Raw genomic sequence first — 72089 nt, 5'->3', positions numbered from 1 at the left:
GTTACCAGTGTGTGTGGGCAGGTGGGCAATATAGGGATGGGGGAGGGGAAGGTTCAAACTGTCAGGTGTAAAATGGGCTCAGAGATGTACACCACGGGGAATGGAGACAATATTTTTTTAATAACTAGGGACTTCCTGGTGGTCCAGTGGTTAAGAATCCGCCTTCCAATGCAGGGAACGTGGGTTCGATCCCTGGTCAGGGAACTAAGATGCCACATGCCGGGGGATAACTAAACTGGTGCATTGCAGCTGCTGAGCCTGAACACACTTTGGAGCCCAAGCTCAGCAACAAGAGAAGCCCCCAGCATGACACAGCTGGAGAAAGGCCAAGTGCCACACCAAAGACCCAGCACAGCCAAAATTAAAAAAAAAAAAATGCTACTATTAAAAAATAAACAGGGGCTTCCCTGGTGGCTCAGTGGTAAAGAGTCTGCCCATCAATGCAGGGTACACAGGTTCAATCCCTTATCCAGGAAGATGCCACAGGCTGCAGAGCAACTAAGCCCGTGCGCCTCAACTACTGAGCCTGCACTTTTGAGCTCTGGAGCCGCAAATGCTGAAGCCCTTGAGCTGCAGAGCCCTTGCTCCACAACAAGAGAAGCCACTGCAATGAGAAGCTTATATGCTGCAACTAGAGCGTGGTCCCTGCTTGCGGCAACTAGAGAAAGGCCTCGCACAGCAACGAAGACCCAGCACAGCCAAAAACAAATAAATCTTAAAAAACAAAAGACACACGTTAAGGGGCTTACTGGTGGTCCAGTGGTAACACTTGTCCTTACAATGCCAGAGACATAGGCTCAGTCCTGGTCTGGGAGGATCGCTCATGCTGAGGAGCAACTAAGCCTGTGCGCCCCAACTTCGGAGCCCACTGCTGCAAATACTGAAGCCCATGTGCCCAGAGTCTGTGCTACAGAATAAAAGAAGTCACCACCCTGAGCCCACGTATCTCAACTATAGAGTAACCCCACTCAGCTCAACTACAGAAAGCCATCACATAGAAACAAAGACTGACCATAGCCAGATAAATAAATAAATCTTAAAAAAAAAACACTTAAAAATATTTTGCAATTGCAAATATTGCAGTTGCCAATGGAAAGTAATCTTTAAAAATGTATGAAAATAAAAATTAAAAAAATAAAATAAAATGGGCTGTGATAACGTTTTAAAGAGAGATATATGCAAGGCCCTTAGCATGCTGTAAGCACCATGGGCTTACAGCAAAGGCTCAGTAAAGGCTAACTTTTAACTTTGCTATTTCCCCTCCAGGAAATGCTGATTAGAAAGGTAGCAAAAGGCCCCTAGCCAACAATTCACAAAGTTCAGGTGGCTGATCAACACAGAGAGACGAGGTCAGCTTCTCCTGGCAATAAAATGCACATCCTCTCTCTTTCACGGCCAAGGTGAAGATCACAGATTTAAGTGTTAAAAAAAAAAAAGAAAAAGCCGTGGGAGTGAAATGGAGCAGGGCACTATGGTCCTTCCACCCCACAATCTCTGCCCGCATTTGTAGAAAAACTTTAGCCAAAGAGTAAGTTTAACCAGACAAGTGAGAAAATGTAGAAACAAAGGAAAACAGTTCAACAAGACTAAATAATAATAGTTTAGTCATTAAGCATGGTGAAGGGCCTTTAGGTCCTCCTCGAGGGCTGTAGATAATAATCTGAACCATAAACTGTGAGCTGTCTTGTAGATATTGAAACTCCCACCAGGTGGAAGAATTTAAGTACATGATGAGCAGACTGGAGCCCTGACATAAGCTGCTACAATTCCAGGAACTGGTCTCAAGGAAATGGGAACAAACTAACTCTGGAACTGAAGATTAACTGTACTTAAAGCAATCAAGAAGATATTGGTCAAACCACCAATGACCAATTTCAAGATGACTATTGAAGCTGTTTCTGCAGGTAGCCCCCTCCATCCATGTATAAAAGCTCTTGCCCACTGATTTTGGCCAGGTTAGTAGGGTAGGGCGGAGAAGGCGATGGCACCCCACTCCAGTACTCTTGCCATGGATGGAGGAGCCTGGTGGGTTGCAGTCCATGGGGTCGATAGGAGTTGGACAAGACTGAGAGACTTCACTTTCACTTTTCACTTTCATGCATTGGAGAAGGAATTGGTAACCCACTCCACAGTTCTTGCCTGCAGAATCCCAGGGACGGGGAGCCTGGTGGGCTGCCGTCTATGGGGTCGCACAGAGTCGGATACAACTGAAGTGACTTGGCAGCAGCAGCAGCAGCAGCAGGGTAGCGGGGAGTTGGCTTTTGGACAGGAGTCCACCCTCTCCCCTGCCTCTCCCTGAACCATTGCCAGCATCCAAAATAAAGTAAACTTTTCTTTCCAACAAACTTGAATCTTTATTCGTTTTTGAGCTGCAAGTGGCTGGACCCCACTTTTATGAAAGTACTGAAACTATGATACATTCACAAAAATTCACCTGGGTGCAGTGAAGTCTATTAGAAAAAAATAAAACTAAGAAGATATAAGAGAGAAATGTTCTTAAGTTTCACATGTAAATTAATAATGCCTCCATTAAAAATACCTTTGAAGTTAAACACATACACATACGCAAACAGCAAGATAGAGAAATTAAAAATGGTTTGTAAGGCCAAAGGTAGACAAAACTGTTCTCCTTAAGATATAAATCACTTAGGACTTCCGTGGTGGCTCAGTGGTAAAGAATCCACCTGCCAATGCAGAAGACACGGCTTCCATCCCCAGGCCGGGAAGATCCCACATGCCTGGAAACAACTAAGCCCATGTGCCACAACTACTGAGCCAGTGCTCTAGAGCCCGTGAGCCGCAACTCCTGAAGCTGGCATGCCTAGAGCCAAGAGAAGCCACCGCAATGAGAAGCCCATGCAGTGTAAGGAAGAGTAGCCCTCATGCTACTCTTCCTTACAGAAGAGTACAGAAAAGCCAGCATGCATCAGCAAAAATCCAGAACAGCCAAAACACACAAAAAAGATATAAATCAGAAGTTAAGTCAGTAAGAAGTGATTAATACTTTCTAGAAAATGAAACGCCTATGAATAATCAGGTTATAAAAAGAAATACAATAGAACATGAAGCATGATACTCTCTCTGTTCCAAATAACTAAAAACTATAAGCACGTGGAATGGATCTTTTCTTTTGCACTGATCATAATTTGGTAAATGATCAGAACGTTTGGATGAATTTGAAGACTCATGGTGCTGCAAGCCTGTAGGTGAGGAGCATCTATAATGCATGCTGGGATTTGAAATGGATCCAGCCTTTCGAAAGGACAGGTTTTTGGCAAATCAGTCAAGATCCCAGAATGTACCTCCCCTGATATCCATCAGTTTCACTTCAAGGATTTCATTCTGTGAGCGCACTTGCACAGGTCGCAAACACAGATGTACACACATGAATTCAGTGTGGCAGATGTCATGGTAACAAAGTCCCTCCGTGCTCCCACCCCATCCGCCCCCCCAGGTTATCACAGAGCACTAGGTCAGCTCCCTGTGTCACACAGCGAATTCTCACTAATGACATATATCACATATGGTCATGTATATGTTTCCCTGCTACTCTCTCAATTTATCCCACCCTCTCCCTCCCCTACTGCGTCCAAAAGTCTGTTCTCTATGTCTGTGCCTCCACTGCTGCCTTGCAAATAGATTCATCAGTACCATCTTTCTTGGTTCAAGAGGAAGGGGACATCTGTATACCTATGGCTGCTTCATGTTGATGTGTGGCAGAGACTAACACAATATTGTAAAATAATTATCTTCCAATTAAAAAAAAAAAGCAACCCAAAGATTCATTCATTATCCGGCTCTTGTGCTGTGCTTAGTTGCTCAGTTGTGTCTGACTCTTTGTGACCCCATGGTCTGTAGCCTGTCAGGCTCCTTTGTCCATGGGGATTCTCCAGGCAAGAATACTGGAGTGGGTTGCCATGCTCTCCTCCAGGGGATTTTCCCGATCCAGGGATTGAATCCAGGTTTCCCGCATTGCAGGCAGATTCTTTACCATCTGAGCCACCAGGGAAGCCCGTCCAGGGCTTATTCCCATACTAAGAACTGGGCAGGTATGACCTTTTTATTTTAAATTTTTAAAAATTTATTTATTTTTATAAACTCAAAATGGATTAAAGATCTAAATGCAAGACCAAAAACTCTAAAATTCTTAGAAGAAAACATAGGCAGAACACTCTCTGACATAAATCACAGCAAGATCCTCAAAGGCCCACATCCCAGAGTAATGGAAATAAAAACAAAAATAAACAAATGGGACCTAATTAAACTTAAAAGCTTTTGCACAATGAAGGAAACTATAAGCAAGGTGAAAAGGCAGTCTTCAGAATGGGAGAAAATAATAGCAAACAAAAAAACTGACAAAGAATCTCCAAAATATACAAGCAGCTCAATACCAGAAAAACTAACAACCCAATCAAAAAGTGGACCAAAAAACTAAACAGACATTTCTCCAAAGAAGACATACAGATGGCTAATAGACACATGAAAAGATGCTCAGCATCACTCATTATTAGAGAAATACAAATCAAAACCACAATGAGATATCATCTCAAGCTGGTGAGAATGGCTGCCATGAAAAAGTCTCACGCTGGTAAGAACAGCTACTATGAAAAAGTCTTCAAATGATAAATGCTGGAGAGGGTATGGAGAAAAGGGAACCCTCCTACACTGTTGGTGGGAATACAAACTAGTACAGCCACCATGGAGAACAGTGTGGAGATTCCTTAAAAAACTGGAAATAGAATTGCACTTTGGGCACACACTGAGGAAACCAGAATTGAAAGAGACACATGGACCCCAATGTTCATTGCAGCACTGCTTATAATAGCTAGGACATGGAAGCAGTTTAGATGTCCGTTGGCAGACCAATGGATAAGGTAGCTGTTGTATATATATACAATGGAATATTACTCAGCTATAAAAAGACCACATTTGAGTCAGTTCTAATGAGGTGGATGAGACTGGAGCCTATTATACAGAGTGGAGTAAGTCAGAAAGAGAAATGCTAATACAGTGTATTAACACATATATATGGAATTTAGAAAGACAGTAACTATGACCCTATATGCAAGACAGCAAAAGAGACACAGATGTGAAGAACAGACTTTTGGACTATGTGGGAGAGGCAAGGGTGGGATGATATGAGAGAAAAGCACTGAAACATGTATATTGCCATATGTAAAATAGGTGACCAGTGCAAGTTTGATGCATGAAGCAGGGCACCCAAAGCGGTGCTCTGGGACAACCCCGAGGGATAGGGTGGGAAGGGAGGAGGGAGGGGGGCTCAGGATGGGGGGAAGTGCACGTGTACACGTGGCTGATTCATGCAGATGTATGGCAAAAACTACCACAATATTGTAAAGCTATCATCCTCCAATTACAATTTAAAGCATTAATTAAAAATTTATTTAATTTCAATTGGAGGATAATTACTTTACAATATTGTGTTGTTCTCTGCCATACATCAACATGAATCAGCCATAGGTATACATATGTCCCCTCCTTCTTGAACCTCCCTTCCACCTCCCACCGCATTCCACCCCTCTAGGTTGTCAACAGAGCATCAGATTTGAGCTCCATACATTCAGGTGTGACCTTTTGGAATTTTTACCCGAGCCCTGGGAATTGGATGATGCTGTGGAGAAGGCAATGGCACCCCACTCCAATACTCTTGCCTGGAAAATCCCATGGACGGAGGAGCCTGGTAGGCTGCAGTCCATGGGGTCTCGAAGAGTCGGACACGACTGAGTGACTTCACTTTCACTTTTCACTTTCATGCATTGGAGAAGGAAATGGCAACCCACCCCAGTGTTCTTGCCTGGAGAATCCCATGGACAGAGGAGCCTGGTGGGCTGCTGTCTATGGGGTCGCACAGAGTCGGACACGACTGAAGTGACTTAGCAGCAGCAGCAGCAACAGTGGTTCCCATTTCTCAGGGAAGCAGGTTCAGAGATGTATCAGCTTAATCCACATAACAAAGAGCTGAGGGTGTGTTGTGCCTGGGTTTTATTTGCACATTTACATCACTTGTCTGGGTTTTCCCACCACTCTGGATTACTGGCTGGGGCCCCTAAGGGGCTCCATCGATCGATTGCTCTCTGGACTATGAAATTCTGCTTGGGGTGGTTTGGGGGTGTTTGAGGAAGTATTGAAACCAGAGCTTCCTCCACCTGCAAGCTAGAAGAGGCTGCAGGGAGGGGATGTGATGGGCTCCCTTCCCCTTGCCAGCTAAATTTCCTCTTCCTCACGACTTTTGAGCAGCACAGTGCAGGGGAGGGAATTGAGGGGAGAGGCCCCAGGGGTGGGGCTGGGAATCTGGATGCAGGAAGTCAGCTCGCCCCTGGGAACCAAGCGCAGCTTGAAGGAGCCATCTCAGCGGTCCTGTTTGTCCAACTTTGTTGCCCCTCTGCTGTGAATGTCTCCAGGTTGCCCTAGGGCTATGCAGCTTGGTGCTGTCTTTGCCAGGGTCCTAAACAGTAAGGAGGGAGACCGAGGCCTCTCAGCTTACAGCTCCCCTTTAACTACATATCTTCTCACTTCTGAGATTTCACCTGGGAAACGGGACCTCAGGACCCCTCAATCTTAGCACCTGGTTCTCCCTGTCCACGTCTCCATCCTACGAACTGATCTCCAGTGGCCTCAGCCTATAGTGACTTGAAGCAGGATTTCAGTTCCTGGCCAGAGATAGACGTCAGGCTGGAGCAATGAGAGCGTTGACTCCTAACCCCCAGATTGCCAGGGACTAGTGGCCAGTGACAAGGCCCCAGCCAGTCAGCTGTATATTACCTCCTGGTAGTGCGAGTCACTCTTATGAAGCAGTTCTTCTGGGTTTCCTTTTTATAGGGCATGTCTTCCAAGTTTCCTTTGGCCAGCTTTTTTTTGGTGGGGAGGTGGGTTCTTAGTTCCCCAACCAGGGATTGAACCCATGTCCATGGTGGTGAAAACCTGTGTCTTAACCACTGGACCTCCAAGGAAGTCCCCGGCCAGTCATCTTGCTTTGCCTCTTCTGAGTCCATGTGTGTTTTATCTCAGGGTCATCTCCTGTGTGCGTGCATCTCTTCGGTTCAGTTCAATTCAGTTCATTTCAGTTGCTCAGTCGTGTCCGACTCTTTGCGACCCCATGAATCGCAGCACGCCAGGCCTCCCTGTCCATCACCAACTCCCAGAGTTCACCCAGACTCATGTCCATCGAGTCAGTGATGCCATCCCGCCATCCCATCCTCTGTCGTCCCCTTCTCCTCCTGCCCCCAATCCCTCCCAGCATCAGAGGCTTTTCCAATGAGTCAACTCTTCGCATGAGGTGGCCAAAGTACTGGAGTTTCAGCTTTTGCATCATTCCTTCCAAAGAAATCCCAGGGCTGATCTCCTTCAGAATGGACTGGTTGGATCTCCTTGCAGTCCAAGGGACTCTCAAGAGTCTTCTCCAATACCACAGTTCAAAAGCATCAATTCTTCAGCGCTCAGCCTTCTTCACAGTCCAATTCTCACATCCATACATGACCACAGGAAAAACCATAGCCTTGACTAGACGAACCTTTGTTGGCAAAGTAATGTCTCTGCTTTTGAATATGCTATCTAGGTTGATCATAACTTTCCTTCCAAGGAGTAAGCGTCTTTTAATTTCATGGCTGCAGTCACCATCTGCAGTGATTTTGGAGCCCAAAAAATAAAGTCTGACACTGTTTCCACTGTTTCCCCATCTATTTCCCATGAAGTGATGGGACCGGATGCCATGATCCTTGTTTTCTGAATGTTGAGCTTTAATCCAACTTTTTCACTCTCCTCTTTCAGTTTCATCAAGAGGCTTTTAGTTCCTCTTCACTTTCTGCCATAAGGGTGGTGTCATCTGCATATCTGAGGTTACTGATATTTCTCTTAGCCAAGATGAATTCCAGCAAAGAGGCCTATAGGTAGGCTGGTATCACTTACTATGAAGTGGTGCCCTCTCCCTTTGACCTTCAAAGAGACTTTCTGTCTCTTGTGTAGTTGGGAAGATCTTCTGGACTTTCAGAATGAGGAATATGTGGTCTTTTATCTCTTATCTAGGCAGAGCCCAAGCCTGTCTCTTGCTTCTGCTGTTAAGGAATTTCTGTCCACAGGGAACAAACTCCAGTTGCTCAAGCTGGGGCTCATCCATCTCCTGCCTCAAATTCCTCCCTGAAAGACATGAACCCACAAGAAATCATTTTCGGGAGGATGAAGGGCGAAGGTCTGTTTAAGATCCAAACCAGACCTGGCACTTTGGGGAGACTTGTAGCCAGGTAGCTAGTTGTCTAGTTTGGTCTAAGTGGGTTTTAGCTTTTGATGTGGTAGGAATACATACCTAACAGGAGTTATTGGTCACTATACAGTGTGTTTTCTCTTCTTATTAACATAAGATCTAAAGCAATTTCATTGTCTAACAATGTATTAGTTCTCTTGTAAGAGAAGACCTTTAAAAAGTAAGGTTGCAGTCACCCACTGCCAGAAGGCATTGTCTTGAGAGTGGTTGCTGGCATCTGACACACCTCAGAAAGCTTAAGTTCTTAGCAATACAAGGACTTGTCCGAAATCTCATCCACATTGTCACCTAGTTATTTCCTTGGATGTCTGAACCATAGCTACTCCATTTTGACTTTTTATTATAAATTTCTCCTTAATAGCCAAAGTAGATGTCATCGTTAATGATGTCAGTGTTTCTAATACAAAGTGGGCAAGGATGGGGTGGGAAGAATTGGGAGATTGCAATTAACACATATACGCTATAGATACTATGTATAAAATAGATAATTAGTGAGAACATACTGTATAACACAGAGAACTCTACTTAATGAGGTGTGGTGACATGAGTGGAAAGTGAAAGTCGCTCCGTCATGTCCGACTCTTGGCCACCCCAGGGACTACACGGAATTCCATTCCCCAGGGACTACATGGAAAATTCTATGGAATTTTCCAGGCCACAATACTGGAGTGGGTAGCATTTTCCTTCTCCAGGGGATCTTCCCAACCCAGGGATTGAACCCAGGTCTCCCACATTGCAGGCAGTTTCTTTACCAGCTGAGCCATGATGGTAAGATCTCCCAAAGGGAGGGTATACATGCATATGTATGGCTGATTCATTTTGCTGTACAGTAGAAACTAACACTGGAGAAGGCACTGGCACCCCACTCCAGTACTCTTGCCTGGAAAATCCCATGGGCAGAGGAGCCTGATAGGCTGCAGTCCATGGTGTCTCGAAGAGTCGGACACGACTGAGTGACTTCACTTTCACTTTTCACTTTCATGCATTGGAGAAGGAAATGGCAACCCACTCCAGTGTTCTTGCCTGGAGAATCCCAGGGACGGGGGAGCCTGGTGGGCTGCTGTCTATGGGGTCGCACAGAGTTGGACACGACTGAAGCGACTTAGCAGCAGCAGAAACTAACACAACATTGTAAAGCAATTATACTCCAATAAAAATTAATTTAAAAAATGATGCCAGTGTTTCTCTAGGTATTGAGAAGACATAAGAATTTGGGCTCATAAAATCTTCTCCTGAAGATATCTAACATCTGAAGGCCTGCTCTGCCAGTTTTTCCCAGACTGCAGAGTGCCTCATTCTTGATCTCCACCCTGAACTCCTTTCAGAGGGTGTTGAAGTTCAGCAGCTGCAGTGGCCACGATTTAATTTTTGTAGAGGTAGATGAAGACAGTAAGGGCCAGTTTCCAGACTGCAGGGTCCTTTCATGGTCATAAATTTGACCACAGTTTGGGGAGCATTTCCTGGTTATTTTTATTCATGGTGCTAGGAATTCTTATTCCCAGGTCGGGCAAAAATTTTGCTGATAGTCCACTTCATGTGCTATTACTGGACTTGACCTTATAAGTAGCAAAAAATTCTCTTGACCATCTGCCTTATTAGCCTCTTATGGTCCAGGAAAACATTTCCTCTTATTGCTTCTTCCCCTATAGAGAGTTACACTATTACTATCATTGATCTTACAAGGAACTGTATGTGATCATTTTTTCAGAGACTCAGTTTCACACTTGGTAATGCAAGAAACAATTCTGTAAAAATAAGCAAATTATAAATACCACAGCTAGTATTTGGAGAAGGCAATGGCACCCCACTCCAGTACTCTTGCCTGGAAAATCCCATGGATGGAGGAGCCTGGTAGGCTGCAGTCCATGGGGTCTCGAAGAGTCAGACACGACTGATCGACTTCACTTTCACTGTTCACTTTCATGCATTGGAGAAGGAAATGGCAACCCACTCCAGTGTTCTTGCCTGGAGAATCCCAGGGACCGGGGAGCCTGGTGGGCTGCCATCTATGGGGTTGCACAGAGTTGGACACGACTGAAGCGACTTAGCAGCAGCAGCCACAGCAGTATTAGTAAAGTCCTAAGTAAGAATTTAGTCAAGAACTTTCATTAGGTGCTGCCTAGTGAGATCATCTGACTTAGTCTATGCTATATTAATTCTCATCTTTTGGGGGAATTATGTACTGGTACGCTCCAGAAGGCACTCAGCCCAGTTTCCTAGTGTTACTATACTGATTATCCTTAGTATGATTTAATTTGAGGTTGGAATGAAAACTGATATTTTCCAGTCCTCTGGCCACAGTTGGATCATAGAAAAAGCAAGAGAATTCCAGAAAAACACTTACTTCTGCTTTATTGATTATGCCAAAGCCTTTGATTGCGTTCAGTTCAGTTCAGTCACTCAGTTGTGTCCAACTCTTCTCGACCCCATGGATCACAGCACCCCAGGCTCTCCTGTCCATCACTAACTCCCAGAGTCTACTCAAACTCATCTCCATGGAGTTGGTGATGCCATCCAACCATCTCATCCTCTGTCGTCCCCTTCTCCTCCTGCCTTCAATCTTTCCCAGCATCAGAGTCTTTTCAAATGAGTCAGCTCTTCGCATCAGGTGGCCAAAGTACTGGAGTTTCAGCTTCAACATCAGTCCTTCCAATGAACACTCAGGACTGATCTCCTTTAGGATGGACTGGTTGGATCTCCTTGCAGTCCAAGGGACTCTCAAGAGTCTTCTCCAAAATCACAGTTCAAAGGCATCAATTCTTTGGTGTTCAGCTTTCTTTATAGTCCAACTCTCACATCCATACATGACTACTGGAAAAACCATATCCTTGATGAGACAGACCTTTGTTGACAAAGTAATGTCTCTGCTTTTTAATATGCTATCTAGGTTGGTCATAATGTTCCTTCCAAGGAGTAAGCGTCTTTGTGTAGATCACAACAAACTTTGGAAAATTCTTCAAGAGATGGGAATACCAGACCACTCCAGCCTTCTCCTGACAAAACCTATATGCAGATCAAGAAGCAACAGTTGGAACCAAACATGGAACGACAGACTGGTTCCAAACTGGGGAAAGAGTACATCAAGGCTGTGTATTGTCACCTGCTTATTTAACTTATATACAGAGTACATCATGCAAAATGCTGGGCTGGATGAAGTGCAAGCTAGAATCAAAATTGCTGGGAGAAATATCAATAATCTCAGATATGCAGATGACAACACCCTTATGGCAGAAAGTGAAGAGGAACTAAAGAGCCTCTTGATGAAAGTGAAAGAGGAGAGTGAAAAAGCCGGCTTAAAACTCAACATTCAAAAAATGAAGATCATGGCATCTGGTCCCATCACTCCATGACAAATATATGGGGAAACAATGGAAACAGTGACAGACTTTATTTTCTGGGGCTCCAAAATCACTGTAGATGGTGACTGCTGCCATGAAATTAAAAGATGCTTGATCCTTGGAAGAAAAGCTAAGACCAACCCTAGACAGCATATTAAAAAGCAGAGACATTATTTTGCTGACAAAGGTCCATCTAGTCAAAGCTACGGTTTTTCCAGTAATCATGTATAGATGTGAGAGTTGGACTATAAAGAAAGCTGAGCACCGAAGAATTGATGCTTTTGAACTGTGGTGTTGTAGAAGACTCTTGAGAGTCCCTTGGACTGCAAGGAGACCCAACCAGTCATTCTTAAAAGAAATCAGTCCTGAATATTCACTGGAAGGACTGATGCTAAAACTCCAATACTTTAGCCACCTGATTCGAAGAACTAACTCATTTGAAAAGACTCTGATGCTGGGAAAGATTGAAGGCAGGAGCAGAAGGGGACAACAGAGGATGAGATGGTTGATGGCATCACTGACTCAATGGAGATGAGTTTGAGCAAGCTCTAGGAGTTGGTGCTGCAGTCCATGGGGTCGCAAAGAGTCGGACACTACTGAGCAACTGAACTAAACTGAACTGATGATTTAATTGCTCCCAGCTTAGAGGAGCCTGGTGTTGACTACATAAATATATTCCATAATTGTGGGAGATTTTATCCCCTGAGTGAAATTTTGCTTGTTGCTCTGACTGAGCTTGAGTTAATAGAGGAAAATCCATATTTACACCAGTAAATATGGATTGGAGCAGGGCTTATTAACTGGCCAGGTGAGGGGAATCCCACCTAGTAATATCAATAACGACCTGAACATTACTATAATTTTCTTTTAAATAAATTTTCTAAGGGCCAACCTATTAGAACCTTGGAGTAGAAAAATCCACCAAAGTAACCTAGAAGGACTAGATAAAAGTGATTGACCACAAACACAATAATTGGATTGATTTTTAAAACGAATGTAGGATGGTACCTGTGGATAGGAAAACATTTGATTCATAGGCAAAGGTCCAAGAAGCCAGAAAAACACCATAAATGATCACATAAGTCAGGTCCAGTATCTTGGTAAACTACCTACTTCTGATGTCTTTTTATCATCCTGGTGTGAGTGTAGTTTGTCCTCTGTTTGAATGTTGTTTTAAGGTGATTTTGAGGTTAGCAGACCTCTCTATAGGCCAGTCCGGTGCCGGGCCACTTTGTGAGTAGAAGTTAATCCAGGAGTCAGTTCCTTTCAGTTTTACTGTGCATGAGCTTGTTAAGAGTACCTAATAAGGATCCTTCTACCCAGGTTGGAGGTAGTTCTTTAAATTATGTCTTTTCCGATATATCAATAATCCCTGGCTGCAGTTTGTGGGGCATCTGATCTTCATCTAAAATTGATTACTGAGATAAGCTTCAGAAACAAACTTAGAGTGTCGTTTAATAATTCAATTAAACTTTACGTTAATATAACATTAACAGCAACGAACTATCCAGGAAGTGAGTCTTAGTAAATGCAGACCTATATTAGCAAAACTGGCATTTAATAGTCATTGAAACATTATCTTTTTCTCTCTAAAATTACCCTAATTTCTTTTTTTTTTTTAATTACCCTAATTTCTACCAAATATAGCCAAATGAAGACTAATTGATTTGCAAAATAAGTCTGGTCTCAATAAACTTGGCCTGATGATTTATATAACTATAACTGATCATATAGGCTTTCTTGCTTCACTGAAACTTTTATAAGGAGTCTCAATAAAAAATAAAGAAAGAAAGAAAAAGATCTCTCAGGGCTAGAAAAATCATGCCAAGGGCTTATTAGAGATTTTGTGTAATGGATGTAGACAATTCCTCCCTTTTCAAGGTCCAGGAAATACCCTGGGATTTCTGTACCTGTTTTTGCAGTAGCCTTCCTAATTTATCTGGCAAAGCTACTTGGAAAGGTAAGAGTTTTCAGTCTCTGGAGGGAGCAGATAGAAAAAATAAATGTTTCAGTTCTGCTTACACGGTTATAATTTACCAAATTACTGTAAGGCCTATGACTTTGGGGGGAAAGTTTTCTTGTAGTTGGAAAACACAGATTTAAACCAATTTTTCAATTTAAAAAAAGTTTTTTTGTTAACCAATTTTCTCCAGAGTCTAAAGAATACAGTGGCCATGCTGTCAAAAATCATCTTTGTTTTCCTGAGGTCATAGTTTCGTAGCTAAAATTTAGACCGGAGAGTGCCCAAATTGTCCCTGATAAGAGGGGCAGACTGGCTGATAAAATGTTATCCCAGCAGGGATTGTCCCTCTGGGGAGGTGGGGGTCTTAGTTTGATCAGAAGAATCCGAAGGAATAAGGGAACCTTCAAGAGAGGGAGCAGCTTGCCTATCTGCTAAGAGTTGGGAGGAATTAGAAGGGGATTGTTTAGAAGGTCAGGAGAGTTTTTCTAATTCCTCAGGCTTTTGAATATAGAAGAAAGCCTTAGGCATAAGGGGAGCCCAATCCATTTCCCCATCCTGTGGCAGTAAAGATCCACTTGTAAGAGATACATTTCAGACTGAAATAAAGGCCAGTCAGTGTTACAAAGAACTTCCAGATGTACAAGCTGGGTTTCAAAGAGGCAGAGGAACCAGAGATCAAATTGCCAACATTTGCTGGATCATGGAGGAAACATGAGAGTTCCAGAAAAGCATCTACTTCTGCTTTATTGACTACACTAAAGCCTTTGACTGTGTGGATCACAATAAACTATGGAAAATTCTTAAAGAGATAGGAATAACAGACCACCTTACCCGTCTTCTGAGAAACCTGTATGCAGATCAAGAAGCAGTAGTTAGAACCGGACATGGAACAATGGACTGGTTCAAAATTGGGAAAAGAGTAAGACAAGACTGTATATTGTCACCTTGCTTATTATATGCAGAGTACATCATGAGAAATGCCAGGCTGGATGAATCACAAGCTAGGATCAAGATTGCCAGGAGAAATATCAACAACCTCAGTTATGCAGATGATACCACTCCAATGGCAGACACCAAAGAGAATGAGCCTTTTGATGAAGGTGAAAGAGGAGAGTGAAAGAGCTGGCTTGAAATTCAACACTGAAAAAAACTAAGGTCATGGCATCTAGTCCTATCTCTTTGTGAGAAATAGAAGGGGAAAAAGTGAAAGCAGTGATAGATTTTCTTTTCTTGAGTTCCAAAATCACTGCAGATAGTGACTGAAGCCATAAAATTAAAAGATGTTTGCTCCTTGGAAGCAAAGCTATGAGAAACCTAGACAGAGTATTAAAAAGCAGAGACATCACTTTGCTGACAAAGATCCGTATAGTCAGAGCTATGGTCTTTCCAGTGGTCATGTATGGATGTGACAGTTGGTCCATAAAGAAGGCTGAGTGCCAAAGAATTGATGCTTTTGAATTGTGCTGGAGAAGACTCCTGAGAGTCCCTTGGACAGCAAGGAGATCAAACCAGGCATTCCTAAAGGAAATTAACCCTGAATATTCTTTGGAAGGGCTGTTACTGAAGCTGAAGCTCCAATCCTATGGCCACCTGATGTGAAGAGTCAACTCATCTGAAAAGACCCTGATGCTAGGAAAGATTGAAGGCAAAAGGAGAAGGGGACAACAGAGGATGAGATGGTTGGATAGCATCACTGACTTAATGGACATGAATCTGAGCAGACTCCGGGAGTCAGAGTAGCTTGGAGTGGTCCAGTCCATGGAGTTGCAGGGAGTTGGATATGACTTGGCAACTGAAGAAGAACAGTGTTACAGCAGGACCTAAGTTTTCCCCTTCTCCGTCCATCTGGCTTAACGGTGCTCCCAGAAATGAAGTCCAGCATCCCAGAAACATTCCTAGGAGGCACCTGAAGGAGACTCAGAGTATCCTCTGAATTTCCTTTGAATTCTGTGTCTGATGGTATTTTGAGCATCCTATACTCTCCCATTGATCCCTGATAGACTTCCCTGAAACTTTGCATGTGGAGGTGAGGGGGGTTAGTCCTCGATAGAGGATGTTTGTGTTGCCAGGGGTATTTTTTTTAATGTGGTCTTTTACTTATTCCTTTCTGTATTTGTAACTGCACAGGGTCTTCCTTGCTGTGCATGGGTTTTCTCTAGTTGCGGCGAGCGAGGGCTACTCTTTATTGTGGTTTGGGGTTTTCTTATTGCAGTGGCTTCTCTTATTTTAGAGCACAGGCTCTATACACATGGACTTCAGTCATTGTGGTTCCCAGATTCCAGAGCAGGGGCTCAAAAGCCATGGGGCATGGGCTTAGTTGCTTCCTGGCATGTGGGATTTTCTTGGGTCAGGGATTGAACCCATGTCCCCCACACTGGCAGGTGGATTCTTATGCACTGCACCACCAGGGAAGTTCACCAGAACTGTTCTTGAAGGGGAGCATCATGGTCTGCTTGAAACTGGCCAGCTCAGTAGGCTGTCCATTGCAGTGTATGGACTGCCAAGGTCTGGAGTAAAGGGGAACTCCTGGAGGAACTGGAGTTGGCCACAATGGAAAATGCCATATGGGGGTCAGGACCTGAAGGCTTGAGGAGTGGGGCTTGAAAAGAAAGTGAAGCAGAGAGCAAGAGAAAGAGGGCAAGAGTGAAGGCCAGAGGCCTCAAGCCAAAGCTGGGTGAAGTTTATGGTTCACTTAGAATCCCTGGGTTTTGGCACCAAATAAGATCTCATGGGGGCTTCCCTCGTGGCTCAGATGATAAAGAATCTGTCTGCAATGCAGGAGACCTGGATTTGATCCCTGGGTCGGGAAGATCCCCTGGAGAAGGAAAAGGCAATCCTATTCCAGTATTCTTGCCTAGAAAATCCCATGGACAGAGGAGCCTGGTGGGCTACAGCCCATGGGGCTGTAAAAGAGTCAGACACTACTGAGGAACTAAACACTTCACATCATCATCTCCAGGGCATTTGGCCTGCAGTGGCTTGAAGATGGATTTCAGTTCCAGGCCAGAGACTGAAGTCAGGCTGGGGCAGTGGGAGCACTGAATCCTAGCCACCAGCCCACCGGGGACCAGAGGCCGGTGACAAGGTCCTGGCCCGTCAGCTGTGCAGAAATGAATTTCCACATAGAGACAGAAAGTAGTGAAACAAGTAAGTGTTTATTAGGAGGAAAAAGGGTACACGTGCATAGACACAAGGGTGGGCTCAGAGAGAGAGTCACGCCCTCGCGCAGTTCAAGTCACTTTTTTGGGATATTTCTTCTGGGTTTCCATGGGCACTCTTTTTTGTTGCCTTTTTTTTTTTTTTTGTCCCCACTGCTTGGCTTGTGGTATCTTAGTTGTCTGACCAGGAATCGAACCTGGGCCCATAGCAGTGAAAACTCGTGTCTTAGCCACTGGACAGCCAGGGAAACTCTTGGCCGATCATCTTGCTTTGCCTGGTTCTGAGCCTGTGTTGGGTGTATCTCAGGTTCCTCCCGTGTGCATACGTGTCTCTTAGCTAAGATGGATTCTAGCAAAGAGGCCTATGGGAAGGTTGACATCACTTACAGTAAGGTGGCGCCCACTCTCTTTTGACCTCCAAGGAGCCTTTCTGCACATGTATAGTTGGGAAGATCTCCTCGACTTTGAGATTGAGGAATGTGTGGTCTTTTATCTCGTATCTGAGCAGGGCTCAGCTCCTCTCTTGCTCCCGCTGTTATGGAGTTTCTGTCTACAGGGGATGAACTCCAGCTGCTCAGTCCAGGGCCCATCTGCCTCCTGCTTCAGAACCACTAGGGAGAGTTGAGATTGTACAACCCAGAGTCCAAAAGCTCAGATTCTGGGACTTCCCTGGTGATCCAGGATTAACTTCCAATGTAGGGGTAGGAGTAGGGGTTCAATCCCCAGTCAGGGAACTAAGATCCCACACGCTGTCTGGTCAACCAGTTAAAGAAATAAATTTAAAAACTTTAGATTCTAAAGCCAGCCAGCCTCACAGAATGAAATCAATGAGGCAGGCACTCAGGGATAAAATTTAAGGGGATACAGTAAAGAATCTGCCTGCAATGCAGGAGACCAGGGTTCGATTCTTTGGTCGGGAAGATCCCCTGGAGAAGGAAATGGCAATCCACTCCAGTATTCTTGTCTGGAGAATCCCACGGACAGAGGAGCCTGGCAGGTCACAGTCCATGGGGTTGCAAGAGTCGGACATGACTTAGTGACTAAACCACCCCCAAATCCAATGATCAATATAAATAATATTCTACTATAATATTTTTTAAAATAAAAAATCAGGGCAAAAAATATACATGAACAATATGTTTAAATTTTTACATTTTTTTCACTTGTGACCAGAACTTTTAAGATCTTACTCTCTTAGCAACTTTCAAATATATGATACAGTTTTCTTCCTTGATGGCTCAGATGGTAAAGAATCTGCCTGCAATGTAGGAGACCTGGGTTTGATCCCTGGGTCGGCAAGATCCCGTGGAGGAGGAAATGGCAACCCACTCCAGTATTCTTGCCTGGGAAATCCGATGGACAGAGGGGCCAGGCAGGCTACAATCCATCGGGTTGCAAAGAATAGAACTCAACTGAGCGACTAACACTTTCACCTTCTTTCTTAACTACTGTCACCGTGTTTTCTATTATATCCCCATGATTATTTTTATAACAAGAAGTTTGTACTTTTTGACTGCTTTCACTCCAAATAAAGATTGGGTCTGACCCTGTACTAATGACTCATCTTACTTTTCTTTCCTTAGTTCTGAACCCAGAGCCTAAATTTGAGTTCTGACTTGATCACTTACCAGTTCTGTGGCCTTGGGCAAATTACTTAATCTCTCTGTGCTTCAGTTCCTTGAAGGTAATAATGCCATCCATCTCATAGACTTGTTATATAGACTAAAAGAGTTAATATTTGTAAAGTATTTAGCACAAGGCTAGCTGTAGTAAGAGAGTAGTGGCAGCTATAATTACATCATCACTACTTCTTACTGGCTGTGCCGAGCAACTTGCGGAAGTTTAGCCCCCCTACCAAGGATCAAACCCATACTCTGACAGTGTAAGTGAGGAGTCCTAACCACTGGACTGCCAGGAAAGTCCCTGTATGTCCCTGTGTGCAGGTTTCCATGTGAACGCGAGTTTTCAATTCCTCTGGACAAATTCCAAGGAATGTGATTACCAGATTATATGATATGAGTATGTCTAGCTTTGTAAGAAACTGACAAACTGTCTTTCCCAATTCTCCCAAATTTCTTTAACATGGTGGCTGGAACCCAAGAAGGCAAAAAGTGGAAGCTGCCAGTTTTCTAGGACCGAGAACTGGGATAGGCACTATGTCACTGCCATTGTATTTTTTTGGTCAGAGTCAATCAAAAAGGTCAACCCAGATCCAGGGAGATGGGGTATAGACCCCACTTCTTCATGGGAGAAGTGGTATCTGTATGCAAAATGGGAAGAAATTGCTGAGGTCATTTCTGTAGGCAGAGTGCCAGAAAGCTGAAGCTGAGACTTGAGTAATAGAAACTAAAGTGATTTTTCAATTCCTAAAGACTAAACTCCCAGATTTGTTGAGGTATGACTGACAAAGATTGTACTCATTTAAAAAATATATATATGACCTCACATTTAGTGTTCTGAGTGTGTGCAAAGCTAGTCGGTTTCCTGAAGAACCTGAACCCACTAGTATGCCATTTGTGTGACTGAAACGAGGGTAAGTGAGAGAGATGTGAATTTGAAGGGTCACCCTCTTGGGCGTGATCTTCAAAGGCAAGGAGAGGGAAAGTTGACTAACGGTGGTTACTTTTTTGGAGAAAAGTGCAGTTGACCTTTGAACTGCATGGGTTTGAACTTCATGCATCCACTCATGCATGAGTGCAGACTTTTTCAATTGCAAATGCTATGTGCAGAATGAGAGTGGAGACAGATGGGTTCCATACTTGGCATTTCCAACTAGCCTCCTGTTTGCATCTCCTGAGGAAGTGCGTAGGCAGGCTCTAGGCTAGATATTTTTAAACTAGCCTCTTGTTTTTACTTCAAGATGGAAATAGCAACTGGAGCAGGGTACAATAGCTGGACTTGCCAGCCTGTGGACATTTTAAAAGTCATGGCAGCCACAGACAGGGGCTAAACCCTGTTGGAATAAAATATCAAGAGGTCACATTTTCCGATCCTGGGGGCAAGGGAAACACTGCACATGCGCAGAAAGGCTCCAAAGGGGTCAAAAAGGGCACCCCATAATAGATGATGCCAAGAACCCCCATAGGCTGGGCTGGAATTGATCTTGGAAAAAAGTTTCACATGCATGTTGGGGAGGGTCCTGGGACAGGTCAGTTATAGGAAACAAAACCAGATAATGGCCAAAGGTAAACAAAGACCCATGAAATCAGAAGACAATTGACTCTTGGCAGGAAAGCTATGACAAACCTAGACAGTGTGTTAAAAATCAAAGACTTTCTTGACAAAGGTCTGTATACTCAAGGCCATAGTTTTTCCAGTAGTCATGTATGGATGTGAGAGTTGGACCATAAATAAGGCAGAGTGCTGAGGAATTGATGCTCTCAAACTGTGGTGCTGAAGAAGACTCTTGGGAGTCCCTTGGACTGCAAGGAGATCAAATCAGTCAAACTTAAAGGAAATCAACCTTAAATACTTATTGGAAGGACTGATGTTGAAGCTGAAGCTTCAGTACTTTGGCCATCTGATGCAAACAGTCGACTCATTGGAAAAGACCCTGATGCTGGGAAAGATTGAGGGCAGGAGGAGAAGGGGGCCACAGAGGATGAGATGGTTGGCTGGCATCACCGAAGCAATGGATAAGAACTTGGGCAAACTCTGGGAGATGGTGGGGGATAGGGAGGCCTGGCATGCTGCAGTCCATGGGGTCGTGAAGAGTCAGACACGACTTGGCGACTGAACAACAACAAAACAAAGACCCAGAACTGTGTTATGTAAATAACTTAGCCATCTCTTTACTGCACCCCTCCTCATTAGAGGGGCGCCCACATCCTTTCTCTCCAGTTGTGCATCTCTACCTTGTTTCTGTCTGAAATAACCTGTTTGTCTGCAAGCTTTCCCATTTGCGGTACTGTCTCTAATAAAAAAAACTTTGCACCTGTTTTTACAGTTTTTGCCTCCTTGAAAAATTCTTACTTTGAAATAGAGGAAAGAGCCAGGGAAATTTTTGCTTCTAGCCTCTACCCTTGCTGGTCTAGTGGTCAGGATTTCTGGTTTTCATCCAGGCTACCCAGGTTCAATTCTTGGGAAGGGAACAAAGTTTTTGATTCAAGCCACTGCTCACTGCTGCCTCTCTGATATAAATACAACGGGATCAGAGAAAGGTTGATTCAATCTGTGGATGTGGAACCAAGTGTACAGAGAACCACAGTTATGCAGGAACCATCTGTACCAAAGGCTGACTATAAATTATATTCAGAGTTTTGACTGAGTGGAGGGTCAGTGCTCCTAACCTCCAGGTTGTTCAAAGGTCAACTGAGTAGTAATTTCACTACAGAATAAGACCCTGCTGACAATGTTTAACCACTCAGTGAACTCATCAGTATTCTTTATTTTCACTTTTTGCCACCATCAATGTGAAGGTTTATTTTTAATAGAGAGATAATTTATATACAATAAAAATCCATCCATTTTAAGTGTAGAGTGTGATGAGTTTTATCAAATGTGGAAGGTCAGGGACTTTCCTGGTGGTCTAGTGGCTAAGATGCCATGCTCCCAATGCAAGAGACCCCGGGCTCAATCCCTGGTCAGCCAAATAGAGCCCATATACCTCAACTAAAGAACCCAAGTGCTGTAGTGAAGATCGAAGATCCTGTGTGCCAGAACTAAGACCTGGTGCAGCCAAATAAATAAATACATATTTTAAAAATGTGTAGGATCATACAACAGCACCACAATCAAGCTCTGGAACATTTATGTAGCCCCCAAAGTTATCTCTTGACCCTGTTGTGGTTATCCTCTAGACTCCATCCCTAGGCAGCCACCAATCTACCTTCTGCTCCCGTAGTGTTACCTTTCTAAGAATTTTGCATAAGGAGAATCATGCAGTATGTAATCGTTCATGCTTGACACAGTTCTCTTAGCTTCATGTTTTTGATGTGTCCACCATGTTACGTGTTTCAATATTTTGTGCCTTTTTATTGCTGAATAGTGCTCCGAAATGTTGATGTGCTTCCCTTTTTTTTGTGCATTCATCAGCTGATGGGTATTTGTGTTGTTTTCAGTTTGGGGCCATTAGATTGTTAAAAAAAAAAAAAAACAACTGTTTTATTTGCTTATTTATTTATGGCTGCATGACTCATGGGCTCTTAGTTCCCAGACCAGAAGTTGAACCCATATCCCCTGCATTGGGAGCATGAAATCTTTTTTTTCTTTTAATTTATTTTTAATTTTGGCTGCACTGGGTCTTCATGGCCGTACACAGGCTTTCTCTAGTTATGGTGAGCAGGGGCTACTCTTCACTGTGGTGCGTGGGCTTCTCATTGAGGCAGCTTCTCTGTTGTGGAATGCGGGCTCAGTGGTTGTGGCACGTGGGGTCAGTAGTTATGGCACATGGGCATGTGGGATCTTCTTGGACCAGGGATCGAACCAGTGTCCCCTGCAATGGCAGGTGGATGCCTAACCACTAGACCACCAGGGAAGCCCCAGGAGCGTAAAATCTTAACCACTGGACCTCCAGTGAAGTTATGAGGCTATTATGAACAACGATGGTATGAATACCGTGTATAAGTCTTTATCAGGGCTTGTGTTATCATTTCTCTAGGAAAATTCCTAGGAGTGGATTGCAGGTCATATGGTAGGTGTATGTTTAACTCTGTAAGAAACTTTCCCCAAGTGTCCATCCCATATTTCAATCATCTCATCACCAGCAAATGAGAGTTCTGTTTCCTCCACATCCCCATGATACTTGCTATGGTTTGTAAGGTTAGTTTTAGTCCTTCTTGTGGTAATTTATTGTAGTTTGCAAAAAATAATTTATTTGGCTGCTCCAGGTCTTAGTTGCAGCACTTGGGATCTTTGATCTTCTTTGCAGCATGTGAGATCTTTTTTAGTTGGGGCATGCGAACTCTTTGTCAGGGCATGTAGGATTTAATTCCCTGCCCAGGGATCGAACCTGGGCCCCCTGCATTGGGAGGGTGGAGTCTTAGCCACTGGACCACCAGGGAAGTCCCAATTTATTGTATTTTAATTTGCACTTCCCTGAGGACTGGTGATATTAAGCACCTTTTCATATGGGTATCTCATTTTGGGACAATTTATATCCAATTTCTTGATAGTTTTTTTTTTTTTTTCAACTGAGGTTTTGTCTTCTAATTACTGAGTTGTAAGAATTTGTAAAATATATTCTGGGTTCAAATCCATCTCTGGGATCTGCCATGACCATTCTATTTAAAAGTACTATACCTACCCCTCTGCAGTTCCAATGCCTTTAACCCTGACTTACTTCTTTTTCTATAGGATTTAACTTTCTAACATACTACATCATTTACTTATTTATTATGTTTATTGTTCTGTCTCCCTTCACCAGAATGTAAGCTCCATGAAAGCAAGAATCTTGGAGTATTTTTCCACTATCATATCCCTAATAACTGAAAGAGTGCCTAATTCTCAAGAAATATCTGTTGCATGAATTAATTCATTCAATTAATTGCATTTGGAAATTTGACCACTACCAATAATAAAATGTCATATTTAAAGTGAGTAGGATCAAAATTGAATCTTTACCCAGATATATTGGTTCCAACGGGTTCCATTAAGGAGGGAACTCTACTAAAGCAATAATACATTTCAAGTCTCTGAAATTCTTCTTTGGTGTTGCCTTCAATAAAATAAAAAGGAGTTACTGTTTAATAATTAAAAGATGATCACAACAAGGATTTACTGCATAGCACATGGAACTATATTCAATATCTTACAAAAATTTATTCAATATAATAGAAAAGAATCTGAAGCTGTACACCCGGAACTAACACAATATATTGTAAGTCAATTATAGTTTAATAAATAAAATAATTTTTAAAATCCATCTCTAGATGCATGATATAAAATAAATTCTTTCTATGATTGAGTTTTTATTTTCTTAATTGTGTATTTAGAAGAACACACATTTTTAATTTTTGTGAAGTTCATTCAGTTCAGTTCAGTCACTCAGTCGTGTCTAACTCTTTGTGACACCATGAATTGCAACATGCCAGGCCTCCCTGTCCATCACCAACTCCCGGAGTTCACTCAGACTCACGTCCATTGAGTCGGTGATGCCATCCAGCCATCTCGTCCTCTGTCGTCCCCTTCTCCTCCTGCCCCCAATCCCTCCCAGCATCAGAGTCTTTTCCAAGGAGTCAACTCTTCGCATCAGGTGGCCAAAGTAGTTCATTAGATCAGTCTTTTATGGTTCATGTCCTTATTCAGAAGTGGGTTTTTTTTTGCCATACCATGTAGCTTGCAGGATCTTAGTTCCCTGACCAAGGACTGAACCCGGGACCTCAGCAGTGAAAATGTAAAGTCCTAACCACTGGCCTTCCAGGAAACTCCTGTGGTTAAGAAGTCTTTGAAAATGAAAGTGAAAAGTGAAGTCGCTCAGTCATGTCCGACTCTTTGCGACCCCATGGACTGAAGCCTATCAGTCTCCTCTGTCCATGGGATTTTCCAGGAAAGAGTGCTGGAGTGGATCGCCATTTCCTTCTCCAGGGGATCTTCCCGACCCAGGAATCGAACCCGGGTCTCCTGCATTGCAGGCAGACGCTTTACGGTCTGAGTTACTAAGTCGTGTCTTTACTAATCCCTTTTATCTTTTTTTTAATCTTCTTTATCTTTTAAGAAGTCTTTACTTAATCCCTTTTATCTCTTCTCAGTGATCATGGAAATAATCTTAAACAATCTTACTTGTTTAAGGCAGGTGGGTAAATCTGATCCCTGTTACTCTACTACAACCAAAAACAAAAGTGTTAACTGCCGTCTAAACTAATCAAACTCAGAAAAACAGAGAGCAGAATGGGGGTTACCAGGGGTTGAGAGGTGGAGGAAATGAAAAGATGAGCTGAAAATGAAAAGATGTTTGTCAAATGAAACAAACATCTAGTTATGAGTAAGTTGTGGGGGTCTAATGAACAGTGTGGTGATAGTCATTATCAATACTATAATTATATACTTAAAAGCTGCTAAGAGGGTAGATCTGAAATATTCTCACCACACAAACAAAAATTGTAATTATGTGAGGTGATAGATGTGTTAACTAACCTTATTGTAGTAATCATTCGGCAATGTATGTGTGTATCAATTCATCACCTTGTCCATCTTAAGCTTATGCAGCGTTATATGCCAATCATATCTCAATGAAGTTGCAGAAAGTTTTTATCGAAGCATAACATACATACAGGAAAGTGCATATACCATAAGTATACAGGTTTGACTCATTTTCACAAATTGAAGACAGTTATGTCCCCAATACCTAGGGCAAGATGCCGAGGATCACTGGCACCCCCAAGAGACTCCTTAAAACCGCTTTCCATTAGCTCCCAAATCGTGGACAATGCAAATGGATGCACAAATGTAATTTCAGGTCCTCTCTGTACTGACCTGGGGATGAGAAGCCACAACTGTATCAAAATTGCCCCTAAATGTGTGGAATCTGACTTTGCCTGAAGTCACAGATAATACTGAAGAGGCAGAACTCCTTGAACTGTGTAAATTGCCATTTAGAAGGGAAAAGGGGATTACCCTGTGGCATTGAAGAGTAACAAAAGAAAAACAGGAAAGGAGACAAACAGCCTCAGCACTGCTATGACGGTTTAGAACACCAACGGCGGAATCTGATGGTGAGACGCATAGCCATCTTTTTTTGGTTGCACCCCACAGCTGGTGGGATCTTAGTTGCCCCACTGGGATTGAACACGGGCCTTTGGCAGTAAAATCACGGAATTCCCCACAACCGTCTTTGTACTTCTGTTTCTTCATTCCTCACCTTGTCTACCTCCTTCAAGAGTCTCTTAAATTGATGGTGACTGTAAGAACCTGGGTTCGATCCCTGGGTTGGGAAGATCCCCTGGAGAAGGGAAAGGCTACCCACTCCAGTATTATGGCCTGGAGAATTCCACGGACTGTATAGTCCATGGAGTCGCAAAGAGTCGGACATGACTGAGTGACTTTCACTTTCACTTCACTTCATAATAGGTTAAATTGTGTCCCTAAAAAAAGATATGTTCTGGTCCTAACCCCTGGTCCTTGTGAATACTTTATTTGGAAACAGTGTTCTTGCTGTTACAATGAAAAATGTAAGATGCAGTCCTTAGAATGGGCTTTCAATCCAACCTGGATGGTATTCTTATAAGAAGAGAAGAGAAACAGATTGTGATATTCTGATTCATAATAGAAATATATATACTTTGGTTTTCATCCCCCGTTCCTGTACACCACTCCTAAAATCCCTTGGAATTTCCTAAATGAGGAGTTTGATGTAGGTGTCTTTAGTTATTAATGAGATGACTTTTGGAAAGCCCCTAGTGAAGGCGACTGCTTGCCAGGGAACCCAACTACATAATTTGGAGGTTGGAACTTTGAATCCCACCCCCTGATCTTTGAGAGGGAGAGAGGGGCTGGAGGCTGAATCAGTGGCCAGTGGCCAACAACTGAAACAGTCATGTTTAAGTAATGCAGCCCCCATAAAACCCAAAAGGCTGGAGTTCAAAGAACTTCTGGGTTGGTGAACATGTGGACACTGGGAAGAGTGGTGTGCTTGGAAAGAGCTCCATGCTCTTTTGCCACACCTTGCCTGGTGCATCCCTTCCTTCTGGCTGTTCCTGAGCTATAGCCCTTTATCATAAACCCATAATCTGAAGTAAAATATCTTCCTTATATGGCAACTAAAATATCCTTCCGCATTCTGTGAGCCACTCTAGCAAATTAATTGAAACCAAGGAAAGGGTTGTCAGAACCTCTGAGCTATAGCCCACAGTCAGGAGCACAAATGATAACCTGAACTTAGGAACTGCTGAGGGACTTCCCTGGGGTGGGCTAAGACTCTGTGCTCCCAATGCAGGGCGACCCGGGTTTGAACTAGATCCCACCCGCCTGATCTAAAACATCCTGCCTGCCGAAACAAAGACATGCCGTAACTAAGACCCAGCGTAGCCAAATAAATAAAAATAAATATTAAAAAACTGGCATCTTGTGGTCTGAGTTCACTTAACCTGTGAGTTCTGACCTGGATAGAAAGTGTCAGAATTGAGTTGAATTGTAAGACGGCCAGCTGGTGTCTGAGAATTGCGTGGTGTCGGGGGAAACCCACACTCCCGGCATGAGAAATGTCGTTGAGGGCGGTAGTAGTGTGTCGTTAAAGGAGAAACATAGGAGACGCAGCTGCAAACGAAAGAATGCCACGGATGGCCACCAGTAGTTAGGAGAAACTTGGAAACAACCTCTTCTACAATCTTCACGGTCCTGCCAACATGTTGATCTTTGACTTTTGGCCTCTAAAACTGTCAGTGGACAAATCTCTGTTGTTTTAAGCCTTTGAGTTTGTGGTACTTTGTTAATAGCAGCCCCTGGAAAATGATACAGTAAGGAAAGGTTGCAAAGGCATATTTGTAGCTCAATCAATATGCAGCTATAAATGTATTAATTTCCATAACCACAGGGAGAGTACAATGACATAGTCTTTCCACAATCAATAGAATTTCATGTTACATATCTCAAACTTGAATTTTAAGTAACAGAGGAATAATACATTACTCTGTTGCTATAATTTCATCACCCATATTTTCATTTTCAGTGTCACATAACCTTTGGTTTTTCCTTTTTTTTTTGGTTTGAAAAATGTCACCAGTTTTTTATTTAACTAAGCACTTGCCCTTCGTTAGGAAGGAAATGATACATTTTCAAATTGAACTTCTCAAGAAGTGGTATGAGAACATAAGATTGATTAAACATACAATCTTCAGCAAAAATAAAGTTTACACAATTCACTAGGACACAAAATGCATGTGGAATTCCTTTGGTTTTTCTGAATGAACACTGAGGCTTCCCCTTTCCCCCCCAAAAAAGGTACATTTCGATCTTTTTCAAATGTAATAGTCATTTAAAGTTGACTTGTGACTGTAAGACTCTTCCTTCCCTGTGGACCCCAAAGCAAATCTGAGAAAGAATTTTTAGGGGAAATTCTGAGCTTCTAGTTTGGGAGTTAATATACTGAGGTGTGGGGTTCTAACCTTTCTTCCTGCAGCTCTTTTTTTTCTTTTCTTTTTTTTTATTCTTAGATGATTTTTATTTTTTAAATTAATTAATTCATTTTAATTGGAGGATAATTACTTTACAATATTGTGATGGTTTTTGTGATTTTTTTTTTAAATGGCACATTCTGTTTTCAAAGTTTGGAGCCTGTGGTCTCCCCTACTCCCCCTCCCTACCCCACCCATCCGAGCAGCTGGAAAACCTAAATAACATAGTTAAAAAGAATCTGTTTGGATACATTGGGAGAACCAGCAAGACTGAGAAAAGTTGCAGAGCCAAAATGTCGTGTGAGATTCAGAGGTTTGCACCTGCTTTTCACATGGGGGTTGATCAATACGTTATGAAAGGGATGACCCACAGGCGGGGGAAGTAAGTGGAGCTTTCGACATACTTCGGAAACTGGAGAGACAAAAAAATGAGTTTAGGTCCACCGAGGAGAAGGGGCCCTGGGGAACCCCTGAGGCATTTAGTAGAGTGAGCAAAACTCAGTTCTCACAGGGATTAATGGCTCCAGGGTCAGATTAACTCAATCCCTGGGTGAATTAAAGGGCTTCCCTGGTGGCTCAGGTGGTAAAGAGTCTGCCTGCAGTGCAGGAAACCCAAGTTCAATCCCTGGATTGGGAAGATTCCCTGGAGAAGGAAATGGCAACCCACTCCAGTAATCTTATCTGGAAAATCCCATGGACGGAGGAGCCTGGTCAGCTACAGTCCATGGGGTCGCAAGGAGTCAGACACGACTGAGTGACTTCTCTTTCTTTCTCGATGAATTAAAGAGATCTGGAAAAGCTAGGGGCTCTAGTTTAGCTGCTTTAAAAAAAAAAAAAGGAAAAAACAATCCTCTCTGGAGATGAGTGGTTACATCTTCCAGGGACTCATACTTTGCCTAATTTTTTTATATGTGATGTTTGGCATTCAACCAGGTTACAAGAAAGTGATTGAAAAGCACAAGTCCGATTCAACAGTTCAAATGAGGTGGAGAGAGCTGAGCTGCCAGGTGCTGTCCAAGTAACCCATTTGTTGGTGGTGGCGATGGTGTTCAGTCACTCAGTCATTTCCAACTCTTTGCGACCCCATGGACTGCCGTACGCCAGGCTTCCCTGTCCTTCAGTATCTCCCAGAGTTTGCTCAAACTCCTGTCCACTGAGTCAGTGATGCCATCCAACCATGTATCCTCTGTTGCCTCCTTGTCTTCCGGCCTTCATTCTTTCCCAGCATCAGGGTGTTTTCCAATGAGTCGGCTGTTCACACCAGGTGGCCAAAGTTTTGGGGCTTCAACTTCAGCATCAGTCCTTCTAATGAACATTCAGGGTTGATTTCCTTTAGGATTGACTGGTTTGATCTTCCTGCAATCCAAGGGACTCTCAAGAGTATTCTCCAGCACCACAGTTTGAAAGCATTAATTCTTCAGCACTCAGCCTTCCTTATGGTCCAACTCTTACATCCATACATGACTACTGGAAAAACCATAGCTTTGACTATATGACCTTTGTCGGCAGAGTGATGTCTCTGCTTTTTAATACGCTGTCTAGGTTTGTCATAGTTTTTCTTCCAAGGAGCAAGAGTCTGTTTCATGGCTCCAGTCACCATCCACAGTGATTTTGGAGCTCAAGAAAATAAAGTCCATCACTATTTTCGTTTTCCCCCCATATGCAGATGACACTACCCTAATGGCAGAAAGCGAAGAAGAACTAAAGAGCCTCTTGAGGAAGGTGAAAGAGGAGAGTGAAAAAACCGGTTTAAAACTCAGCATTCAAAAAACTAATATCATGGCATCCGGCCCCATCACTTCATGCCAAGGAGCCCATTAAGATGAGTTAAAATGAAAGTGACAGTTAAGGCTTAACGATTTATGCGGCGAGACAAAGCAGACAAGAAACAGAAAGCACTGACCTTCTTCTCTTCTAGGTTCTCCAGGAATGGTGTGCCGGTGAAGAGTCAGCTGGAACAGCACAAATCTGGGGGTCATCTCATGACTATGGGAACCCTAAAAAAAGGTTGGTGCCTTCTATGGGCCCAAGATATGGAGGAGGGAAAGGTAAGGGACAGAAGTAGGAAAGTATGATTATTGAGCGGGAGTGGAGAGAAGCCTTTAAGATTTCCCCCGCCCCCTGATGTATGGATGACTGTGCTTATCAGGAGTCGTTGTCAGACCTCTTTACAAGGAAGGTGCCTGGGCAACAAGTACAATGTGAAGAGGGCAACCTTGATTCCAAAACTTTTGCTCAGCCACGTTTTTTTGACATCTGTCCACACTGGAGTGGGTAGCTAGGATTGCTTCATTGGCATGTTATGTAGGTGTAGCTTCTTTCCATGTTCCCAGTGCTTCAGTTTCCTTCCAGATTTTGTGTAAACCAAGAATAATCAAACTACCAGAACCTGACTAGAGATGTGCGTGAACTCCACCCTCTGAATAGCAAGTTTAATAAAGAATTTTTGAATGTGACCAGTCATTGACTGCTTCTCAAACCAGGGCCCCAACATAAGGAAGTGCCCAAAGATATGTGAATTATATGTTAGTAAAGTCATTAAAAAGGAAAAGAAGAAATCATGGCCAAATCTAATGCCACAAATATTTCCCCCTTTGCTTCCTTCTAAGATTTTTATAGTTTTAATTAAGTTTAGGTATTTGATCCATTTTGAACTAATTTTTGGATATGCTGTAAGTTAACAGTCCAACTTAATTCTTTTGCATGTGGATATTCCATCTTCCCAGTGCCATTTGTTGGAAAGCCTGCTCTTTCCCCATTCAATGGTCTTGGCATCCTTATCTAAAATCAGTTGATCATATATAGGAGAGTTTATTTCTAGTTTTTCACTCTTCTATTTCTTTGGTCTATATGTCTATCCTTATGTCAGTATCTCCACTGCTTTACTTACAGTAGCTTTGTGGTACATTTAAAAATCAGAACATGTGAATCCTACAGCTCTTTTTCAAGATAGTTTTGGATATTTGGAGTTCCTTGAGATTCCATATGAATTCCAATTTTCTATGCCTGCACAAATTTTTGACAGGGATTGCACAGAATATACAGATCATTTTGGGTACTATTGCTACCTTAACAATTTAAAAATTTCCATCCATGAACATGGGATGTATTTCCATTTATTTAGGTCTTCTTTAATTTTCTTCAACAGTGTTTTATAGCTTCCAGTTTTCTTCCCCTTGGTTAGATTTATTCCTAAATATTTCATGCTTTTTGATACTGTCATAAGTGGAATTGATTTTTAAATTTCCTTTTTGGATGGTAAATTGCTATTATATAGAAATACAACCAATGTACATGTTGATCTTATATCCTTCAATTTGCTGAATTCATTTTATTACCTCTGACTTTTTAAAATGGATTTTAAAGGTTTTTCTGAATATAAAATTTTGTCACTTGTAAATGGAGATAATTTTACATCTTTTTCAATTTGGATGGTTTTTATATCATTTTCTTACCTACCTGTTCTGGCTAGAACTTGCAGTATTATGTTGAATAGAACTGGTAAATTGTAATTGTCTTATTCCTGATCTTACAGGAAAAGCTTTCAGTCATTCATCATTAAGTATGATATTAGCTGTGAGCTTTTCATATGTGGCCTTTATCATGTTAAGGATGTCCTCTTGTATTCCCTATCATGAAAGGGTGTTGGATTTTGTCAAAAGTTTTTTCTGCATCAATGGGGGTGATAATGTGTCTTTTTCCTTTATTTAAAAAAATGTGGTGTGTTGCACTGATTGATTTTTATAGGCCACACCATTCTTCCACTCTGAAAATGAATCTCTCTTGGTCATATTGTGTAATCCTTTTAATATGCCTGCTGTTGTTATTTAGTCACTAAGTTGTATCTAACTCTTTGCAACCCCATGGACTGTAGCCCACCAGACTCCTCTGTCCTTGGGGTTTCCCAAGCAAGAATACTGGAGTGGGTTGCCATTTCCTTCTCCAGGGGATCTTTGCCACCCAAGGATACAACCTGCGTCCCTTGCATCGTAGGTGAAGCACCTTTCAATATGCTACCGATATTCTATATGGTTTGCTACTATTTTCTATTTTTATTTAAAAATATTTAATTATTTTATTTTTGTTCGTTTGGCTGCACCAGGCTTAGTTGTGGTTTTCAGGATCTTACATCATGTGCTGTGGCATGCGGGATCTTTAGTTGCCACACGTTGGGTCTTGTTCCCTAACGAGGAACCAAACCTGGACTCCCTCGAAATGAGTTTGAAAGTGTTCCCTCCTTTTCAGTATTTTTTGGGGGAAAAGTTTGGGAGAGATGGGTGTTAATTTTTCATTAAATGTTTGATAAAATTCACCACTGAAATCATCCAATCTGGGCTTTTCTTTGTTGGGAGATTTTTGACTAGTGATTAAATCTCCTTCTTTATTATAGGTCTATTCAGATTTTCTATTTCATTTTGAGTCAGTTTTGGTAGATTGTGTATTTCTAAGCATCTGTCCATTTCATCTAGGTTATTAAGTTTGTTGGCATAGAGCTATTCATGAGTGCCAAGTTACCTCAGTCATGTCCAACTCTTTGTGAGCCTATGGACTATAGCCCACCAGGCTCCTCTGTCCATGGGATCCTCCAGGCAAGAATACTGGAGCAGGTTGCCATGCCCTCCTCCAGGGGATCTTCCTGACCCAGGGATCAAACCCATGTCTCCTATGTCTCCTGTGTTGGCAAAGGGGCTCTTTACCACTAGCACTGCCTGGGAAGCCCAGAACTATCCATAGTATTCTCTTATAACCCTTTTTATTTTTGCAAAATCAATAACGTGTGTGTGTTTTTGTGTGTTGCTCAGTTGTGTCCGACTCTTTGACCTCTGGCTCCTCAGCCTTTTCTAAACCCAACTTGAATATCTGAAAGTTCACGGTTCATATACTGTTAAAGCCTGGCTTGGAGAATTTTGAGCATTACTTTGCCAGCGTGTGAGATGAGTGCAATTGTGCAGTAGTTTGACCGTTCTTTGGCATTGCCTTTCTTTGGGGTTGAAATGAAAATTGACCTTTTCCAGTCCTGTGGCCACTGCTGAGTTTTCCAGATTTGCTGGCATACTGCATGCAGTACTTTAACAGCATCTTCTTTTAGGATTTGAAATGGCTCAACTGGAATGCCATCACCTCCACTAGCTTTATTTGTAGTGATGCTTCCTAAGGCCCACTTGACTTTGCATTTCAGGATGTCTGGCTCTAGGTGAGTGATCACACCATGGTGATTATCTGGGTTGTAAAGATCTTTTTTGTATAGTTCTGTGTATTCTTGCCATCTCTTCTTAATATTTCCTGCTTCTGTTAGGGCCATACCATTTCTGTCCTGTGTTGTGCCCATCTTTGCATGAAATGTTCCCTTGGCATCTCTAATTTTCTTGAAGAGATCTCCAGTCTTTCCCATTCTATTGGTTTCCTCTATTTCTTTACATTGTTCACTGAAGAAGGCTTTCTTATCTCTCCTTGCTATTCTTTGGAACTCTGCATTCAAATGGGTCTATCTTTCCTTTTCTCCTTTGCCTTTAGCTTCTCTTCTTTTCTCAGCTATTTGTAAGACCTCCTCAGACAACCATTTTGCCTTTTTGCATTTCTTTTTCTTGGGGATGGTCTTGATAACTGCCTCCTGTACAATGTCACGAACCTCTGTCCATAGTTCTTCAGGCACTCTATCAGATCTAAGCCCTTGAATCTATGTGTCAGTTCCACTGTGTGGAACTAAGGGATTTGATTCAGGTCATACTTGAATGGTCTAGTGGTTTTCCCTACTTTCTTCAATTTAAGTCTGAGTTCATGATCTGAGCCACAGTTAACTCTTGGTCTTGTTTTTGTTAGGTATGCATATGCTTATAATTGTCATATCTTCTTACCACATTGAACCTTCACCAATATGTAACATTCTTTGTGCTTTGTAATTTTTTTTAACTTTAAAGTCTATTTTGTCTGACAATAATATAGCCTCTCCAGCCCTCCTTTGGTACTATTTAGATGAAACATCTTTTTTCTATCTTTTTACACTCAACCTCTCTGTGTCTTTGTAGCTAAAGTAACTCTTCGTGTGGACAGATGAACAGTGTTTCTTTATTCAATATCCCAACCTCTGCCTTTTAAGAAAGTTTAATCCATTTACTTTTTATTTTATTATTTATTTATTTGGCTGTGCCAGGTCTTAGTGGTGGCATATGGGAATTTTTTTTTTTTTTTAGTTGCAGCATGTGAATTCTTAGTTACAGCATGTGGTTCCCAGTTTTCTGACTAAAAATGGTTTAGTTCTCTGACTAAGAATGGGACCTAGGCCCCCTGCGTTGGTTGCTTTTAAAACAATTATTGATATGTAAGAATTTCCTTCTACAATTTGGCTGTTTTCTGTGTATGTTTTGTTCCTCATTTTCTCCATTACTGCCTGGTTTTGGTATTACTGACTTTTTGAAGTGTACCATTTTTTATTGCCCTTCTTTTTCCTCTTTCTTTTGTTTTCAAAAATTATTCTCTTAGTGGTTGTCTTGGTCATTGCAATTAACACAGCAAGCTTAAAACAACTTAGTTTTAATAGTACTAACATTTTCAATAGTATAAAAACATTTTGCTCCTATACATTCCTGTCACTACCCCTCTCTTTTGTTGATATGAAAATATATATATTATTATTATTAAGTGAAAGCAATATACAAACAATTTGTGTATAAAAATATATACACACCTGAATATATTTTAAAGACTGGATGCTAATACATTCAAACATTAACAGTGGATAGATATCTCTGTGATTTTCACCATTTTTTTTTCTCATACTAGATTTCCTTTTCTAAATTTTCTACAATGAACATTTCTTTTGTGAAGAATTATAGTAATATATCTTACTAACTTTTAAAATTGTATTTATCCATTTATGGCTGTGCTAGGTCTTCATTACTGTCCGTGGGGTTTCTCTAGTTGCGGAGAGCGGTAGCTTCTCTCTAGTTGACTTACCTTGGCTTCTCTTTGAGGGACCTTCTCTTGTTGTCAAGCATAGGCTCTATGGCCTTTGGGATTCAGTAGTTGTGACCATGGGCTTAGTTGCCCTTCAGGCACGTGGGATCTCTCTGGACCAGGGACTGAAGCGGTGTTCCCTGCACTGGGAGTGCAGAGCCTTAACCACTGGACCACCAGGGAAGTTTGATATATCTTATCAATTTAAAAATTATTTTATAATGTTATTAAAGTATAGTAAACAAAAATAGTAATGAAAGGGCAATTTTACTGGCTGTCTCTGTCGCTCTTTCTAGCCTTACCTCTCTACTCAATTCTCCATCATTCTCAATAAACAAGGGCTCAGCATCGCTACTATTTATTTTAGTATTTGCTAATATTTCCTAGCCTCAGAGAAGCCTACTAGGTAACGCGACGTAAAGATGAACGCTTACATTCTCTAGGTGATTTGCATTCACACCAAAATTTGAGGTTCCTGGAAACAGGGAGGTTTTTTTTTGGCGATGTCCCACCTAGCTTGTGGGATGTTAGTTCCCTAACCAGAGATTGAACCTGTGGCCTTTGCAATGGAAGTTCAGAGTGCTAATGATGGGACTGCCGGGGAATTTCCAAGAGGGAGTTTTTTTTTAATCTCCCTTTGTCATTTATTTTTTCCCCTTTTGTTTCATCCATTCATTCCCAGCTTGGGGGCATTTATTTGATTTACCTGTGTGCTCTCCTGCGGTTCTGTCCTTCCAGCCTAGTGGCCCTTCCTCCCGACGCCGACCATTGGTTGACTCCCTCAACACACCCCTGATTGGTGGCCGCAGACCGACCTCACTGTCCATCAAAGTTGGCGAGAAAGCTGCAGCGGGTCAGAATGGCGGCGGCTTCAGTCGGTGCCTACGGACTCCACGAGGCTGCGGTGGTCGCTGATGCTTAAGGTGCTGGCAGAGCAGCTGCGGCCTGGGTCTGGGCACGTGGGAGCTGTCGCTGGCGCTGGCGACGCGGTGTGGATGTAGGTCACGTTGGCGGCTGTGAGGCATGGCTGCAGTGCCAAGTGGGGCCTTCGCGGTGCGCAGCCTGGAGAGCAGGCCTAGTCTCAGGCGAGTCTCTCCTCTTTATATTGTTAGTGTCGCGGACTGCATCTTTATACTTTGTGCTCCCTTTAAAATAGGTTTTTGATGATTGTTTTGTGCATTTGCCTTTTAAATAATATATATAAGAAAAGGAGGAGTTGTGAACCAAAATGCGCTTCCCTGGTGGCTGAGTGGTAAAGAATCCGCCTGGAGAAGGAAACGGCAACCCACTCCACTATTCATGCCTGGAAAATCCCATGGACCGAGGAGCCTGGTGGGCTATAATCCATGGGGTCACAGAGTCGGACACGACTGAGCGACGTGTGTGTGTGTGTGTGTGTATGTGTGTGTGTGTGGTGTGTGTGTGTGTGGTGTGTGTGTGGTGTGTGTGTGTCTGGTGTGTGTGTGTGTGTGTGTGTGGTGTGTGTGTGTGTGTGTGGTGTGTGTGTGTGGTGTGTGTGTGTGTGTATGTGTGTTTGAACCAAAATGCGCTTCCCTGATGGCTGAGTGGTAAAGAATCCGCCTGCAATGCAGGAGCCTTGGGTTCGATCCCTGGGTTAGGAAGATCCTCTGGAGAAGGAAATGACAACCCATTCTAGTATTTTTGCCTGGGAAATTCCGCGGACAGAGGAGCCTGGCGGGCTACAGTCCATGGTGTCCCATGAAAAAAAGTCAGACATGACTTAGCTATTAAACAACAACAAATGAACCAAAATGATAACATTGGCTTTTACCTCTACCTACGTAGTTACCTTTGCTGGTGTTTATTTCTTCTTATGGCTTCTAGTTACTATCTCATGTGCCTTCGTTCAGCTCCAAGAGCTTCCTTTAGCATTTATTTCTTTTAAGGCAGGGCTACTGGTAGTGAATTTTCTCAGCTGTTGTTTATCTGGAAATATCTTAATTTCTCCTTTCTTTGTGAAGGATAGTTTGCTGGGTAAAGAAGTCTTAGTTGAAAGGTGTTTTTCCTTTCAGCTGTTTATCTTTAAAAAAATTTTATTTATTTGGCTGCCTCAGATCTTTCTTGCTAGGAACACATTTCTCTCTAGTTGTGGACTCCGTATTTGTGGTATGTGGGCTTAGTTGCTTTGAGGCACGTGGGACCTTAGTTCTCTGACTGGGGATTGAACCTGTGTCTCCTGCATTGAAAGGCAGGGTCTTAACCGTTAGACCACCAGGGAAGTCTTAGCAACTGTTATGAGGATGCTTGGTACATGATAATTGCTTCTTTCTTGCTGTTTTCAGAAGTTTGTCTTTCTGCAACTTGACTATAATGTCTTTCAGGAATTTGACTGTAACGTGCTATCTTTGAATTTATCCTGCTTAGAGTTTTTTGAACTTTCTGAATCTGTGTATTCATGTACTTCATCAGATTTAGGAAATTTTTTGGCCATTATTTCTTTCAGTCTTTTGGGGGTAACTTTCTGTTTTCTTATGGGACTGTGTTTATGGTGTGTATGTTGCTATACCTGATGCTTGGACTTGCTAATTTCAGCTACCTTATCTTCACGTTTGCTGATCCTTTCTCCTACCTGTTCAAATCTGTTGTTGAGCCTCTCTATTGAAATGTTCATTTCAATTATTGTGTTTTACAGGTGCAGAATTTTTGCTTGGTTCATTTTCATAATTTCTATCTTTTTATTGATCTTTTCCTTTTGTTTGTGTACATCTTCCTGATTTACTTTAGTTCTTTGTTTTCCTAAGCATATCCAAGACAGAAGCATTTCTTTCATATCAAAGACAAGAAATCCAAAATTTCTTGTCTTTGACTAGTAATTCCAATGTGTAGACTTCCTCAGGGAAGTTTTTATTGAGATCTTTTTTCTTGTGAATGAACCATAGTTTCTTTGTTTAATTTTATCACTTATACATTTTGAAATTAAGAAATATATTCCTTAACAACCCAAAGAATAAATAAATAAATCACAGTGGAAGTCCTGCATTATTTTGAACTGAATGATACTGAAATTGTAACATGGAAAAATTTGGATGTGTTTAAAGCTTTGCTTATGGGGAAATTTATAGCCTTAAATGTATGCATTAGAAAAAAAGAAGGACTGAAAATTAACTATAATTTAAAGCACCTTAAGGAAGCTTTTAAAAAAAAGACCAAATTAAGTCCAAAGAAAATATAAAGGAGAAAATAGTAAAGATAAGAACAAATGTTAATGAAGTAGGAAAAAACTGCAGTAGAAATAATCCATAAAATCAACAAAACCAGTTGTTGGGTAAGATAAAGAAAATGGATAATCTTCTGGCAACATTGAGTAAATAAAGAGAGAAAGCACAATAACCAGTATTAGGAAAGATAAAGGGTTGTCTTACATACATACATAATGTCTTATAGTCATTAAATATGAGGATTTTTAAAAAACATTATTTTAATAACTTTGAAAATTCTTGCTTTGAGAATCCCAGGGATGGGGGAGCCTGGTGGGCTGCTGTCCATGGGGTCGCACAGAGTCGGACACGACTGACGTGACACAGCAGCAGCAGCAGCAGCAGCAGAGACCTTTGTAGAGAAATACAACTTACTAAAACAGGCACAAAGAGAAATAGAGGGACTTCCCTGGTGATCCGGTGGCTAAGACTCCATGCTTTCAATGCAGGAGACTGAGTTTTATGCCTGGCCAGGAAACTATCTCCCACGGACTTCCCTGGTGATCCGGTGGCTAAGACTCCATGCTTTCAATGCAGGAGACCTGGGTTTGATGCCTGGTCAGGGAACTATCTCCCACATGCTGCAACTACGAGTTTGCATGCCATAACTAAAAACAAACCAACAAAAGAAATAGAAAATGTAAATAATCTTACACATATTTTAAAAAGTGTCTCTGTAATTAAGAACTGGCCCCAAGAAAACTACAAGCCCAGATGACTTCACTGTGATTTCTGCTAAGAGTGAAGACATAGCACCAATATTACACACATTATCCCTGTGTTTGAATAAGAAAGAACTTTTCTTAATTCATCTTGTGACACCAGCATAACCTTGAAATAAAGCCCCAGTAAAGACGTATGAGACAGGAAAGTTAGAGATCAATCTTACTCTTGAACTCACATGCAAAAGTTCTTATGAATTTGAGCAAGTGTTTGTAACATGTAAAAAGAGTAGTAAATCATGACCAAATTGGTTTCTTCCAAGAATGCAAGTTTGGTTTAACATTCAAAAATCGATTATTGTAATTAATCATATGAACATAATAAAGGAAAAATAAAATTATCTCAAGTGATGCAAAGGAAGCATTTGATAAATTTAACAATTTTTAATGACAAAAACTTGCAGCAAACTAGAAATATATTATTGTTGTTCAGTTGCTCAGTCTTATCTGATTCTTTGTGACCTCATGTACTGCAGCATGCCAGGCTCTCCTGTCCTCCACTATCTCTTGGAGTTTGCTCAGATTCATGTCCACTGAGTTGGTGATGATATCTCTGCCATTCCCTTTTCCTTTTGTCTTCAATCTTTCCTAGCGTCAGGGTCTTTTCCAGTGAGTCAGCTCTTTGCATCAGGTGGCCAAAGTACTGGAGCTTCAGCTTCACCAACAGTCCTTCCAATGAATATTCAGGGTTGATTTCTTTAGGATTGACTGGTTTGATCTCCTTGCTGTCCAAGGGGCTCTCCAGGGTCTTCTCCAGCACCACAGAAAGCATATAGCACCCTTACTCTGCTAAAGAATATCAACAAAATATCTAAAGCAAAAACATACTTAAGGGTGGGGTAGTGAAACTGGAATTCCTGTCACCATTTCTGCTTACCAGGTGGCACTAGTGGTAAAGAATCTGCCTGCCAAATCAAGAGATGTAAGAGATGCGGGTTTGATCCCTGGATCGGGAAGATCCCCTGAAGTAGAAATGGCAACCCACTCCAGTATTCTTGCCTGGAGAATCCCATGGACAGAGGATCCTGGTGGGCCACAGTTTATAGGGTTGCAAAGAGTCGGACATGACTGAAGTGACTTAGCATGCACACACACGTCACCACTTCTTATTAACATTGCACCGGAAGTCCTAGTCAGTACAATAGGACAAAAGAATATAGCAAAAGAATTGTAAAGGAAGAAATAAAAGTCACCATCTGCAGATCACATTATTGTATCTGTAAAAAACTGAAAAAAATCTATGCACAGATGTAATATATAATTTATATAGCAAAGTCACTGGATATAAAATCAAAACACAAAAACCAATTGTGTTTCCTGGTACCAACTCTAGAAAAAGACATTTGAAAATGATGCCATTTGCAATCATATCAAAAAACATTAAATACCTATGATTGACTCTAATGAGAGCAGTGCAAGAATTCTACACAGAATAAACACAAATGCAAATAAAAAAGCATTATTGAGAAAATTAAAATCTAAACAAACAGAAAAATATACTGTGATCATGGATTGGAAGACAATATGGTTAAAACATTTTCTTTTTTTAGCCATGCTGCATGGCACATGGGATCTTAGTTTCCCGACCAGGTATTGAACCTGTGCCCCCTGCATTGGCAGCACGAAATCTTAACCACTGGACTGCCAGGGAAGTCCCCATGAAAACATTAATTCTACATCAACATCTACTGATCTATAGATTCAGTGAAATCCCAATCAATAGCTTGGTAGGGAGTGTGTGTGTGTTGGTGGGAATACAGAATGGTGCAGCCCAAATGGAAGACAGTATGGAGGCTCCTCATAAAACTAAAACTGGAACTACCTTACCATCCAGCAGTCCTGCTTCTGGATATAAACTCAAAATAATTGGAGTCAGGATCTCAAAGAGATACTTGTACTTTTACATTCATTGATGAGTTATTTACAATAGCAAAGCTATGGAAACAACCTATGTGATCATCAATGAATAAATGGATAAAGGAAATGTTACATATATATGTATGTGTATATATATATATACACACACACACACAGTAGAGTCTTTTCCAGGCTTAAGAAAGAAGGAAGTTCTGCCCTTTGCTACAACATGGATGAGTTTGGAGGTCATAATGTTACTTGAAATAAGCCAGACACAGAAAGACATATACTGTATGATTCCACTTATGTGAGGGATTTGTAGTCAAATTTATAGACAGGATATAGAATTATGGGTGCCAGGAATTCAGGGAGGGAGAATGGGGAGTTACTGTTTACCTGGTATAGTGTTTCAGTTATGGAAGATGAATAAGTCCCAAGATCTACTATATAGCATTATGAGGGCTTCCCAGGTGGCACTAGGGGTAAAGAACCCACCTGCCAATGCAGGGGACATAAGAGACACAGGTTGGCTACCTGGGTCAGGAAGACTCCCTGGAGGAAGGTATGGCAACTCACTCCAGTATTATTGCTTGGAAGTCCCATGGACAGAGGAACCTGGCTGACCCCAGTCCATAGGGTCACAGAGTTGGACACGACTGAAGCAACAGCATGCACAGCATAATGCATATAGTTAAAAATACTGTAATGTATACTTAAACATTTTCTACGTGAGTATATCTTATATTGTCAAAAAATACAGAAAAGAAGCATTTAAAAAAAAAAAAAAGAAAAAAAGAAAAGAAGCATTTAGAGGTGATGGTAAGTTTATAGCATTGTTTATGGTGATGGTTTTAAGGGTATTTATCTTCAAATTCATAGAAATATACACATTAAACATGTACGGCTGTTTTGTATGTTAGTCCTACCTTAATTAAATAAATGCAATTGTTTTTTAACTTTTAATTGTATATTGGAATTTAGCTGATTAACAGTGTGTTAATTTCAGGTGTACAGCAAAGCAGTTCAGTTATACAAGTATCTGTTCTTTTTCAAATTCGTTTCCCAATTTGGTTGTAGAATATTGAGCAGATTTCTCTGTGCTCTACAGTAGATCCTTGCTGGTTATCCATTTTAATTACAGCAGTGTGTTCATGTCAATCCCAAACTCCCTAACTATGCCTCCCCCTAAACCTCCCCCCGCATCCCCATCCCTAACTATGCCTCCCCCTAAACCTACCCCCTCATCCCCGCCCTGTAACCATAGGCTTGCTCTCTAAGTCTGTCTGTTTCTGTTTTGTAAATAAGTTCATTTGTGTATCTCTTCTTTTTAGATTCCACATATAAATGATATCATGCGATATTTCTCTTTCTCTGTCTGACTTAATTCACTCAGTGTTTTAATCTCTAGATCCATCCATTGTTGCTGCAAATGGCATTATTTTATTCTTTTTAATGGCTGAGTAATATTCCACTGTATATATGTACCACATCTTCTTTATCCACTCTTCTGTTGATGGACATTTGTTTAAATGTTTAACAACTTTTTAAAGAGTTTAAACAATGTTTTTAAAAGGTGAATTTACAATTTGGTTACTCTTTGCTTCTCTGTGATACTTGAGTTGGCTTTTGTTCCCTTTGATTAGTAATTTTCATTTATGAAATAGTTTAAAAAGACTTTTTTAATCCTAAAATGTTTTTGGTTAAACAGATGTCTTTACATGATTTTGTACATTTTACATATTAAAAAAAAAACGTTTACCAAAAATCTCATGTTAGCTGCTCTATGGAGAATGGCCTGTAGGGGGCGAGAGTGGAAGCGGGCAGAGCATTTTGGAGGCTTTTGGAGATAAAGACTGAATAAGGACAGACGTTTGATAGATTGCCTTTCTAAATTAAAGTGTCTACAGAAGCTAATGCAACAATGTAAATCAACTACATGTCAATAAAAAATTAATTAAAAGATAAAATGTCTCAGAAAATATCCAAAAGAACAGAAATAGGATGTGTAACTTCTAAATTAAGTGTCAGAGAAAAATGGAATGACCAAAATTCCAAACAAGTCAAGGAAGGTGAGAAAAAGAAATATAGCAACTTAGGGGCCACCAGAAAGTACCTAATAAATCCAAACACATTAGGAACTGCAATTAATGTAGATAGTCTAAATCTACATGAGTCCATACAGTGCCACAAGCCGTACGTCACAACTGAGCATTTGAAATGGGGATGGTCTGAACTGAGGTGTGCTGTTAGTGTGAAATGCACCCCCAAATTTAGAGACCTGGGATTTTTGAAAAAGTGAAATATTCCTTATCTTATATTGATTCTTTTTTGAGGTGATAACATTTTGGATATGTTGTTAAATAAAACATGTTATTCAAATGAATTTCACCATTTTGTTCATCTTTTGATTGTGGCTGCTAGAAAAACTTAAATTAGAGAGATGGCACACTTTACATTGCTGTTGGACAGCACCAGTACGGTGTGGGGGAGTGTGCCTGCTGACATGCCCAGCTCTTTGCAACTCTCTGGACTGTAGCCCGCCAGGCTCCTCTGTCCATGGGATTTCCCAGACAAGAACACTGGAGTGGGTCGCCATTCCCTCCTCCAGGGGGTCTGTATAATACTTGAATTAAAAGACAAATATTTTCTGGCTGGCTAAGAAAAATTAAAATCCAGAAACATATTGCTTGCATTTAAACTTACACAATGTAACAAGTTGCCAATAAAGGATGTCAACAGCCAGAAAGAAAGTTTAAGTCTATTATTATTGGATGGCATAGACTATTTTTTTTGGCTGTGCAATGCAGTATGTGGAATCTTAGTTCCTTAACCAGGCATGGAATCTGCCCCCCTGCAGAGAAAGCACGGAGCTGTAACCCCTGGACCTGCATAGACTTTAATGTAGGAAGCCTTACTAGGTATAACTCAGTCTTTGTCATGAAAATATGACAGTTCTGAATGTGTATGCGCTTAATAACAGTGTCACAATAAATAAAGCAAGAATCGACAGAAGTACTCAAACATGTATATAGTGTGAATTGAAATGTGCTATTGATGTAAAATGCTCCAAAGAATTTGAAGACCTGAAATGGAGGGCGGGGTATCTAAAATACCTTACATTAGGTAACTACATCACCAAAGTAGGAGATTTTTACAGCATCCTTCTTAGCAACTGGTACTCCAACCAGACAAAAAGTGAGGATATACCGCAGAAGATGAAAACTAACTTGAAAAAAATACATGCACTCCAACGTTCATAGCAGCACCACTGACATAGCCAAGACAAGGCAGCAACCTAAATGTCGACAGATGAATGGATAAAGATGTGGTACATACGCACAGTAGAATATTACTTGGCTGTAAAAAAGGTGAAATAATGCCATTTGCACCAACATGGGTGGACCTAGCAATGATCATACTAAGTGAAATAAGTCAGAGAAAGACAGATATCACACGTATCACTTATATGTGTGTTTTGTTTATTTGGCTGTGCTGGGTCTCAGTTGTGGCTCATGGGATCATGGATCTTTAGTTGCAGTGTGCAAACTCTTATTTGTAGCATGTGGGATCTAGTTCCCTGATCAAGGACTGAACCCCGGCCTCCTGCATTGGAAGCTCCAAGTCTTAGCCACTGGACCACCAGGGAAGTCCCATGGAATTTTAAAAAATGATACAAATGAACTTATTTACAGAACAGAAATAGACTCACATAGAAAGCAAATTTATGCTTACCAAAGGGGGAAGGGAGGGAGGGATAAATCGGAAATTAGGGATTAACAGATATGCACTACTATATATAGAATGGATAATCAACATGGACCTATTTATAGCACAGAAAACTGTATTCAGTATCTTGTAATTACTTATAATGGAAAAGAATCTGAAAAAGAATATCTATATATATATGTAACTGAATCACTTTGCTGTATACTGGAAACATTGTAAATCAATTCTACTTCAGTTTAAAAATAGCAATGATCTAGATTTGAACAACACAGTAAACAAGCTTGATCATGAAACATGCACAGAGCCTCTGAAAAATACACAACAAATATTTGAGGAGCCAGTTGGAATGTAAAATGGTGTAACCACAATGGAAAAACAGTGTGGCGATTCCTCAGAAAATTTAAACGGCCAATATTTAGTGTTTTGAAAAGAAAACATGGTAAACTTCACATTAGAAATATTATCAATGAGAAAGAGGACCTAATTACAGAGACTGCAGATGCTGAAGAAGCATTAAGAAAACATAGAAGCTTCCTTGGTGGCTCAGTGGTAAAGAATCCTCCTGCCAACGCAGGAAACACAGGTTCCATCCTTGGTCCTGGAAGATCTCCACAAGCCTCGGAGCAGCGGAGCCCGAGTGCCACAACTACTGAGCCTGTGCTCTAGAGTCCAAGAGCTGCAGCTACTGAAGCCGGCATAAGAGAAGCCACTCCAGTGAGAACCCCGTGCACCACACTAGAGTAACCTCTGCCCTTTGCAGCGAAAGAAAAGCCTGCACACAGTAACAAAGACCCAGCACAGCCAAAAAAAAAAAAAATTTAAAGTATTATGGTTGATAAAAGGGGACATAATTATTGAGGCTGCAGAGGTTGAAGAAGCATTAAGACATAGAGAATGATGAAAATTTTATTCACCAATATAACATCTATTTACCCATCACTGAGAAAATGTAGATAAAATATCCACATTTCTAGAAAAATGTAACTTAACCCAAATCACTAAAAAACACATCTAAAGAATTGAAATAAAGCAGAGACATCACTTTGCCAACAAAGGTCCATAAAGTCAAAGCTGTGGTTTTCCCGGTAGCCAAGTACAGATGTGAGAGTTGGACCGTAAAGAAGGATGAGTGCTGAAGAATTGATGCTTTCAAACTGTGGTGTTGGAGAAGACTCTTGAGAGTCCCTTGGACTGCAAGGAGATCAAACCAGTCAATCTAAAGGAAATCAACCCTGAGTAGTCATTGGAAGGACTGATGCTGAAGCTGAAGCTCCAATACTTTGGCCATTTAATGCGAAGAGCTGACTCATTGGAAAAGACCCTGATGCTGGGAAAGATTGAGGGCAGGAGGAGAAGGGAGTGACAGAGGATGAGATGGTTGGAAGGCATCACCAACTGAATGGACATGAGTTTAAGCAAACTATGGGAGATAGTGAAGGACAGAGAAGCCTGATGTGCTGTAGTTCACGGGGTCACAAAGAATCAGACATGACTTAGCGACTGAACAGCAACAAAGACTGGAAAGCTCATTAAAGACATTGAATAATAACTTTCAAACCTTCCCATACCCAAACCCAGAAACCCACACCTTCCTCACAAATAAGGCACCAGATCCAGAAGTTTTCACAAAACAGTCCAACTATTATTATCTGTGTAACTAATAATGCTAACCATATACAAACTAGTTCAGAATACAGGGGGAAAAAAACACACACACACCCAGTTTCTTTCATGAGGCCAGCTCTGCCTTAATACCAAACCCTGACAAGGATAATATGTCAGAAAACCCACAGACTATCTCCCTTTTAAACTTAGAGATGCAAAAATCCTCTATAAAATATCAATTGATTCCGTAATGTATTAAACATATATCATGATCAAATTGGATTTGTTCCAGGAATAAAAGGTTGGATTAACATTAGAACACTGAGGAACAGAATTCACATTGTCAGTCTGAAGGGGAAAAATCATGTGATACTTTCAGAGAGGCAGAGAAAACATTTAATAAAGTTCAACATTTATTTATGTTTTAAAAAGATCTCTTAGGAACAGAAGGGGATCTTTCTTAATCTAATTAGGGCCACCTAAAAAACCCTACAGTAGATTCATCACTAATGATAAAACCATTAAAAAGCATTCACTCGAAGATCGGAAATAAGACAAGGATGCCCATTTTAGGGACTTTTTCTTCGATGTTATTGTGATGATTATAAACATCTATTGCATGATATATACCAGCAACAGATGTTAGAAGATATCATTTAAAAAAGAGATGAGATTTATTATAGCACAAACACATGTAAACCACTTAGAAATAAAATGGTACACGATATTTATAGAGAATATTATTAATTATTATTCAGAAACATTCAAGAGGACCTAAATAAAAAGAGAGTTATACCATGTTCATTGATTGAATGATTCAGTGTTACAAAGGTATCTGTACTCTCCAATTTGATCTCCAGATTCAATGAAGTCCTTTTCTTAAATTAAAAAAAATTTTTTTTAATTGGAGGATAATTGCTTTACCATGTTGCGTTGGGTTCTGCCACACCACAACACAAGCCAGTCCTACCTATATATGTCTCAATGCAGTTCTAATAAAAATCTCAACTTTGTTTTTCATGCAATTTGACAAGCAGAGTAAAGTACTGTACATAACCAAGATAATCCTGAAGATGCAGAATAAGAAGAGCTCTGTCTTCCCAGATAGCAGGGCTTATTGTAATCATCATATTAGTGAAGGCAGTGTGGTACTAGTATTGGTATAGACACATCAGCCCTTGGAATAGTTTATCATCTGCCTGGCTTCCTCCTGAGACGTGAAAGATGCTCTCAGAGGACTTTCCAGCCATCAGGGTGATAGACCTGTGACAACTTATTGCATCCTCTAAACTAGATAAAATCTGGCATACATAATGCGTGCGTGTGTGCTGAGTCATGTCCAGCTGTTTGTGATCTCATGGAGCATACATTATTAGCCCTGGGGTTTTTTGGAGGGGCTTCCTACTTATACAGATTTTTGATCTAAGATTGGAGTACATCTACAATGGATGCCTGCATGAAATGAATTAGTGTTTGCCAAAATAGGCTGTTACTGAGGTTAGAGTTTGATTTAGATAATGTTTGTGTACATTTATTCATCATCCATTTGGTCACTCTTTTATCTGTACATCCAGCCATACATACATTCAGTCTGCCCACACATCTATCTACTGCCCATCCACACATCCTTCCATCCATTCATTTATCCATCCAATCAGCCATCCATCCATCCCTCAACACATCCATCCACTCAACTATCCATCCAACCATCCATCTATCCATCCATCAGCACATCCATCCACTCAACTATCCATCCATCTATCCACCCACCCATCCACTTTCACTCATTTACCCATTCATTCATCATTTATCAACCCATTGAAACATCCGCCTATTTATACATCTATGCTTCTCAGTCTGCCTACATATCTGTATGGTTATAGAAAAGAGCTTGCACAGTCTACTAGTTACCTACTGATGCATAACGTCCCCCAAAATTAGTGGTGTAAAACAAGTGTTTTATTTGCTCATAACCCTGCAAATTGACCCAACAGGGCTTGACAGGGATGGTTAGTTTCAGCTCTGCGGATCTGGGCAGTTCACCTGGGGCTGTTGTTAACTATAAGGACTTACTCTCACATCGTTCATCCTCCAGGGCTCTCCGGCCACCCATCGTCTCTCACCAGACAACTGTACTTCTTCACACGGCCACTCAGGTCTCCGAGAAGGCGAACGTTGCAAGCCGCTTGGCCTCCTTTTTTTTGTTTAGTTTTTTTTCCCTAATTCATTTATTTTTTATTGACATATAGTTTACTATGTTGTTCATTTGTTATACAGCAGAGTGATTCGGTTGTACGTGTATATATACATTCTTTTTAAAATATTTTTCCATTATGGTTTATCACTGGATATGTTTTAAAATTGGAGGATAGTTGCTTTACAACACTGTGTTCATTTCTGCTGTACACCAACGTGAATCAGCTACAAGTGTGCATTTATCCCCTCCCTCTTGAGCCTCCCGCCCACCCCTTTAGGTTTCCACAGAGCACCGAGCTGAGCTCCCTGTGTGATACAGCAGCTTCCCGCTAGCTGTCTAGTATAATCTACACATGGTACTGTATATATATCAATGCTACCCTCTCGATTCGTCCTGGCCTATATACTTCCCTGGTGGCTCAGATGGTACAGCGTCTGTCTACAATGCGGGAGATCTGGGTTCAAGCCCTGGGTTGCGAAGATCCCTGGAGAAGGAAATGGCAGTCCACTCCAGTACTCTTGCCTGGAAAATCCCATGGACAGAGGAGCCTGGTAGGCTACAGTCTATGGGGTCGCAAAGAGTCGGACACGACTGAGCGACTTCACTTTCACTTTTCACTTTCCTGCGGACTAGGTTCTGGAATTCCTGGAATGTCACTTCTGTAACATTCTGTTAAAGTAAGTCAGTCAATTTACTCAGCCGTGATGGTTTGAGAACCTGTCACGTCCTGGTAAAGAGAGGAACAGGACGGACACATTCCCTGCCCCCACGGAGCTCGCCTTCTGGTTCCTGCGCTTTCTATAGAGACGCCAGCTGCACTAACAGGTGCAGCAGGTCTGAGGTCTCCATCCCCCATGGGTGACTTTTCTCCCCTCCCATGATAGGTCGAGTTTTTTCTAGACCCCCTTCATCAGAATGGACTACTTTTCTAGGCTTCAGTTTCCGGGCAGGGGTCCCAATTCCCTTTCCTCAGCCTCTGAGCCACATCAGAGCCACGTAGCTGTCCCCAAGGGATACCAGATTCCCATTGCTTCACCCTGAGAGTCCACTTTTCGGACTAACCCTCCCACCTCAATCCATAGAGCAACAGCCCCTGCATTGTCACTCTGGCTTTAATTTCTCTCTTCCAGGAGCAGCTAGGGATGTTTCTTTCTTCAAGTTCATTGATATATTGTGACATATTAAAATTTTTGAAAATATTTGTTTTTATTTATTTATTTGGCTGCACCGGGTCTTAGTTGCGACAGGTGGGATCCAATTCCCTGACCAGGGATCAAACCCGGGCCCTCTGCTTTGGGAGCTCAGTCTTAGCCACTGGACCACCAGGGACGTCCCTGTATGTTGTAATATTTCATTAGACTTTATTTGGATGTCTATGAGTTTGTAGCAGGAGCAGGGTCTGTCTGTCTCCGCTGAGACCACTCTGGAAAGATTTGTTGTTGAGTAGCTCAGTCGTGTCCAACTCTTTGAGACCCCATGGCTTGTTGTTGTTGTTCACTCGCTAAGTCGTTCATGTCTGACTCTTTGAGAGCCCATGGACTGCAGCACACCAGGCTTCTCTGTCCTTCATCATCTCCTGGAGTTTGCTCAAACTCATGTCCATTGAGTCAGTGATGCTATCCAACCATCTCATCCTCTGTCGCCTCCTTCTCCTCCTGCCCTCAGACTTTCCCAACATCAGGATCTTCTCCAATGAGTTGGCTTTTCACATCAGGTGGCCAAAGTATTGAGCTTCACCTTCAGCATCAGTCCTTCCAATGAATATTCAGGGTTGGTTTCCTCTAGGGTTGACTGGTTTGCTCTCCTTGCTGTCCAAGGGACTCTTGAGACTCTTCTCCAGTACTACAGATAGAAAGCATCAATTTTGAGTTTCTGTAAAACAAACCTGCAAGGGAGATTTGCATGCTGGAGGTTAATTAATTGTAGAATGCTGTCAGGCTCAGCTTGTGGGAGGGCATTGGGACTCTGCAGAGGGAAGAGCTGGGCTCTGATGACAGATACTTCAGTGGGTCTCATGGGAAGCTCTGAAGCTGGGGTGGCTCTTCAAAATCATCCCCACACCACCCCCCCCCCAACCACCAAGTTCTGGCCAAACCTCAAACCTCTTTATCACTTTGTGCTTTTTGGAGATCAATGCCAGGAGGAGACTAGTAGGTGATTCCTGCTTTCCACCATCTCTTTTGTGAAGAAATGAAGATGCAAAGTCAACTACTACCTGAATGGGAAAGGGACAGGAGAAATAAATAATAGCATCAGCAACGATGTATGTGCTCACTCAGTTGTGTCTGACTCTTTGTGACTCCATGGACTGTAGCCCGCCAGGCTCCCCTGACTGAAATTTTCAGGCAGGAATATTTGAGTGGGTTGCCACATCCTCCTCCAGGGAATCTTCCCAACCCAGGGACCGAACTCTCATCTCCTGTGTGTCTCCTGCATTGCAGGCTGATTCTTTTACTGCTGGGCCATCGGGGAAGCCCGACAATGATGGCCAGTGTTTCCTGAGCACCTAGTTTTGCCAGGAGCCACTCCACTCAGCATTTGGTATATCTTAAAAAATTTTTTAAATTTATTTTTGACTATGCTTTGTTGCTTCAGGGGCTTTTCTCTAGTTGCGGCGAGTGGGGGCCACTTCCCCATTGCAGTGCACGAGCTTCTCATTGCAGTGGCCTCTCTTGTTGCACAGCATGGACTTCGGGACACGTGGGCTTTCAGTAATCGTGGCTCCCGGGCTTAGAGCACAAGCTCAGTGGTTGTGGCACACAGGCTTAGTTGCTCCGGGGCATGTGGAATCTTCCTGGACCAGGGAATGAACCTATGTCCCTTGCATTGGCAGGCAGATTCTTATCCACTGAGCCACCGAGGAAGCCCAGCACTTGGCACATCTTAACTCTTCCCAGGTAATGGGGTTGTGGGGAGGGTCAGGATGATATATTGGTTCATGGGGCTGCCATAACAAAGGACCACAGCCGGAGTGACCTAAACAACAGAAGTGTATCTTCTCACAGTCCTGCAGGCTGGAAATCCAAGCTCACGGTGTCAGCAGTGCTGCTGCCTTCTGAAGCCTTGCTCCTAGGTTTGCAGAGACCACTCTGTGTCCTCACGTGGTCTTACCTCTGTGTGTGTGTGTGTGTCCTAATCTTTTCTTTCTCTTAAATTATTTTTCAATTGACATATAGTTGCTTTACAATGTTGTCTTAGTTTCAGGTGTGCAGCAAAGTGAATCAGGTATACATACGCATATCTCACTCTTTTTTAGATTTTTTTCCCATTTAGGTCAACACAGAGCATTGAGTATTGTTCCCCGTGTGGTACAGTAGGTTCTCACTAGTTACTGTTTTATACATAGTAGTGAGTATATGTCAATCCCAGTCTCACAATTGATCTCACCCCACCTTCCCTCCTTGGCATCCATGTCTGTTCTCTACGTGTGTGTCTCTATTTCTGCTTTGCTAATAGGTTCATATGTACCATTTTTCTAGATGCCACATATATGTGTTAATATCTATTTGTTTTTGTCTTTCAGACTTACTTCACTTTGTACAACAGTCTCTAGGCTCATTCACGTCTCTGCAAATGGCACAGTTTGGTTCCTTTTTATGGCTGTGTAATAGTCCATTATATATATGTGCCACATCTTCTTTATCCATTCTTCTGTCGATGGATGGCCTTCTCTGGTGGCTCAGTGGTAAATAATCCACCTGCCAATGCAGGAGACATGGATCCAATCCCTGATCCAGAAAGATCCCTTGGAGAAGGAAATAGCAACTCACTCCCATTCTTGCCTGGGAAATCCCATAGACAGAGGAGCCTGCTGGGCTACAGTCCATGGGGTCGCGAAGTGTTGGACACGACTTAGTGACTGAACACCACCACCAATAATTAGTGAAGCTGAACATCTTTTCATGTGCCTCTTGGCCATCTGTCTTCTTGGGAGAAGTGTCTATTTATATTTTCTGCCAATTTTTTGGATAAAGTTGTTTGTCTACTTGATATTGAGTTGCATGAGCTGTTTGTCTATTTTGGAGATTAATCCCTTGTCAGTTGCTTCATTTGCAAATATTTTCTCCTATTCTGAGGGTTGTCTTTCCATCTTGATTATGGTTTCCTTTGCTGTGCAAAAGCTTTTAAGTTTAATTAAGTCCCATTTGTTTGTTTTTATTTTCCTTACTTCAGGAGGTGGATCAAAAAAGATCTTCTTATAAGGACACCAGTCACATTGGATTAAGGCCCAGTCGAATCACCTTAATTTTCTCCCATAAGGCGCCATCTCCAAATATAGTTACATTGGCAGATACTGGGGTTTGAACTTCAACAAATGAATTCTGGGGGGAACACAATTCAGCATCCATTACAGGCTGGGCAGTTCCTGTGCTCTGCTTTTTGGAGAAAACAACCCTGGAAAGGGGAAAGGCCACATCCCCCTGAGAAATTCTGGAGAAAGGGGACTGAAAACTAGAAGAGGCTGGAGTCCTGTTCCCTGTTGCAGAGAGACTGCAGGTCCCCGGAGAGGAAATGACTCAATGGTGTCTCTGGGCAGCTGAAGCCACAGAGCGCCTCAAAGAGTTTCCTGTACCTAAACCCAGCCTGAATACCAGCCTCCTGAGCAAGGCTCAGGAGTAGCAGAGAGTGCACCACTCTAGAGAGACTATAGGGGCACAAACAGGGGCTGGGTGGATCAGAAGAAGCTGGGCACCATGTGCGTGCGCGGCTTAAGAATCAGACAATGGGAGGGACATAGGTAATCTATGGCTGATTCATGCTGATGTTTGGTAGAAACCAACACAATACTGTAAAGCAATTACCCTTCAATTAAAAATAAACAATCAGACAAGATCCCTCCTTCATTCTTTTTTTTAAATGTTTCTAATTCTTTATTTTTTTTTGAACTTTTAATTTTGTTTTGGAGTGTAGCCGATTAACAATGTTGTGGTAGTTACAAGTGAACAGTGAAGGGACTCAGCCTTGATTTTGTCCCTTAAGACTCATTTCTGACTTCTGACTTCTAAAACTGTAAGATAACCAATTTAGTATTGCCTTAAGCAGCAACAGGGAACTAATACAACTAGGAACTCTTAATTTTCTTGAAATTCATGGTCATCTCAGGCTGTCATATACGTTCCCACCTTTGATGGAGAAATGATTTAACCTCTCTGTGCCTTGATTTCCCCATCTATCAAATGGGTATTATAACAGTACCCACCCCCCACCAATAGGGTCATTGTGAGAATTCAGTGAGTTACTGTGAATTAAAGAAGGCTGAATGCCAGATAACTGATGCTTTCGAATTGTGTGAACTGACTCTCTGGGGAAGACCCTGGTGATGGGAAAGACTGAAGGCAAAAAGAGAAGGGGTCAACAGAGGATTAGATGGTTGGATAGCATCATTGACTCAATGGACATGAGTTTGAGCAAACTCTGGGAGATGGTGAAGCACAGGGAAGCCTGGCGCACTGCAACCCATGGGGTCACAAAGAGTCAGACATGAATGACTTAGCGAGTGAACAACAGCAATGCATTTAGCACAGTGCCTGGCATGCGGTGCGTGCATTAGTATGACCTATACTTAAAGATCATTATTGTTTTAAGAAAAACAGTCATGCAGATGTGATGATGAAAGGCAACTGACACTCAGTCTTCAAGTGGAAGACCATGGAGAGGGGTGGAGACTGATGAACTGATACCGTCTCCACAGGGGACAGCTGCTACCCAACCTGGGTTGCCGTCACAGCCCCCAACTTGCCCAGAAATCTCGATTTGTCCATGTGCAAAGTTTCATAACCTTTAAACACTGGCTACTAATTGCTGTTTAAAAAACACACTCGGTGATCAGATGTGATCTTACATCTACAGACATAAGATCACCTTATGTAATAACTGAAAAGAATCGGAAAAAATTTTTTTTTAAGTTTTGATACTTTATTTCTGTTTGTTTGGGCCACATGGCATGCAGGTTCTTCCCCAATCATGCAGGTTCTGTTTCTTGGAGACGATGCATCTCTGTTTGTATGGCATAATAACGCAGCAGGGAGGGGCATAGTGTCATCACAGGAAAGTAGGAAACAATTTAATTGCTATGATTTTTCCTTCTATTACCTCTGGATCCTGGCAAGAGAGGGGGAGAAGGAGAAGAGTTTTCTGTTCCAGGGCAGGGGTGGGGGGGCGGGCGCGGTGGGTGGGGTGGTATCAAGTGAAGACAGGAGACTTTGGGTATTGAGAAAGAGATGATGGGGCGGGGAGAGGGTGAAATCTGAAAAGATACCGGTGGTGGTAGCGGAAATCAAGTAGATAGACTTCTAAGAAGTTGTAAATAGGTCACTGGCCTGGGCTGGGGGCTTCCTGCTCCCGCACTTTATCTGAAATCAAAGCCCCTCCCAAAGGTGATCTTAGGAGGCTCAACTCTGTAGAGGTTCCATCCCCAGGCAGATGTTGGTGGCTGCTGGTGACTTTGATGAGTCCCCCTCAGACACACACGCACACACCCCGGTCTTCTCATCAAAGCCACGGAAACAGAAAGACCACGAAGAGAGTAAAGGAAACTCCAGCATGGGTGGAGGCTGGGCCCCTGGGGCTGTTTCACCTCCCACCAGCCCAGCCAAAGAGGCATGAAGCTGGGTGCCCTTGGTGTGGGCAGAGTGGGGTCGGGGAGGCACCCAGCCTTGGTTGCTGCATCTGGAAAGTGGGGGCAACAGCAACTCCTGCCCAGAGGTGCAGATAAAGATGTGACTCGCCACCTATGGCTGATTCATGTTGATGTTTGACAGAAAACAACAAAATTATGTAAAGCAATTATCCTTCATTTAAAAAATAAAAGGATGTGACTTGCACAAGATGCCTGGTGCAGGGGACATGCCTGACAAATGCTCTCCTTAATATCTCTAAATGACACTCATGTACTTATGGATCTCTTCCTGCATACCAGGCACCATACCAAGTGGCTTTTTTCCTCATCTGATTTTAAAATTCACTGTTTCTTTTTGAAAAAAAAAATTATTTATTTCGCTGCACTGGGTCTTAGTTGTGGCACGAGGGATCTTTAGTTTCAGCATTCAAACTCTCAGTTGCGGTATATGGGATCTAGTTCCCTGACCAGGGATTGAACCGGGGCCTCCTGCTTTGGGAGTTGCGGAGTCTTAGCCACTGGACCACCAGGGGAGTCCCTCATCTGATTTCATCTTTATAATAAACCCAGGAGGTAAGAATCCTTGTTACCTAGTATTTCACAGATGAGGAAACTGGGCATGGAGAGGTGACGGGGTTTGCTCCTGTGTCACATGGCCAGGAAATGACAGAGTAGACTTGGAACCCAAGACCATCAGATGGCAAAGCTGGTTCCCTTCACCCTTTTACCAGGCAACTGTGTCAACAATAACAAGAGTGATTCATTCTCCTCTGGGGTCTGAGCTCCTAGGGTCCAGGGAAACCTTGCTTCCTGGGTCCATGCTCATTTGCATAAAGCATCAGGTCTGTAAGCATATCATTACCTGTCCCTTCCCACACTCTTGGATGCCCTGTTACCCCAAGCTCCCAGCTGGCTGGGTAGAGTGCCAGTCTGTGCTGAATGTCAGCAAGAAGGGTACTGAAGTGTGTAGCCTCTGCTTTCTCAGGAACTGTGGATTTGAGGCTAAAGCACACCTGGGCACCAGGTCTCTGGTTTCCCCGCTAAACTTCCTGCATGGAGTTGGGTCAGCTGGGTTCAGAGTTCTCAGCTGTAAAAGTGACCTCTGTGGGTCATTCCAGCTGTCCCTGGGCCTCCATGAGCCACCTGCCCCCCTAAGAACTAGACAGACCAGCTGCAATGTTCAGCATTTATTTCCAAGGCCAGTGATCCAAGGGCTACAGACTAAGTCTGGTCCTCACCCCAGGATGTGAGGTGGCTGGGAAGAACTGGCTATGTGTGTGTGTCATTGTGAGGCTGCAAGTGTGTATGATGGGTGTGACCGTGATGCAGCATGTGGAAGTCTGACACGAAAAGCATTGCATCCCGTGTGTCATACGTGGTGTGACTGTACGGCCCAGTGTGGGTGACAGGCTGTGACAATGACTTGTGTGTGACTGTGTCGTATGTGGTTGCGATGCGTGTCTGTGACTGAGGCTTTGCTCTGCTGTCTAGGACTTCCAGGTTGTGTGAGAATCTGGTGTTTGGTGTGTATGTGTCTATGGTTGTCAAGGAGTGGCTGATCTTGTGATTCTCTGGGATGCTGTAGCTGTGATGACAGTTTCTTTCTTTCACTTTTTATGCCTTTTCTCTTTCCTTTCACTCTTCCTTCATTTCCACCTTTTCTTTCTTTCTCTATCAATCCATCTTTCTTTTCTTTCACCCTTTCTTTCTACCTTTCTTTCACCCTTTGTTCCTGCCTTCCTTTCCACCTTTATTTCTTTTCTGTCTTTATCTATCCATCTTTCTCTTCTTTCCCCTTTTCTTTCTTTCCACCTTTCTTTAATTTTTCCTCCCTTCTCTCCCTTGCTTCTCTCACTCTCTCTTTCTCTCTTTTTCTTTTTCTCTCTAGAAACATTTTCTAAGTGCCTGTGCACCAGCCTCTAGCTTGGGTGCTGAAACAGCGGTGCTGGGTGTCAGCCAACCTGTGGATGATATACACTGGGAGCCAGAAACCAACCACAGAGGGAATATTTACACCAAGGAAATGGGTGTCCCCTCCGGGGACAGCTGGTTGTTGAACACCTCCCAGCACGTCCCTACGCCTGCTTCTCTGAGTGTAGCTTCGTGGCCAGGCTGTGGTGTGGCCGCAAGCCCCATGGGTGGAACTTGGGTCATGACTATGACCATGGGTAGGGCTGGGCTGGGCTGGGCTCTCCAGGGTGGGTGATTCTTGAGGATAAATCCTCACCAACCCCCAGACTCCACCCACACTTGTGAGAGGGTAGAGGGTGTTAAGAAATTTTCTGTTCTCAGTCAACTCCCCGGACCCCAGTGTCCCACTTTAATCTGAATCAAAAGTATAAATACAATTTCCTGTCTTAGCCAACCACCACCACCATCACCATGTCCCTTTGATCTGAGTCAGAAGTATAAATAGCCACCCCTCACCCCTCCCTGAATATCAAGACCAGCTTTAGCCCCTGCCTGGGGGCTAACAGACCCCCTCAGTGCTGTCCACTGCAGGGCCTGCAGTCTCCTTTGGTCCTTCAGAGGTGCCTGCTGGTTCCTGGGGCAGCTGGGTTCTCGGCCTCGCTGGTCCCCATTGAGCTCTCCACCTGTCAAGTTTGGGTGTCCCCCAGGCCCGCTCTAAAAACCTCCGCTCGTGTTCTTCTGTGTCCAGAGGCATCCTCTGAGGTCTCTTACTTGTCGAAGACGCACGTTAGATTAGCCCCGACCACGTCCTTCACACCATGAAGGCCCCGAAGTAGGAGCGTGTGCCGTCATGGACTTGGATCACGCGCTCGCCGGGCATGCGTACCACCACCTCGTCCCCCACGTCCAGGTGGACCACTCCGCCCAGGAAGCTGCTGTCCCACCACACCTGGGAGCCATCTGCTCTCCCGCACCGCGACCGCCGGTTGACCAGCAGCTCCACCTCCTCGGGGTAGCTGGCGGTGCGCTTGTAGAGCCCGTGGGTGATGGGCAGGCAGCCGGTCAATCCCTGGGAGCAGCCCGTACCACCCAGCTGCACCTTGGAGTAGATGTAGTAGTAGCCGGCCTGGGCAACCACCAGGGCCCCATCCCGGTAGCTAAGGCCCCTCAAGAAGGCCAGGCCCAGTTTCGTCTCCCACCGCAGCGGGCCTTCCCTGCTGGTCAGGCTGAAGTCGGCCCCTGTGGAGGGAGACAGAGCAGGGCTGGTGAGCGCACGTCTCCTGCTTGCAGTGGGACCCCAGGCCAGTCGCCAGCCCTCTCTGAGCGCCACCTTGCTCTGTGCTAGGCTTTAAATGTATGCATTCACTTTATCCTCACTTTACAGGTAGGGAAACTGAAGCACAGTAAGGGGCAAAATAAATTGCTTATCCTCCATCTTAACGCTTTCACCCCCTTCTTGCAGGTGGGGAAACCGAGGCACAGAGCAATCGATTCGCCCAAACTGTCAGAAATTGTTAAGTGGCAGAACTAAGGATATAAGCAAAACACAGCATGGCCCAGCAGCCTTATAACCTCTGTATGCCTCAGTCTCCCTCTCTGGAAAATGGAGCTATGAACAGTCCTGGCTAAGGATCGAATGAATGAAGAGGTGGAAAGCCCATCACAGTGTGAGCCAGAGAGTAAGCACCCTACAAGGGTTTATTCAATAAATGAAATTAGAAATTCATGGACTCAGGCAGTGTCTGTGCTCTGGGCAGCTTTGAAGAACTAATGAATAAAGGAGTACTCAGCCACAATTGGGGTGTCTGTCTGGTCTCCCCAGGACCCACTGAACCCTCTTACCCCCTGCCAGGACTTGAGGGCCCCCTCACCTGTGAGGTGTGCTGCTGGTTTGTCTTGCTTGGGCTTCTGCTCTGGAGAGAGAGAATCAGAGGTCAGAGGTGAAGGTGGTGGTGGGGGGTAAAGGGCCAGCCTCCAGAGGGGTCATCTAGTCCACCTCCTGGTGTCAACCTCACCCTTTCCGGAGTGACCCAAACTTCTGCTTCTCCGGCCTGGGGGAGGGGCTTCCGTGGGGCTTGGGCCAGTTGTGCAAATTGCATTGGGCAATGGACTGAGTGAGGGGGTGGGGGCAGCATGGGAACCATACCGTCCCCTTCTGGTTGGGGGGGGGGGGGACCAGGACCCTGACTCACCTTGCAGCAGCTCCTCCCAGTGCTTCTCACTTTTGTCCTGAAAGTACAGAGCAGTCCCATGGTGAGGATCTGTGGGGCCCACGCCCTGGTATCACTCAGACTCGTGGCCAAGAGGCACACGCAGACCACGGGTACAGACGTCGCCCTCCGTTGACTCCAAGGCCACGTGCATGCCCTGCCTCTACTCCCTGCCACCCAGCAGGCTCTTAACCAGCCAGTACCTCAGTTTTCCCCTCTTGTAAATGGACACATGGAAAACGCCTGGTTTGAATTACCATGTGGAAAGTGTATTACAATGCCTGGCACAGAGCAAGCGCTATAGAAGTGTTTATTACATAAGTGCTAGGGAACTCAATCCTTGGATCAGGAAATGGCAACCCACTGGAGAAGGCAATGGCTAATCCCTGGAGAAGAAAATGGCAACCCACTCCAGTATTCTAGCCTGGAGAATTCCAGGGCCAGAGGAGCCTGGCAGGCTACAGTCTATGGGGTTGCAGAGTCGGACAGGACTGAAGTAACTTAGCACACACACCCACAGAAGACACACAGTCACCTGAATGGCTGGACACTTGTACATAAATGCAAACACATGAATACAGACACGAACACAGACCTGGACACACTGACAAGACACACATGGAGGCAGATACACGGGTGCAGGGTTTACAGATTCACCTGGGTCTGCGCATACAGAGACCCAGTAACAAAGACAGACAACGTCAATACACAGGCTGTAGATGAGTGAGGAAGTAGCTGTGTTGGTACACGTGTGTGGGATAGCAGCACAGGTCCAAGTGGGCCTGTGGCCATCAGGTCCAGCCACGAGGAGGAAAAGGACCTGGAAACAAAAAAGGCCGAGACTGCATGAGGATGGCATGGGACATACAGACCTACAGGGGTGGCAGAGACATCCATGGTCATAGGAAACGGATGCAGAGAGACATGCGCACAGACTGAGACAAGTGGCTTAGTGAGAGCCCTGATAGTGGTGATCAGGGTACTGCTGATAATGACTAGCTAGGTCAGGGGCTTCCATGGTGGTCCAGCGGTTAAGACTCTGAACTTCCAATTTAAGGGCGAACGTCTGACCCCACTGCTGTGCGACGTGGCCAAAAAAATTTTTTTAATTAAAATATTTTTAAAAGTGGTCAAACTGAGGAATCAGATAAATATTTTAAAAACAAACAAACAACTAGCCATGTCAGGATGGCGGTTCTGGGGGCTACAAACAACACAACTGTTTTATAAAACATTAAGCTTCCTAGAGGTATGTGTGCTTAGTCGCTTCAGTTGTGTCTGACTCTTTGCAACCCCATGGACTGCAGCCCACCAGGCTCCTCTGTCCATGGATTTCTCCAGGTGAGAATACTGGAGTGGGTTGCCACTGCCTCCTCCAAGGGATCCTCCCGACTCAGGGATCGAAATCGAATGTCCTGTGTCTCTTGCATTGGCAGGTAGATTCTTTACCACTGAGGCACCTGAGAAGTCTGCTCCTAAACACCTAGGTTTTGTTAGTTCCCATCACTAGAAGAAATTATAATTATGTGATGCCATTGCAGCATTTATATACAAATCAATATGTTGTTTGTACATCTTAAACTTACACAATGTTCTATGTCAATTACATCTCAATTAAAAAAAAGTCAGTTCCCATTTATTGAATGGCTTCCCTGGTGGCTCAGATGGTAAAGCGTCTACCTACAATGCGGGAGACCTGGGTTCAATCCCTGGGTCAGGAAGATCTCCTGGAGAAGGAAATGGCAACCCACTCCAGTATTCTTGCCTGGAAAATCCCAGGGGTGGAGGAACCTGGTAGGCTACAGTTCATGGGGTTGCAAAGAGTCGGATATGACTGAGTGACTTCACTTCACTTTGCCTGTGCCACACACACAATATTTTGTTTTATTCCCTATGGAGACTCTTATTATCATGCCCATTTCATGGATGAGGAAACTGAGGTCCCAGAGGTGAATTAGCTTGCCTGGGACTGCTCTTAGTCTGTCCTCCATCTTTGCACACACACACGTACAGATGCTCAGTGACATTGGCTTGGAGATCCCCACCCCCACCCCAGTGGTGCTTACCTGCAGCGGGGCACCAATCTCCTCTAGGCGCCAGTGCAGCTGCAGCAGGAACCAGCCCTGGACAGCCAGTCCAGCCACCAACAACAGCAGCATGAGGCCCAGTCCCAGCTGGGCAGCACTGCAGGGCTGTCTCCTGCGGCTGTGCCCCAGCCTCCTGAATGGGATGTCTGTCTGTCCATCCACCACGAACACCGAGGGCCTTGCAACTGTCTCTTCCATGCCTGAGTGGATGAGGCCCCAAGATGCTTGGGGTCTGGCTGGCCTGGCTGAATCCTTCAGGCCAGGAGAGAGGAAACCACGATTGCCCAACACGCCTGGGCTTCTCACACTGCCGACAGGCACTCGTGGGTCCCGGGGCTGCCTTTAGAGCTGGGGCTCGGCCCCTCCCCTTTCCCCCACACGCCCTCCTCTCCTTCCTGTCATCTCCCCACCCCCAGGCTGGCCCCATCTCACTCTCACTCAGAGCCTCTCACACTTTCCAGAGGCATCTGGAGACATGACTCAGGTGGGGACGGGAGACGAAAAGTCCCAGCTTTCCCTTCTGATGGCACCAACCACGTCGTTGCCAAGTGTTTGCTGAGCACCTTGGCATCATTCACTTGCTCACCAAATGTTTGCTAAGCACCTCCTGTGTCCCAGGTACTGTTCTAGGTTTGGGGGCACAGCGGCAAGCAAGAGAGACAGATGTCTGTGGTCTTAAAGTACTCCTATTCTAGCGGAGTGAGAAAGACCAGCGTAGTAAGTAAGAAAATGCTATAGAGTGCTTGAAATGGTAATACGAGTGATGGGAAATGCCCACAAAGAGTGGTTTGTGTGTGTACATGTGTGTGGGTGTGATTATGTGTGTGCATGAGTGTGTGGATGTGTGTGTGTATAGTTGCAAGTGTGCACCTATGTGTGTAGTGTATGCATGCAGATGTGTGCAGGTGCAAGTGCATGCCCATGCTTAAGTGTGCTTGTGTGTCTGTACACACTCCTGTGTGCATGCATACAAGTTTTTTGTGTGTGTGTGGTTTGTTTTTAAGTATTTATTTATTTATCTGGCTGTACTGGGTCTTAGTTGAAGCATATGGGGTCTTTGATCTTTGTTGCGGCATTCGGGATCTTTAGTTGTGGTATGCGAACTCTTAGTTGCAGCATGTGGGATCTAGTTCCCTGTCCAGGGATCAAACCCAGGTCCCCTGCATTCAGAGTGGAGTCTTAGCCGGTGGACCACCAGTGAAGTCCCACTGAAACTCACAGTCAGAGGGTGGAACCACTATCCACTCAGCTAACTAAAGCCAAGTCCTGGGAGTCCTCCTGGACCTCTCCTCCATCCTGTCATGACGTTCCACCCTCAGCAAGCCCTATGAATTCAACCTCCGAGCCAGATCCCAAATCCAGCCACCCATTTCCATCCCCACCGCTACCACTCTAAGTGCTATAGACTATGTTTGTTCCTCAGCCCCTACATTGATATGTGAATACCTCCAACGTGATAGTACTTAGAGGTGGAGCCTTGGGGAAAGGCTAGGGCACAAAGTTGGAGCCCTCCTGAACAGGATTAGTGCGTTTATAAGGGGAGTTGTAAGAGATATATGCTCTGTCTCCTTCTCTGCTGTGTGCGGACAGAGAGGGATGGAGGCCAGGCCAGGAAGAGGGCTTGCTTTGGAACTCAGCCATGCAGGCACCCTGGTCTCAGACTTCCAGCCTCTAGAACTGTGAGAAATAGATGTCTGTTGTTTAAGCCACTCAGTCTAGGGTAGCTTCTTATAGCAGCCCCAACAGACTAAAACCCTAAGGGACCCATCAGTTTTTCCTTGGACTGGTACAGTAGCTTCCCAGCTGGATACACTGCTTTACCTCATGCCATCTTATGACTCATTCTGTGCCTTCAAGCTATTATGGCCTTGCTTATTTATTTCTTTTTTATTTTATTGTTGTAAATTCACACAGCATAAAATGAACTGTTTATTTATATTAAAAAAATTTTTTTTTGACCTTGCTGGGTGTTCACTGTGGTACTGTGGCTTCTCTAGGTGTGGCTCTTGGGCTCAGTAATTGTGGTGCACAGGCCTCTCTAGTTGCTGCTTGAGGGCTTAGGTGCTCTGAGGCCTTAGTTCCCTGACCAGGGATTGAACCTGTGTCCCCTGCAATGGAAGGCAGATTCTCAACCACTGGACCACCAGGGAAGTCCCAAAATGAATCATTTTAAAGCAAGCAACTCAGTCTGTTTAGTACATTTACAGTGTTGTACAACACTATCTGGTTCAAAAGCATTTCAGTGTCTCAAAGGTAAACCTTACAACCATCAAGAAGTCATTCCCCAACTCCCCTACCCCAGACCCTGGCAACTATGAGTCCGCTTTCCTGCTCTATGGATTGACCTGTGTTGGGCATTTCAAAAAAAAAAATGGAAACACACACTACGTGGTCTTTTGTGTCTGGCTTCTTTCACTGAGGATAATGTTTCCAAGATTCATTCACACTGTAGCGCGTGTTCAGTGCTTCACTCCTTGTTAAGGCTGAGTAACATTCCAGTGTGTAGATGAACCATATTTTGCTTATCCATTCACCCATTAATGGATATTTACATTATTTCCACCTTTTTGTTATTTTGAAAAATGCTGCTACGAACATGTGTGTGCATGTGTTTGGGTTCCAGGTCACAATTCTTTTGGGTATATACCTAGGATAGGAACTGCTGGCATCAGCCTTAAAAAAAAAATTATTGTTTAATTTTTTGGTCACACTATGGGGAATGTGGGATCCTAGCTCCCCAACCAGGGATTGAATCCATGCCCCTTGCTGTGCAAACGTGAAGTCTGAACCACTGGACCTCCAGGGAAATCCCCTGGCATCAGCTTTTAAACACTTCAGTCAACTCTCATCTCTTCCACTAAGTTGTGTCTGATTCTTTGTGACTCCATGAACTGCAGCATGCCAGGCTTCTCTGTCCCTCACTATCTCCTGGAGTTTGCTCAAACTCATGTCTGTTGAGCCAGTGATGCCAATCAACAATCTCATCCTCTGTTATCCCCTTCTCCTCTTGCCCTCCATCTTTCCCAGCATCAGGGCATTTCCAAAGAGTCAACCCTTCATATCAGGTGGCCAAAGTATTGGAGTTTCAGCTTCAACATCAGTCCTTCCAATGAACACCCAGGACTGATTTCCTTTAGGATAGACGGGTTGGATCTCCTTGCAGTCCAAGGGACTCTCAAGAGTCTTCTCCAACACCACAGTTCAAAAGCATCAATTCTTCTGTGCTCAGCTTTCTTTATAATCCAACTCTCACATCCATACATGACTACTGGAAAAATCATAGCCTTCACTAGATGGACCTTTGTTGACAAAGCAATGTCTCTGCTTTTGAATATGCTATCTAGGTTGGTCATAACTTTCCTTCCAAGGAGTAAGCGCCTTTTAATTTCATGGCTGCAATCACCATCTGCAGTGATTTTGGAGCCCCCAAAATAAAATCTGACACTGTTTCCACTGTTTCCCCATCTATTTGCCATAAGTGATGGGACCAGGTGCCATGATCTTAGTTTTCTGAGTGTTGAGCTTTAAGCCAACCTTTTCACTCTCTTCTTTCACTTTCATCAAGAGGCTCTTTAGTTCTTCTTCACTTTCTGCCATAAGGGTAGTGTCATCTGCATATCTGAGGTTATTGAGATTTCTCCCAGCAGTCTTGATTCCAGCTTTTGCTTCTTCCAGCCCAGCATTTCTCATTATGTACTCTGCATATAAGTTAAATAAGCAGGGTGACAATATACAGCCCTGACGTACTCCTTTTCCTATTTGGAACCAGTCTGTTGTTCCATGTCCAGCTCTAACTGTTGCTTCCTGGCCTGCATATAGGTTTCTCAAGAGGCAGGTCAGGTGGTCTGGTATTCCCATCTCTTTCAGAATTTCCACAGTTTATTGTGATACACACAGTCAAAGGCTTTGGCATAGTCAATAAAGCAGAAATAGATGTTTTTCTGGAACTCTCTTGCTTTTTTGATGGTCCAGCGGATGTTGGCAATTTGATCTCTGGTTCCTCCGCCTTTTCTAAAACCAGCTTGAACATCTGGAAGTTCTTTGGAACTCTGCATTCAAATGGGTATATCTTTCCTTTTCTCCTTTGCTTTTCACTTCTCTTCTTTTCACAACTATTTGTGAGGCCTCCTCAGACAGCCATTTTGCTTTTTTGCATTTCTTGGGGATGGTCTTGATCCCTGTCTCCTGTACAATGTCACAAACCTCCATTCATAGTTCATCAGGTACTCTATCAGATCCGGTCCCTTAAATCTATTTCTCACTTCCACTGTATGATCATAAGGCATTTGATTTAGGTCATACCTGAATGGTCTGGTGGTTTCCCCCACTTTCTTCAATTTAAGTTTGAATTTTGCAATGAGGAGTTCATGATCTGAGCCACAGTCATCTCCTGGTCTTGTTTTTGCTGAATGTATAGAGCTTCTCCATCTTTGGCTGCAAAGCATATAGTCAATCTGATTTCAATGTTGACCGTCTGGTGATGTCCATGTGTAGTCTTCTCTTGTGTTTTTGGAAGAGAGTGTTTGCTATGACCAGTGTGTTCTCTTGGCAAAACTCTATTAGCTTTTGCCCTGCTTCATTCTGTATTCCAAGGCCAAATTTGCCTGTTACTCCAGGTGTTTCTTGACTTCCTACTTTTGCATTCCAGTCCCCTATAATGAAAAGGACATCTTTTTTGGGTGTTAGTTCTAAAAGGTCTTGTAGGTCTTCATAAAACCTTCAGCTTCTTCAGCATTACTGGTCGGGCCATAGACTTGGATTACTGTGATATTGAATGGTTTGCCTTGGAAATGAACAGAGATCCTTCTGTTTTTGAGATTGCATCCAAGTACTGCATTTCGGACTCTTTTGTTGACCATGATGGCTACTCCATTTCTTCTCAGGGATTCCTGCCCACAGTAGTAGGTATAATGATCATCTGAGTTAAATTCACCCATTCTAGTCCATCTTAGTTCGCTGATTCCTAGAATGTCGATGTTCACTCTTGCCATCTCCTGTTTGACCACTTCCAATTTGCCTTGATGCATGGACCTGACATTCCAGGTTCCTATGCAATATTGCTCTTTACAGCATTGGACCTTGCTTCTATCACGTCACAACCACAACTGGGTGTTGTTTTTGCTTTTGCTCCTTCCCTTCATTCTTTCTGGAGTTATTTCTCCACTGATCTCCAGTAGCATACTGGGCACCTACCAACTGGGGAGTTCATCTTTCAGTGTCCTATCTTTTTGCCTTTTCATACTGTTCATGGGGTTCTCAAGGCAAGGCTACTGAAGTGGTTTGCCATTCCCTTCTCCAGTGGACCACATTCTGTCAGACCTCTCCACCATGACCCATCCATCTTGCGTGGCCCCACATAGCATGGCTTAGTTTTATTGAGTTAGACAAGGCTGTGGTCCGTGTGATCAGATTGGCTAGTTGTCTGTGATTGTGGTTTCAGTCTGTCTGCCCTGTGATGCCCTCTCTCAGTGCTTACCGTCTTACTTGGGTTTCTCTTACCTTGGACGTATATCCCTTCAGGGCTGCTCCAGCAAAGCGCAGCCACTGCTCCTTACCTTGGACATGGGGTATCTCTTCACGGCCGCCAGTCCTGACCTTGGACATGGGGTAGCTCCTCTCAGCCGCACTTGGGTTTCTCTTATCTTGGACATATATCCCTTCGGGGCTGCTCCAGCAAAGCGCAGCCACTGCTCCTTACCTTGGACGTGGAGTAGCTCCTCTCGGCTGCCGCTCCTGACCTTGGACATGGGGTAGCTCCTCTCGGCCGCCCCTGCGCCGCGCAGCCTCCGCCCCTGCGCCGCGCAGCCTTCACCCCTGTGCCTCGTAGCCACCACCCCTGCGTCGCGCAGCTGCCGCTGTCCAGTTCTCACATCCGTACAAATCTTCCAATGACCTCATATTGAGCTTATGAGGGTTGACGGATTGTGGCCCGTGGGCAGAGTCAGCCCAGGCTTATATTTCTGTACAGCCACAGGAGTTGCTTTCAGGGGACTCATACTTTAGTGTCCTGGAGTCACAGATGGGGCACCTTCCTCTGGTCCCTGTTCCCCCCTTTGCTTCCAACTGGCTTCCTAAATGGCAGCCAACACTCACCACTATCCAGGCTTCGTAGCTGATTGTGTTGCAGGGAAGAACTGATTCTGCCTCAGTTGTCTCATCTGGGTGAGCTGGCAGGACCTGTGACTTGCTTTTGGAACTGTGACTTGCTTTTGTTCTTATAATCATGCGTTATGGACTGACTGCCTCAGAGGATCCTACCCCTCTGCCTGACTTGAACTAAAGTGCCTTTGTTTAGCTCACAGAGAGATAATCTGACCCTGCCCACCTGTGAACGGCTGTAAGAAAAGAAGAAATTAACACACCCCGTCCTACTTTGCAAGATAAACGGTCTTTTTACTTTACTTCCTCACCGTCTCTCCCTCTCTGTTTAGATAAAAGAACCTGGCATCCAGACCCCAACAAGATGGTTACCTTGAGACATTAGTCTGCCATCTTCGGGGTCAGCCAGTTTTCCGAATAAAGTCATGTTCTTTGCTTCAACACCTCTTATGGTTAGTTGGCCCATCATGTGGTGAGCAGAGCAAGCTTGGGCTGCGTAATCATCACATGGGCTGCCACCTACATGTTGGTGTGTCTTCTGTTGGCAGTTACTAGGCATTGACTGGGTGCATCTGATTCTGGGGGTTGGTGACTCAGCATGTTGCTTCAACTCCGGCCAGCTCACCCAGATGAGACAGCCCAGACTTGGGAAAGAGAGGTTGGCTGGAAACTGGGCATCACTGGAGCAGAGAGAAACTGGCCTTGGTGGTCATCCCACACCCTCTCCACTCACCTGGATCTTGTCTACTAAAAAAGATGCACAACGTGAGAGTTGTAAGTTAAGTTTCATTTGGGATAAAATGAGGACTGCAACATAGGAGACAGCACCTTGGATAGCTCTGAGAGACTGCTTCAAAGAGCAATCATCAAAGAAGGTCAATATATAAGATTTTGGTGAAGGGGGAGTTCAGTGCAGTCAAGCACTCATTTCACATGAGGTTTTCTGCTAGTCATGAGGAGCTGATGTCATCATGAAGGGATTTAGTGCTTTTCTAGATATAAGTCAAGAATCCACCTGCAATGCAGGAGACCCGTGTTCGATCGCTGGGTCAGTAATATCCCCTGGAAGAGGAAATGGCAACCCACTCCAGTATACTTGCCTGGGAAATTCCATGGACAGAGGAGCCTGGAGGGCTAGAGTTCGTGGGGTCACAAAAAGTTGGACACAACTAAGAAACTAACACTCACTCTCTAGATGTGAGGAGATATAAGGACTGGGGTCATGAAATCAGTTTCTGAAAATATCTGACTATCTAAAGACCTGTCCCACCAGTTTCTCTGGAGCACAGAGGGCCTCACTCTCACCCTGAACTGCCTTCAAGGCATATTGAGAGTCAGCAACTGCAGCAGCACAGGATTCCATCTCTGCAGAGGCAGGTGGCAAATGCCCTTGGCAAGTGCCAATTTGTAGTTGACAATCTCCAAGCCTTGGGCCCATCACTCTTCATCCAGAGAATGTCTCCAGCAGCTGGACAGGAATCCTGTCTTCCAACCCTGGATGGCCCATCCCAAGCAAATGGGGCATAAGGCAGGCTGGAAGCATCCTTCGTTTTATGAATACCTTCTTAATAGCCTTAATTTTATCTCTCGGTCCTCAAAGACTAAAATATTTACTGTATAGCCCTTTGAGGAAGGGCTGTCCCCTGAAGTAAGAATATACATTAAGGGGACTTCTGGTGGTACAATTGTTAGGACTCCATGCTTTCACTGCCGAGGGCATGCGTTCAATCCCTGGTCAGAGAACTAAGATCCCCCATGGTGCCATGATGTATCACATCATCACCCTCCTCGGGGAGGACCTCGAGAAGTTCAAGGCCCTTGAGAGTGACCCTCCAGATAGGCATCAAGGCTGCAGGGCAAGCTGTTGAAGGCACACCATTACACAACATCAAGCTGATCCGGGGGAGCAGCCCTCATCTCCTGCATTCTTTGGTCTTAGTTGCCGCACGTGGGATCTAATTCCCTGACCAGGGATCGGCCCCAGGCCATCTGCATTTGGAGTTCGGAGCCTTAACCACTGGACCCCCAGGGAAGTCCCTCAGCATCATATTTTATGACCCTTACTTGCAGGGCAGGATTGAGCAGTCCCTGGGCCTGCAGATGGTCTATGTCCCTCAGGACTTAGTGTTATCAGAACGGTCTCCTTGTGATCTCCTTGCACTATAATCTCAATGGACATAACCACCACCTCATCAGTGACTTTACTATAAAGCAGGTGGTCCTATATTACTGACACTAATGAATGCATGGTGGAAGTAGACTAAAAGGCATCCTTTTTTTCAAGCAAGTTGGTGTTTGAGCAAGTTTGCGTAAAACGCTTTCTAGGTAAATCAGCTCTTCAGGTTTTCTGTTGCGTTAAGGGCTCTGCATTTCCTCTCTTTAAAAAAGAAAAAGATTATATCTACTTATTTAATTTATTTTTTGGCTGCACTAGGTCTTTGTTGCTGCACTCAGGCTTTCTCTAGTTGCAGCGAGTGGGGGCTACTTTTCATTGTATGGTGAGGGTTTTTCATTGTGGTGGCTTCTCTTGTTGCAGAGCACAGACTCTATGCACATGGGCTTCAGTGGTTGCAGCTTGTGGGCTCCAGAGTGTAGGCTCTGTAGTTGTGGTGCACAGGTTCAGTTGTTCCATGGCATGTGGAATCTTTCCAGGCCGGGGGTTGAACCAGTGTCTCTTGCATTGCAAGGAGGATACTTAACCACTGGACCACCAGAGAAGGCCTCTGCACCCCCTTCTTGCTGTCAAAATAACTTTATCATGATAGTGTTCCACTGGTCGACCTCAGCACCAGTAGGAGCTAGCAGACAGCCTCACTGGTCATCTGTCTGCTTGGGTTTCGTACACTGGCTTAGCACAATGTTTGGTAGAACATCACTGACCAGAAAACATGGATGTCACATCCCTAGAAACAAAAACCATAGTAGTTCCGTTCCCAATGTGTACCTTAATTTTTTTTCTGTTTGTGTTTTAATTTTTCAAGTAAAAATAATACTGACTTTCAGTAAAAAAAAATACTGACTTTTCACTTGGCTGTTCTGGTTTTAAAGGATGAGCTATAGGCTGTGTGTTTTCCTCTACCAACACGGCGCTTATGAAATACTTTTGTACCATGAGTAAAATTTGAGGTGTTTTGGGAAAAAAAAAAAAAGAGCAGATGAGGTATGGAGCATCGCTAGTGAATGAGACACTTGAGGGACTGGTGGATGAGACATCCTTAGGTCTAAACCTCAAGGAAGGCAGGATAGAGGGGTGGCCCTTGGTTGTGCACTGGTCGGAGCCTTACAGCTTTGCTCAGGGTCCTTGAAAGATCTCTCTTTTGTACACCTCCCACAGCATGGTAGAGTGAGCAGAGACCTACCTGGCAATCACAAGTTGCATCCCAGAAGGTTTAAGAAATTGTGTGAATCAGGAGTTCTTGGTCACATCAGCAGCCTGGTCCATATAGAGCAGCAAGAAATTCATCCAGAGTGTGGTGCTGCCACTGCAGATGCCCGCCAGGCATCATGGGCAGGGTTGCAGGATGATTTCCTGCAGCCAAGGGAGGGACCAGCTCTTGGAGGGCATCCTGGTAATCCACAACCTCTCCACAGTGGCACAGCCTCCCCAAGTTCCCTCTCCCAACAAACCCGCAAAACACAGGGATGATCCAGAACACCCCTACAAGTGATAGCAGAGAGTGACGAAAGGTAATCCTTCAGATACACCTGGGACCAGGTGAAAAATAGATGAACTTTTCCTAAGAAGACACAGAGATAGCCCAAAAAGCACATGAAAAGATGCTCAGTATCACTAATTATTAGAGGAATGCAAGTGAAAACTACTGTGCGGTATCCACTGGTTAGAATGTCCATCATCAAAAAATCCATGAAGAATAAATGCTGGAGAGGGTATGGAGAAAAGGAAACCCTCCTACACTCTTTGGTGGGAATGTAAATTGGTACAGCCACTGTGGAGAACAGTATGGAGATTCTTTAAAAAAAACTAACAATATAGCTTACCATACAATCCTGCAATTCCACTCCTGGGCATATATTTGGAGAAAGCTATAATTTGAAAAGATACATGCACCCAGTGTTCATTGCAACGCTATTTACAATAGCCAGGATGTAGAAGCAATCTAAATGTCCATTGACAGATGAATGGATAAAAAAGATGTGGTACATATGTACAATGGAATATTACTCAGCCATAAAAATAATAAAATAATGCCATTTGCAGCAGCATGGATGGACCTAGAGATTGTCAGACTGAATGCAGTAAGTCAGACAAAGACAAATATCTCAGGATATCACTTATATGTGGAATCTAAAAACGATGGCACAAATGAACTTATTTACAAAGCAAAAATAGAGTCACAGATGTAGAAAACAAACATATAGTTACCAGGGAGGAAAAAGAAGGGAAGGATAAATTGGGAGTTTGGGATCAACATACACACTAGTATGTAAAACAGATAACTAGTAAGGACCTACTGTATAGCACAGGGAACTCTTCTCAATACTCTGTAATGAATGACCTATATGGGAATAGAATCTAAAAAAGAGTGGGTATATGTATACATATAACTGATTCACTTTGCTGTATACCTGAAACTAACATTACATTGTAGATTAACTCTACTCCAATAAAATTTTTTTTAAAAATTGATCATGTCGGGGTCAACTGTTTGCTCTGGGGCTTCCCTGGTAGCTCAGCTGGTAAAAAATCCACCTGCAATACAGGAGACCCTGGTTCAATTCCGGGGGCAGGAAGATCCACTGGAGAAGCGATACACTACCCACTCCAGTATTCTTAGGCTTCCCTGGTGGCTCAGCTGGTAAAGAATCCTCCTGCAATGTGGAAGTCTTGGGTTTGATCTCTGGGTTGGAAAGACCCCTGGAGAAGGGAACAGCTACCCACTCCAGTATTCTGGCCTGGAGAATTCCATGGGCTGTATAGTCCATGGGGTAGCAAAGAGTCGGATGCAACTGAGTGACTTTCACTTTCAAGAGAAAAGGAATTTGACAGTCTTTTTAACTGATTCTGTACATAGGCACCATGGATGTTGCAGAGTTAAAACTACAAAAGAGCTGGAGGCATGGGCAAATTGAAGATGTGA

General features: G+C 43.4%; 1 protein-coding gene, 1 long non-coding RNA gene and 1 pseudogene across 3 annotated transcripts; 2 read left to right on the top strand and 1 right to left on the bottom strand.

The window, feature by feature from the left end:
• The first annotated feature begins 44289 nt into the window (after positions 1-44289).
• Positions 44290-52897, top strand: LOC133250791 (uncharacterized). The gene is made up of 2 exons (XR_009737421.1): positions 44290-50961; positions 52238-52897. It is a non-coding gene; the product is annotated as an uncharacterized LOC133250791 (long non-coding RNA).
• A 3296-nt stretch (positions 52898-56193) lies between these two features.
• On the bottom strand, positions 56194-61333 carry TNFSF14 (TNF superfamily member 14). Of its 2 annotated transcripts, XM_061422439.1 has the most exons (4): positions 60871-61181; positions 58787-58823; positions 58466-58507; positions 56194-57833 (listed from the first exon to the last, which is right to left on the bottom strand). In XM_061422439.1, the coding sequence occupies exons 1-4, from the start codon at positions 61087-61089 to the stop codon at positions 57406-57408; spliced, it is 726 nt and encodes a 241-aa protein (XP_061278423.1). In that variant the 5' UTR covers positions 61090-61181; the 3' UTR covers positions 56194-57405. The 2 variants fall into 2 exon arrangements, with proteins under 2 accessions (XP_061278423.1, XP_061278422.1); XM_061422438.1 differs by lacking the exon at positions 58787-58823 and having other exon boundaries at positions 60871-61333.
• Positions 61334-68756: 7423 nt separating this feature from the next.
• LOC133252079 (C-terminal-binding protein 2-like) lies at positions 68757-71547 on the top strand (annotated as a pseudogene).
• Positions 71548-72089: the final 542 nt, after the last annotated feature.

This window comes from Bos javanicus, chromosome 7 (assembly GCF_032452875.1).
Source record: "Bos javanicus breed banteng chromosome 7, ARS-OSU_banteng_1.0, whole genome shotgun sequence".
Taxonomy (NCBI): Eukaryota; Metazoa; Chordata; class Mammalia; order Artiodactyla; family Bovidae; genus Bos; species Bos javanicus.
This window is presented reverse-complemented; position numbering and strand designations above follow the sequence as displayed.

Bases quoted from the DNA above. Each gene is read 5' to 3' on its own strand.
- TNFSF14 (XM_061422438.1), bottom strand. From the start codon at position 61,318: ATGGGGCCAGCCTGGGGGTGGGGAGATGACAGGAAGGAGAGGAGGGCG. The intron at 58,508-60,870 runs GTAAGCACCACT...CTCTCTCTCCAG, and splicing joins AGATTGGTGCCCCGCTGCAG to AGCAGAAGCCCAAGCAAGAC. The intron at 57,834-58,465 runs GTGAGGGGGCCC...CTCCCTCCACAG, and splicing joins ACCAGCAGCACACCTCACAG to GGGCCGACTTCAGCCTGACC.